The sequence below is a fragment of the Rhineura floridana genome, chromosome 16, assembly GCF_030035675.1.
Source record: "Rhineura floridana isolate rRhiFlo1 chromosome 16, rRhiFlo1.hap2, whole genome shotgun sequence".
NCBI classification, from domain to species: domain Eukaryota; kingdom Metazoa; phylum Chordata; class Lepidosauria; order Squamata; family Rhineuridae; genus Rhineura; species Rhineura floridana.
In genome coordinates, this window is record NC_084495.1 from 16,263,875 (window position 1) to 16,328,905 (window position 65,031).

The window sequence follows — 65,031 nt, forward strand, 5'->3', positions numbered from 1 at the left end:
ATACCATCACATCCCAAATCTATGTTAATGTTGTGTTTTTAACCTGTCCTTTCACTGCATATCTAGTATAATGTTGTTCCTTGCTCTGCTCTGTTTAACCAGGAATATTTAATCTCATTTAGCTAGCTATTTGTATTGACTATTTATTTAAAAAGATTTTTTTATATCCCAGCGTTTAGGATGTCTACCCTCCCAAGGCAGTATACAAATATATCAGTGAAACAACAATATAATAAGACTACAAGCTATTGAACAATAAAATAACAAATAACATTAAGCAACATTAATATTACAGTAGCAAATGAAACCATTTTCAAAACACAGTATCATAAAATCACCCAGAAGCAAACTGGATGGCATGCAGATGGTACATCACACCTATATGTTTATCAAGATTGTGCATTACAGCTTCCCCTTTGTGCTGGTGAGGCTGTCTAAATCAAGGCACATATCATATGTAGTGGTCCTGCCTGCAGGTCACATTTTTTGGAATGCAGTTTTTGATGAAATACAAAATATAGCCAAACAACCCGCAGACAGGACACCACAATTGACTCTACTGAACCTCTATTCTGGCAAAACAAAGGCATTAGTAGCAAGAACCTAATTGGACACTTGATGGCAGCCTAGTTAACCATCACAAAACATTGAAAGGATTTAAAAGGTACAGTACTAGAATATTGGTACTATAATGTTTGGTGTTCATCTTATATTGAGAAAATGGCTAACAAACTCAGAGCTTGGGACGGAACTTCAAAAACAGACAAATTTGTTAGTGATTGGGTTGATTTCATTGCATTTGTTTATTTATTTATAAAAATATTTGTGTACCGCTATTTTGTTAAAACATCACAGAGGTTTACAACATGTTTAAAACAACAACCATAGAATTAAAAAAAACCATTAAAATACAATAAAAACAAAGATCAATTGTTGCAGGAAAAAAGCATGTTAATTGCATATATAAGCCTGGCGAAACAAAGGTTTTCAGCAGACGCTTAAAAGTTAAAACAGAAGGTGCTTATTGAATTTCTGTTGGCAGAGCATTCCAGAGAACTGGGCTGATGACCCTAAAGGCTCGATTTCGTGTTGTAAAGGAGAATAACAAAAGCCCACCATCTTACTATGTAAGAATTTGGAATGCACAACTTCGTTAGCTTGTGTTAATGCTTTTATAATTTGTTGTCTTAGTCAACTACTGAGCTTCTTAATATCTCATCCTCCTTGTTTTCATGTTATCTTCCTCATCGGGGTTGGGAAAGGGTTTTGGAGTTGGGGATAGGAAAGTATGTATATTTTTCATGTGTAACTGTATTCTTTGTATTCCTTAAATTGAATACACACACACACACAAACACCATTTTAGCTTCTAGTGATAGTTTTGGTTTAATTTGTTGTAACACCCAATTATTTGTCTTTTAAGCAGTCCATGGTATGAGCAAAGCTCTCCTCCAACGCCACATTTCAAATGAGTTGGTTTTTCTCTTATCTGCCTTTTTCACTGTCCAACTTTCACATCCATACATAGAGATCAGAAATACCATGGTCTGAATGATCCTGACTTTAGTGTTCAGCGATACATCTTTGCATCTGAGGACCTTTTCTAGTTCTCTCAAAGCTGCCCTCCCCAGTCCTAGCCTTCTTGTGATTTCTTGACTATTGTCTCCATTTTGGTTAATGACTGTGCCAAGGTATTGATAATACTTTGGGCAATTAAGACATCCCCAAAACAATGTTGAGCAGTGTCTTGTTAAAAGTGAAACGAATGTCTCTAAACTTAACTTGATAATCCTTGACAAGTTCAATGTCCTCATTGTCAACTTTAAAGTTACGGAAATCTTCTGTTGTCATTACTTTAGTCTTCTTAACATTCAGCTGTAGTCCTGCTTTTGTGCTTTCCTCTTTAAGCAGCATTCATTTCAAATCATTAGTGATTTCTGCTAGTAGTATGGTATTGTTTGCATATCTTAAATTATTGATATTTCTCCCTCCAATTTTTACACCTCCATCTTGGTCCAGTACTGCTTTCCATGTGGTATATTCTGCATATAGATTAAACAAATAGGGTGATAAAATACACCCCTGTCTCACACCCTTTCCGATGGGGAACCAATCATTTTTTCCATATTATGTACAGTAGCCTCTTGTCTAGAGTATAGGATGTGCATCAGGACAATCAGATGCTGTGGCATCCCCATTTCTTTTAAAGCATTCCATAGTTTTTCATGATCCACACCAGCCTTTCCCAACCAGGGTGCCTCCAGATGTTGTTGGACCACAACTCCCATCAGCCTCAGCCAGCATTGCCAATGGTCAGGAAAGATGGGAGTTGTGGTCCAACAACATCTGGAGGCACTATGGTTGGGAAAGGCTGATCTACACAGTCAAAGGCTTTGCTGTAATCTATAAAGCACAGGGTGATTTCCTTCTGAAATTCCTTGGTCCATTCCATTATCCAATGTATGTTTGCAATATGATCTCTTCCCTTTCTAAATCCAGCTTGGACGTCTGGCATTTCTCGTTCCATATATGGTAAGAGCCTTTGTTGTAGAATCTTGAGCATTACTTTACTTGCATGGGATATTAAGGCACTAGTTTGATAATTACTGCATTCCTTGGGATGCCCTTTCTTTGGAATTGGTATGTATATTGAACGCTTCCAGTCTGTGGGCCACTGTTTAGTTTTCCATATATTGCTTGACAGATTTTTGTCAAAATTTGGACAGATTCAGTCTCAGTAGCTTGTAGCATCTCTATTGGTATGCCTTCTATTCCTGGTGATTTGTTTCTTCCAAGTATTTTAAGAGCAGCTTTCACCTCGCATTCTGAAATTTCTGGTTCTCCATCAGAGGGTTCCTCCGTGAATGAATCTGTCATCCTGGCATCTCTTTTATAGAGTTCTTCAGTGTATTGCTTCCATCTTCCTTTTATTTCATCTCGGTCAGTCAGTGTGTTCCCCTGTTGATTATTCAACATCCCTACTCTTGGGTTAAATTTCCTTTTCATTTCTCTAATCTTTTGGAATAGGGCTCTTGTTCTACCCTTTTTGTTGTCCTCTTCTATTTCTATACAGTAACTATTGTAATAGTTCTCTTTGTCCCTACGTACCAATCGCTGTATTGTTGCATTTAGGGTTCTGACTGTGTTTCTATCTCCTTTTGCTTTTGTTTCCTTCTCTCTTTAACCATTTGAAGAGTTTCTTCAGTCATCCATTGAGGTCTTTCTCTCTTTTTAACTAGAGGTATTGTATTTTGCATTCTTCCCAGATAACGTCTCTGACTTCATTCCATAGTTCTTCTGGTTCTCTGTCAACTAAGTTTAAAGCCTCAAACCTGGTCCTTATTTGATCTTTATATGCTTCTGGGATGTTATTTAAATTGTATTTTGGCATTATGATTGCTTTGTTGTTGTTCTTTAGCTTTACTCTGATTTTTGATACGACCAGTTCATGATCTGTACCGCAGTCTTCTCCTTGTCTTGTTTTCACAGAAAGTATGGAACTTCTCCATCTTCTGCTACCAATTATACAGTCAATTTGATTCCTATATTGACCATTTGGTGATGTCCATGTGTACTGTCATCTTTTTGGTTGCTCAAAAAATGTGTTCGCAAGAAACAAATTATTGGCTTCCCAGAATTCAATAAGTCTTTCTCCTGCTTCATTTCTATCTCCTAGGCCCCATTTCCCCACAATTCTTAATTCTTCTTTGTTCCCTACTTTTGCATTCCAATCCCCCATGTTTATCAGCACATCTTGTTTTGGTGTGTGATTAATTTCGTCCTGTACTTCTGCGTAAAATCTCTCCAATTCCTCTTCTCCGTTTGCTGTTGGAGCATAGACTTGGATGATGGTTATGTTAATAGGTTTCCCATTTAATCTTATTGATATAACTCGCTCAGACCTTGTGTTGTAGCTTCTAATTGCTTTTGCTACATCACTTCTCACTATTAAAGCAACCCCATTTCTTCTTAATTTCTCATTTCCTGCATAAAATATTTTATAGTTGCCTGATTGGAAATGTCCCGTTCTCGTCCATTTTAGTTCGCTCACACCAAGTATTGTAATGTTGATGCGTTCAATTTCTTGCTTGACAATTTCTAACTTTCCCTGGTTCATGCTTCTCAGATTCCATGTTCCTATTGTGTGCGTTGTACAACTCCGGACTCTCCTTTCGCATCTGTGCACATCACCCTCTGGGCTTCCTTTCGGCTTTGACCCAGCTGCGTCATTAGTCACAGTGCTACTCGTACTTGTCCTTTGTTCTTCCCTAGTAGCTCGTTAAGTGCCTTCTGACCCCGGGGGTCTCATCTTCCAGCACTATCTCGTGTTGCATTTTGGATAGTCTGTCCTTAGGGTTTTCATGGTAAGAGGTATTCAGAGGTGGTTTACCATTGCCTTCTTCTGAGTTTGGATGCATCTTAGTTTGGTGTCTCAGCTTTGAGCATTCTGCCTTGGGTGCCCCTGCCTATCCTCTTGGTCTAAACTCCTGATGGCATTGCTCTCAGCTTCTTCAATACTCTCAAACCCCCTCACCATGTTAAGGTGTGCATCCTAGAGAGTGGATGTGTAGGTGGGTGGGTGTGGGGGTGTGTACAAACGTGCATCCTAGAGGGGGCGTATATATATATAAAAAGCAGACTGGAATAAAATAGTTTTTAGGGTTCTTCTAAAAGCCAACAAAATGGGAGGTTATTCTATAGACTGGGGAAGGCCCCCTCTCCCTGGTACTCCTTATCCTAATAGTTCTCACCTATGAATGAGAGAGCAGGGCCTCCAATGCTCTTAAGGCTCTTACTTTGCCTGTTCTATTTTTGCTTTATTTGGGGAGTCTTGGCTTCCACAATCACTTGTTATCTGTCTTGAGCCAGTGTGATCCCTCCTTTGTACACAGAAAAGTAGTATGTTGGGGGGAAAGCTTTCCTGATATGCTAGTTTCCTGGCCTTCTCCTTGATATCCTAGTTCATGTTTTTTATATGTAAGAACACATGCCTCTTCAGCTCTTGGGGATCTTTGGTGCATAAGGATAGATTCCGATGTAACATTTTTCCTCTAGGAATATGAAGAAATAGAGGAATTGTCATAAAAACAACAAATGTAAAATTTAGTTTGATTCTACTGATGGTGTAAACTGATGCTAAGAAAGGGCACCAGATTGATATAATGTATAACTCTTGTTTACTCTTTGGGGAGATTACTATTATTCCTTTTTTCCAGGTGGATAACTAAATTTAATGTTGCTTTTAACCATATTTCAAATCCAGTTAACTATGTACAGGTATAAATGTGGCTGACTAGAATGGGGTGGGTGAGGGGAAGGGAGGGAGGGATTGTCTTTTGTGTGGTGAGCAGCTCTAATAGCACCAAGAGAGGGGTTTGTATACAGATTATGTGGCATTTAATTTAAAGAATTTCTATCTTTCCTTATCACAGAAGGACAGGAGTAGTACGAGCATACTTTTAAACTAGATCTTGCTGGTCTGCAGGTTTCATATACTGCATATTCCCTCACCTTTTAGTATTTTAGTGGTGATACCAGGGTAATATCTGCCTCTTTCAAAATATATTTTCAGAACCTCAAAACTTGTTTTCCAAGCTTTCTGTGCACTCTGACAGCTGGCAAGTAGAGGAACCTGGATGGGTTGATAGGTGGTGTTAGGATGTTTTATTAATTTATGTTTTCAAATGCAATTCTAATGTCATAACTCTTGTTTAAGACCTGTGCCTTCTTTTCTTTTCTTTTAACAAAAAGCCAAATGTTTTCTGGCTCTAAGTGAGCAACGGTTAATAAATGTAAGAAACTAAATAAATATGTTGCCATGGTTGCATAATTAGCAATGCTTGCAATCCTCCCAATGCCATAACGCATTGACTAAGGAGAATAGAAGGCAGGTGGTGGTGAATGACATGACAAAAAGCTGAAGAGTCATTATCTACAAAGGGTTTGGTTTTTCTGTCTTGCTTTCCATAGTAAAGGCAATTGCCCGAGAAACAAGAAGTTAAAGGGCAATCAAAGAAATTAACTCATTGTGGGTGTATAAATGTGGTGGTTTTCCACCCAAGTCATTTGGGCAGGGAAGCAGCTAGAGTTGAAGTTCTGCAGGAAATCCAATTCTCCCCCCCCCCAAATCGCAAAAGCACATTGCTGAGGAGCAGATTTCCACATGCAGATTCAAAATTCCAACATTTGCTTTCTTTCCTGTGGGCAATATTGATCTGCCTAGCAAAACAAAACAAACAACAACACCCCCCCCACACTCACTTATTAGCTTATTTCCTCTCCTCATATCTACTTCTCCTCCCCCCCTTTTCTCTCATAATTAGGGTCTAGTATTGAAATGAAATTGACAGGACAGACTTCATCCAATACATAACCATCTTCTGGAGTTCACAATAGCAAAAGTGGGCTTCTCAATTCATTGCTTGCTTCTGATATGCAAAATAGGCTGGGAAAGGGCCTGTTTGCACAGGAGAAAAGGAGGGCAGAAGGTGAGTTACTTTTACCCTTCCCACTTGATCTCCACGCTTACCTTCCACAGCCACTTTGCCCCACTTGGCCAGGAAACTCAGTCTTGGACCTGGGCTGAAGAAGGAGGTCAGGTGAAAGAGGGATTGCCAAAAAGAAGTAGTTAAGCACCCACTTCCTATGCTACCCCACACCTCTAACCTACATCTCCCTGACTTTGCACATCAGAGGCAAACAGTGAAAGAAGCAGGTGGGATAAGCATGCCTTACCTCCCTGCTGTCAGTTGCTCTAGTTAGTAGCTTTCCTCTATTTCAAATGGAGAAATGTGGCAGGAGCAACAGAATGCTTGAAAAGTGGCTTGCCTGAGAGTGGACATGCCTTTTAACATGAAACTAACCTCAGATGATATAGAGACGGTTCAAATAATTAAAAGGCATGGGCTGAAGCTTAAATCTTTCATCTGCATGTTCAATCTGCAGTCCAGCGCACACAAAGATCAACTCTTTCCATCCTAATGGTCACAGTAGGCAAAACACAAGTATACGCTGCAGGATATTCTTCAAGCCTGTGGCTGTGAACAAGGTGCTGGCAATGCCGTTGTTCGCCATCTCCTTTACCTTGAAGCTCACATCCCGCTAGTGCTAGAAGACAGACAGACATTTCATGAAGTGTTCAATAATCACTCTCCCCCACCCCTGAAAATAAATCTGGGTAATTAACTTGTGTTAAATTGGCAAAACAGAGCCTGTATCACAGTACTCATAGACATGAACACCACCTACAGGCAATGTAGAAAATGAAACCATAACGATTTACAAATCGGATGAAGCAAGTAATGCTCAACACATTTAAAAAGTGCAGCAGTGTGGTTGCCTGCAGGCCCTGCCCCTGGTTTGGGTCATTTTATTCCAAACTTGGATGACTGCTACCTTACATTTCAGCCCCTCAAAAGAGAGAGATTATGTAGGGCAGCTACCAAATCAAGAGTTTTTTAACAGGCGAAACTTCTCCTACACCTGCCAATGGGAGAAGAAGCGTTCCTTTCTTGGCCTCAGCTTGGGGTACTTCTGCTGCTTTAAAACAGCCTGGAGGCAAAGAGGGGACAGAGGGCCTTGATGCAGTAGTCTGGAAACAGGAAGGCAAGTGTGCAAATGACTTACAGGAGATTATAGCAGGTGCAGCATGCAGTTCAGGTGTGGGAATTGGGACTGAAACTGAAGGGAGAGGGCATGGATGGCAAGACGTCTACAGATATGCTGTGACTGTAGGAATATAGAGTTGGCAGTACACAGGGAAGATTGGCTCATAAGCATAGCAAAGGGTAGAGTGTTGGACTAGGACCTGGGAGACCTGAGTACAAATCCCCCCTCAGACATGTAGCTTACTGGGTAAACTTGGGCCATTCACCGTCTCTCAGTCTAACCTCCCTCCCAGGGTTGTTGTGAGGATAAAATGTTGAGGGGCAGAAACACGTTGTGCCACCTTGAGCTCCTTGGAGAGAAAGGTGGGATAAAAATGCAATAAATAAATGAACCTGCACCTAGCCTAACTTCATGCAGATGGGAAGAACCTAGAGGAACGGAGGAATGTGGGATTGGTTGGGGGGGAAATGGAAAAGTCTCAAAACCAATGGAATTATGGAAGGAAGAGTAGGGAAAGCAAATGATCAGTGGAGACCTCCAGTAAGCACAGTCTGTTGCTGTGCCAGCATCTCACGGGGGGGGGGGGAGAGGCAGCCCCACCCATCACCAAATTACCAGCAAGGGAATTTTCTGGTGCACTTCGTGTACAAAATTAAAAATTTATTAATATATTTTAAACTATGAATAAAAATAAATTATAGAAAACTATTACTTACCCTATACAAATGGGTTTCTTCTCATTTTTAAAATATAGTTTCATAATATTTGAGGCACACCTAGCCATGTCTTAGGGCGCACCAGTGTGCCTGGGTGCACCGTTTGAGAATCACTGCTCTAAGCCTACGGCACCCGGTATTCGCAGGTGGTCTCCCATGCAAGTACTAACCAGGCCTGACCTTGCTTAGCTTCTGAGATCAGACGAGATTGGCCGTGTTCAAGGTAGTATGGCCGTAGGCTTACTATTATTATTAGATGCACCAAAAAGATATAAATGTCTGGTATAATACAGGTTTGACTTCCACATACCGTAATGCTCTGAATTTCAGAACTCAGCAGATATAAACAATAAACTTTCCTGGTAAAATTCCGTATCTATTCAGCTTGTAACGTATTCAGTGGCTTATAAAACATTATAGGTAGTCGTATGGCTATCAGATGGGGTTACCAGGTCTCCGGTTTTTGCCTGGAGACTCTGGATTTTGGGGATCCTCTCTGGGTGAGTCACCTTAATCTCTGGACTCTCCGCTTTAATTTTTTTTTTAACGTTTTTAGGTGGTCTGGTTCACGAGATATACACCAAAACATCAGTTACAGAGGTTCAGAGGGCGACATGTGGCCCTCACGTCTGACATTTCTCCACCTTGGCTTTTGATCTACCTTGTTTGGCCTTAAGACCTGTCTAGGGATATGCTTACCACAGTGTAAGATAAAGAAGAAAAGTGCACTACTAGCTACCATTCAGGATCTGTCTGCACAAAGGTTTTGAAAAAAAGATGGGCATAATCCAATACTGATGTCTAATAGAGCTTAAATATGCAGTCGATCCAATGCAGATCCAGAGCAGGAAACCCTGCACCACTGTATACAGGGGCAACCATCCAGACCAACAGCATCTTCAAGAAATCTCAGCAATGCTCCGGAAATGCTCCTAGATGCAATGGCTGACTAGCAACAGTGTGCATGTTTCAACATTTTCTAAAGAAGGTGTCAAGGAGATACACAAATGTGAAGGGGAGAAGGGAATAATAGTAACAGCTGGCCAGAAAAGGACTCGAAAACACAGTAGTGATGAGTAGGTGAAGAGGAGGATCCAGCTCACCCTTTCAAATTCCCAGGAGTTTTATCCCTAGTCAAGCTTTACCAACAGCACAATCCATATCTACTGAGAAGTAAGTCCTATTGAGTTCTATGGGGCTTAGTAAGTGTGCTTAGAATTGCAGCCTGCAAGGGCACCCATATTTACTCCTGAGTGCTCCTATCTAACATCTCCACAACACTAAGCTCCTTCCTTCCTTCCTGGCCTTCTGGTGACTGGCCTGGCCTGAGGGCACTTAAATCCTTCTTGCCAGAATCAAATAGGCTCGATTAAATGTTCCCTACCTAGGCTCTATCTTTTAGCTAAGATTTCTATCTTAATTTTTGTCTTAGTTTGAATTGTATACTCCAAGCATCTGTGGTTGATGCTTAATGTATCGTGCTTAATGACATCACTACAGCCTGCCCCCGTGACGTCAGTAGGGCCTGCCCCGAAATCTCAGGCTTTGGGATGCTTCTGACCTGGCAACCCTAGGTGTTTTATACATGCTGTTGATAGCAAAGGTTACTAATCCTACACTAAGCTTGCAGGCCTGTTTATGTGAATGTGCATATATTTGAAACTGTAAATGCAAATATTGGCTATTACAGCATCATAATACATTTCAGAAACAAAACATGAAAGAGATCAATGCAGCCCTGCACATCTAAGTTATGCAATTTGACAAAATGTATTATTCCAACCAAGATTGGCTCATAAAGTGACAATTAAAATCCACACAAAGGTACAATATAGTATGATATTCTTTGTGTGAGTTGGGCGGGCAAGGATCAATCTCTCTGTTAACTGGGGATACTTACCAGGCTCTTCCGTCGAAAGAGGAGGCAGAAGATGGTGCAGATTTTTTATTTTACAAAATTTATATAATGCTTGATTGTAGAAAACCTCTAAGCAGTCTACAAAAACATTAAAAAAATTAATCAAAACAGTTAAAAACAAGTAATTTAAAAAACCCAATAAAAACAGCAAGAAACTAAACAGATTAAAACACATCAACATCTATGTGTTTGGATAGGCTTGCCTAAAGAAAAGTTTTAAATAGGCACTGAAAAAAATACGGGGAAGGTGCCAGTCTGATGTCAATAGTCAGACCAAATTGCTGTTTGTTAATAATTCTTTGCCTTTTTAAGAGCATAAGAACAGCCTGCTGGATCATTCCAAAGACCCATCTAGTCACCATCCTGTTCTCACAGTGGCCAACCAGATGCCTATGGAAGTCCAAAAGTAGGCTCTGAGTGCAATGGCACTTTGTACCCACTTTTGATTCCCGGCAACTGGCATTCAGAGGCATAGTGCCTGACACAGCCATCATGACTAGTAGCCATTGGATGTTCAAAGTTCTTCACACAAATTAACTGTAATCCACAATACTCCTGTAAGGTAGATCAGTATTTTTGTCCTCATATTATCTCTCACCTGTGACTACGTAGAGGTGAGATTCAAATCAGACACTTCCTTATTCCTAGCTCAGTCGCTGCATTACAACAGTTTTTAAAATTTAGAAAAAGCACATATATTTGCTAAGAACTGTTGTTTTTTAAAATAAAGAAATTCAGTGTTCTCAGAATGCTAAAATGTTTGACCTGATGTAATAGTTAAGAGGTGCAGTCATGGATGCACGAAACACACACAGCTTGGGTATAAGGTACACAGTGACACCTTTATAGTTTGTGCTGTCAGTGTGGGCCCATGCTCTGCAGAGACTCCTGAGCTGTGGAGGTTCTGGGGAGGGGAAAGCTGTATTGGCAGTAAGGAACTTAAGTTTGAAAGCCAGACAGGTCACATGGAGAGTGGAGATCTGTCAGTGTTTGCCCTGTACATACTAAAAGTCTTTGGCTTGCAGAAGGAGTAGCTGCCAATGGGGATCTAGAATGCATCTATGCTTGTTGAATGCAAGTTGTTTTTACTAGTGTACTAATATGTCTGCCCATAGTTGCCTTTTCCTTTCTCTCTCTCTCTCTTTTTAGTCTTTTCTGGAACATCAGTGGCCAGAAAGACAAAAGAACCCATTATCTTCCATTTTACAAGACTTCCTCACCTAATCAGCAAGGGCAGTTATTACTCTCCACATGCACCTACACTAATGCTAAAACGTTTTTGAGTTTTCTATTTTGTAACAGGAGGTGGGCTGTTCATCTAGCGTGCCCTGAGGTCTGGTTTAAAGGCAACAATTTTCTTAAGAACAAGATTCTAAATGATGATTGATGCTGCAAGTGTTGCATTAGGCTACCCTGGTTTTTCTCGCTGGACTTCATTTTCAAATCAAGGTCTGTACTTAATGTTATATGTATTCTGGTCCAATAATTCAAGTGCTAGAAAATGTTTTATCATGCCAATTGCTTCCAGTCTGGCTGTAAATCTGTCCTGGTGACTAAAGCATTATCACATTTGAAAACTGTGGCTATCGTTAAGCTCTTCCACCCATTTATCACTTCTTTTTAAAAAGCTCACTGTCTTCTATTTCCATTTATTGCTTGCTGGCAACTATAATTCTGTCTGATTCCAAAAGATGAGAATATAAAATTCCTTAAATCACAATTAGATTACTGATATTTCACTGGGTATATGATGCTGGAGCCTTGGCATTAATATTAGGTCCTGAGCAAGACAATGCTCATGACCTACCTCTTCATACAACTGTGTCACATATCTAGACTTCTAAGGATTCTCATCCCATAATGAAAGATATGTGCACCAAATCCTTCCTGTCCTTGGATATCCTTGTCAGAACCCAGAAATGCTTATAGAATTTGGGTACTCTTAGTACAGGGGCAGCCAACATGGCGTCCTCCAGATGTTGAACTCCCAGCTCTCATCAGCCCCAACCATAGGTTTTGAGAATACAGCAGCATCCGAAAGGCACCATGTTGGCTACCCCGGCTTAGGATAATTCCAGAATTCTTGGGCTTGAAGGCTGCTCGAAAATCTGTTGTGATGCAGGCTGTAGGGGTTGCCAGAACCTTATACTAGTGATCCATATGTATACATGAGGCTTCCTTATATCAGACCACTCGTCCATGTAGCCGTTTTGTTATATAGCCAGTGATTACAGATGGGAATTTCTGTATGGAAAGCATGTTCTCCATCACTGAATGACTCTTTTGTCTTCCGGCCAGCCGCAGTTAATGGCGCTGATCCTGAGACTGAAACAGTCTTTAGGACCAACATACATTACAAGCTGCCCTCTCCCCATTTTTATCTTTGGGGATCAAAGTTTAGAAGCTGAAGATAGTTCTCAATGATTCCATCTTCATGCCAGGTTTAGACAACAGAAGCTCCCAGAGACTGCCTGTTATTTTATTTTCCTGGAGGTGTAGCAATGTCCTTCTCTCCGTTATTTTTTAAAAGCATTGTAACCATTTGTTTTATTTGGTCTAGCTTTTGAGGATTTGAGGTGAAACTAGCAGAGAGCTGTGGACTTTTTAAAGTTACTATAATTTATTTAATAATATTGGTACCTGCCCCAGGCTTCCAGGATCGAGCAAGCTACACCCACATGCAGCACCATATATTTTCCCAATACTGGGGACTATTGCTGCCTCGTCATCTCCATGCCCCCTCCAATTTCACTATAGGAGCATTTATACTTTTAAGTGCTTAACATGAAATGTATTCATGCAAAGCAAGAGCAGGAAGGATTGGCCCAAGCTAGGCAATTTTAAATTACCTGATTTCAGCAGGATACAGAGCCTGATCCTATGATGCATATTTATTCAGAAGGTCCCACTGAATTCAGTGGCACCTACTTTGCAATCGTAAGTACTGTTCTTTGACATCAGTGGCACCTTAACAAGCTTGATTGTGCCTTTTCTTTTCTTTTGGAAAGACAGCATGTCCAGAAATATTCATTTTCTAGCAATGCTGCAAAGCTGGTTTACTATGCAACTCTTCTTCCCTGTTTAGAGTTCCGTAATAGTAATCTGACATATCTAGAAGACATCACCAAAATGAAGCTTGTCTTTGAATACAACCAATTTTCTTTGCAATTGCCAGGATCCTTGTGCTTTCCATTTTATTCTCTCAGTTCACTTTCCAAGTTCTCAAACACGATAGGAATTATGCATCTTTGATAGATATCCTTATAATTTCTTTGGTCTGCCAGATACACAGTCTTTAGAGTCAGCCCTCGAAAAAAAGGTTTCACTGCAATTCTTAAAAAGAAAACCTACCACCTAGACATATTTATCAGTTTAGCTTTATTATTCATTTTTTCTAGACCACCCTTCATCCCAAGGGATTTCAGGGTGATGTACAAAATATAAAAACAGCACATAAAACTATCAGTTAAAGATGCAACTCTTAAAACAGTCTAGTAGTTTAAAAGCATACCTGGCCTACAGTTCTTACCCAAATGCCAGCACGCAGATGTATTTAAGATGCATTCTAAAAATTGTCAGTGAGGTGGATTGTTTTCTAAAGGCCTTAGGCGTAGCAAGCAAATAAGCCTTGGTTAATAAGAAAAATAAGCCCCAGCTAAACTGCAGTTAAGTAAGGTCCATCTGCCAAGAAAATCTTTTCTTGTTCTTCCCTTCCTCTCTATATTTACTGCAAGGAATGAATGCTGTAAGACTGATTTTCAAATGTTACAGCTTTGGGGATTTCTTTCTGTACCTGCCATAGAATTAGTGTGTGTTAACAAAGAATTCTCAGAAGTGTTTTAGTGCACTTTACTCACATAGACATTGGCCTGGTCTACTAGGCCTCAGCATCACTTCATATGAACAGATCCTATTATCCACTGAAGTTGTGCAAGAAGGAAGATCAATAATGGAAGACCAACTATCTTTCTAATAGATTGTGCTTATCTATTATTACCAATCTTCTCACTGAGAAGCCCCAATTAAACTTTCACAGGACTTTAGGGTGCCCCAGAGTAGTTCAGAAACAATTGCTGTAGGTTTTCAGCTACTATACTATATATGGTTTATATTGGCTCCAAAAGCTCAGTGGCAGGGCTGGGTGTGTTCTACAATCACCCCACCCAACACAATAACTGCCTAGAGTTATTTTAGATTAGGTGAGTTATACAAGCTATTAATGGTACTAATAATTTGGGATTTGAACAGAAAATCCAGTGTTGTGAGGTAAAGGTTCCTAGCCCTTAAAGAACTTCAAAGACAAGCTTGAAAGCATTGCCAGATAAATTGAGCCAAGTACTGATCTGTAGCGGTGAAGTTCTTTGCTCCTTCTCAAGACTAGCAGAATTATGCAAAAAGAAATTCTGTGCAACTGTCAGTTCTGCACACTGCAGAATATAGCTTAGGACATACTTTTTGTTTAGCAGAAAGGATTACACAGCCCTATTTATAATAAAATTCAGAGTACACCTACTGAGATAGATCTTGATTTACTCTACACTTTTTAAAATGTGAGAAATACTTTGAAGTTCTGTACAGACAATTCCATTATTTATGTTTCTTTAGCAGTTTCCCGTTACTGGCAAGTATTGATTGATCTTCTCAATGCTATGACTAGATTGTTATTTATTCCCACTTTACCAACACAGATCTGATATTGAGAGAAATGATCTGTACCACATTCAGCTGATCACAGTACAATACCAGCTTCTAAAGGTCCACTTATAGCAGACTTAAAAAAGGGTGAAACCAGTTTAACGAACATGCTTCTCCACAAGGAATTACGGGATTGCAGTTTTATAGGTGAAGAATACACTCTTGGGAAACATAGCCATCTCACAAAACTATTGTTCCCAAGGTTCAAAGGGGGGGGAGGGAGGGAGAGAAAATATTGGAGCTATACAAATGATGTCAGAAGCTCCAAACAGATCTTCCTTGCATAATGGAGAGAAAACATGGCTTGGGCCAGATAGATAGTTGTAAGTCACCATAAAAACTAATGCTAAACCTATTTGACAGCACTTAAAAATCTGGCTTGGGAATTCTCATTTTAAACCCTGAAACAGCTTCTACTACCATATCACTTAACACTATCTTCATATGGGCACAGAATGAGATTATGCCAACCGCCTTTTCCATTCCCCCCAAAGCTGACCTGTGTTCTCCCCTGAGCATTTTAGAAAAAAAGTGTTGTTTTGTCATGCCACTTTTAGGAGAGTTTGTACTACTTCTGGAATTCAGGGCCAGGACAAGAATGGTGCAAGTTGATACCCAGATGACTTGTGGACAGTGGGGCATTCTCAAACAGGGCTTAGTGGGAAGTAACAGAAGCGTAATAGTATGGCATGATCCCAGACTTCTCTCCTAAAGAAGGTGACAGAAAAGGGAACAGGGTGTAAAGGCCAACCTCGCCGGGTCTCCAAAAAGGACAGGGGCTCACCTTTCCTAGGAATACACTGAAGGGGAGGTAAGCACACTAGCTGCGTAAATATATTGTTACGACATAAACAAACCACAGTGCATCTTTCGAGGAGTCTTTTTTTTATTAAGATAAATCCAGCAAAATTCCTAACAGTGGGTATATTCCGTCAACCTGCCTTTTTTAAAAAGAATTTTTTGTATTTCATTTAAAAACATGATTACGCTTTTTTATTATTATTATTCTCCAAAATGTGACAAAATAAAACTACATTTGGGATACAACAAGATCTCCAGCTTCTTAGGATTTTTCATGAAAATATCTCACCTTCTTTATAAAAGCAACCCACAGAACCACCGGAATGTCTCACGCAATTATTTTGTGGTTATTTTTTTTAGACCTCCCCACGTTAAGAAACCATACAACATGTAACAAGGGTGAAATTAAAATCTGAAGTCTTGTATGACTTACACACAAAGGGATTATATACTGACAGAAGTCAATAGCTACCACCACTGATTCTTTCCAGGTACCATACAAACTATGACAATCACAAAATTTTAAAAACAATGATTTTTTTGTTGGTTTTTCTGTTGGTTTAAGTCCCAAGTAACTGAGATGAAGATGTTCCATAATTAAATCCATGCTAAAAAAACCTGCATTTATAAAATAGTTGATAAAAATATTCCTCTCTTAACAATACAGTATGGAGGTACGTATACCAAATGATGGAAATGAAGAAGGCTAAATCTGTTACTCGGACTTGGCTTCCTTGTCGTCGGATACTTCAGCATCTGGTGCCTGTCAGTATTTGAAAAAACAAAACAGAAATTACTTCTTTATAGTAGAATAATCCTTTTATGGGAGGGATTCTTGCTCCTATTTTTCCTTTTAAAAAAAAGGCACCAAAAGCTAGTTCACAGAATGTTCTGAATGTACCAGAGCTCAGTTCTTTTCTGTCTCATAGAATGTTGTTTCCCTTCCAATGATAATGAATTATGTACACCAGTGGTGGACCTGTGGACCAGACCCAGCCCACCAAGCCATTTTGACACGCTTTACTTTACTGCCCCGACAAGTTTAACAGCAGCCATGTCAGTGGGCAAGCTTCCACCACTGAGAGCTGAGCAGAGCACTTCAGAAACAGGAAGTTTCCAGAGTGCTGGCGAAACATCATAGCACAGCGGACTACTCCTTCTTGTATTGGAACACTCCAAGCACCTATCAATAACAGCATCCTGCTCAGTGCTGCCACTGAAAATGTGGCCCCTGTAAGAATCAGGAGGTAGAGTCTATAGAACATGTCCTTCTGTTTTGCAATTTCTATGCTGGAGTTCAGCAGCATACAATTGGCCTTTTACTGACCAGATTACCAGGGAGGGCAGTTCAATCTTATGTTAACTATCAGTTGAAACATAAAACCCCCAAAAGTGTCATTGATAGTGGCTAAGTATCTATCAGTAGCAGTCAGGACAACTCACCATCTGATAGTGGAAGGACCATCTCCAGGGACCAACCCAAGATTACTGTACTCCTATATAATTGTTATTATGTCACACTTTTGAACCTATTGTTTTGAGATTCTGTGTACTTTTATTTTTGGTCTGTTGATTGTAATAGATGGACTGACGTAAAGCCCCTACAGCTACAACAGAGGCAGTTTGCAAGGCACCCTGGCAGAAACCACTGCAAGTCACCCAGCTCTGCCATTACTGACAACAGGGGTATGACTTGGAAGCAGAGATGGTGTGTGTGAACTGTACATGTAGTGAATATGTGGTCTATGTGTGTGGTATGTGCAAGTATGTCAAGTGTGTGTGCATGTATGAGACCATGTGGTGGTTTCACACACTGCTGGCATGCAGCCCTTGGAGGATTGACGAACTGCCAATATGTTCCTCAGGCAAAAAAAAAAAAAAAAATTAGCCACCCCACCTGTACAAATTCCCATCCAAAAAGAATAGCAAAAGCACAATGCACCCACAATGTGTGTCCTATGTTCTTTCATCCTTCTTGAAGTTTGCTTCTCCCTCTCACACCTGGAGATGCCTGACCAGTGCTGACAGGCTTTCAATTCCAAGCTGTCTAGAGCCCTGAACAGGAGCACTTCCCTAAGGGGTGTGAATAAGCTGCAACATTTTGCAGCAGATCCCACTTGTATTTCCATATATGCCTATTCCACCAAACTTATGCAGGCAATTAAGATGTCTTTTTGCAATAGTTAACCTTTGTTTTAATGTATTTTAAATATTTTTATTATAGTTTTAAAGTTGTAAACCGCTTTGATGTTTTTAAACAAAATAGCGCTGTACAAATATATTTATAAATAAATAAAATAAAACAGAGAAAGGCTGTTCCAACTATGAATAGCTTAGGCCTTATTCCTATTTCTTCCCAAAGAAAATCCCCCTTCCAATTACATAAAACAAAGGCCAGCGGCCACCCTTCCCTTCCGATGGTTGCTTTCTTCTTCTAAGCCTGCAACTATAAAACAGACTAAGAAGTTAAAGTCACTACACACAGAGATAATTCAGATCCCACTCGGGGGGGGGCATGACCCCATGTGCTACAGCCTTTCAAAATGCAGGTGGAAGACTGCATGTTTTAATGCCCACCCACATCAATCACTTTACAGGTGGAAAGCTAGTAATTTAGAGAGAAGGCAAGGCTAAAACCCTTCTACTTGACATGCTACCTACCTTTCCATATGCATAGGCTTTTAAAAAATGTGGGCACTGGCAACCACAAATCTCTTCCTGACGACCACTTGCCCAATTCCAACATGATGTGAGATCCACCCCATTCCCCAACTTCTCTGCACACTGCAAAGAATTCAGAGGGGAGCAGGAAATGCTTGCCAGCAGAAAAAGCAGTGCTCATAGTCCACCCCACGCTCCCTAGTCTTCTTGCATGTGCAGGGGACCGGAAAGAGCGGCCATCCTCTCTTTTTGTGCTTTAAGGTGGCACAGAAGCAGCAAGAACAACGTGCCAGAGACCTTGGGTGAATGAGGACTAATAAACAGTTGTATACCAATCAAAATTTTGTAGGCCAGAGTGCCAAACTAGCTGTACTACATCCTTTTGGAATGGGTTCTCAGAACTTCAGGATTTTTACTACCTCGTTAGTTTTGGTATCTCCATTCTCAGAGTGGTTTTCTTCTTTAGCATCTTCTTGTTTAGTTTCATCTTTTCCTTTGGCTCCCTTCTTCCCTTTTGCTGCTACCTTTTTGTCCTCTTTTTTATCATTTGCTCCTTTTTCTTTCTGTTAGAGGAATCGTATTTAGAAAAATGGAATAGTAAGTTTGTATTTTACTATCAATTTTCAATGACCTGGATTCTAAGCCTCCAATAAAAATATCTAAAAGCATCAACTCCATACTGGAAGAGAGTTCTGTCTTTATTACTACTATGTAAAGTGTAAAATTAAAAGAAAAAAACCTCACTGTTGATGGGATAACAATTAATTTCCCCTTAGAACATGTGTTAAGTACCATCCATGTTCACACACAGCATTAAAAAGAAAAGGTCAATATATTTTTCATACTCTAAAAAAATCCTGCCCCCCATATGCTTTACGTAAGTCACTTGGTCCTGGTCTATCTGGACAGCAAAACGAAGTGGTAGGATTCTGAGGTGGTAAAATAGACTGTACCACTTCAGACTTCAGATAGCGTTTGTTTTTGTTTGTTTTTAAAAAGCTCCCTTCTGCAAAAATCTGGCATATTTGAAAAACAGCCTGTAGCCCAACTTCACTGCTGCTATGTTCTAAAACGAACATGTACAGCTAAAGTACTTTCAAGAATTTACACAACGCCCATCAAGGAAAGCTTTTACTCATGCTTTCGTACAATGTCATCGGCATATTTAGATGGCAAATGCAATGAAAACCTGCTAGATTAACAACTGTGTGTGTGTGTGTATAATCAAGACATTTTAGAACTAAATGTACCACAATCCTAATCTGCCCTCTATGCAGAAATCCTGGAAAATTGCCTTCAGGCCTTCTTCAGCAGTGTCACTGGGTTAATACATTTATAAGAGTTGCTGTTTACCATCCCATTTGGATAAAGATATGATCTACAAGACAGCAGCCAGGGAAAATCAGAACAAAGTATGTAAGTCTATTGCTGTTCCTTGATAAGGTGGTATTTAATTGAAAGTAATTATAATGAACCTGATTCAATCAGATAGTACTTTTGGTTTGTCTTTAACTGGCTCTCTTGCTCTTGTAATGCTTAGACATTTGGTTATTTTGAGGCACATTTAGGTTGAGCTTCTTGGATATATTCTCTCTTGTGGTGAACATTGTTTGAAACAATCCATGGCTTTAAATTAGAGGTTCCCAAGCTTCACTCAGGTGGTCTGTGGCATATCCACATTAAATATTCACACTGATTTGTAACTGTATTTTTATTGCTTTTATTTTTTATAATGCATTTTATTGTGTTACTTACTCTTTGAATTCTATGGAATGCAAATTGTAATACAATAAATATAATGTAAGAAATAAAATAAGCAATAAAAATACAATTAAAGATCATACAGCATCTAGCACAGAATATTACAACTGTTACAGCAGGCAGAAAAATCACTGTGGTCCAATCAAGACCATCAGCAATTTTCAAGTGATCCATGGGGGAAAAAGTTGGGGAACCGCTGTTTTCAATAAATTTATATTTAACCTGGAAGTGCCTTAAATGTAGTGAAAGGGGTCTTGTCATCTTTTATTTGCCAATTAACTACTGGCAAGATCTAATGGGGAGAACCAAGCAGAGGCATTCATAACAGTCAATGTCTTCCCCAACCTTGGTAAGATATGCATCCTTTGCTGCAGGGCTGGAGTCGGAAGCAATTTTGGGTGGAGTCGGTAGAAATGTACCGACTCCGACTTCAAAATAAAAACTTTTAACATTATAACAATATATGGTAACAGGGCTGTGGAGTCGGAGTCGTAAGCAATTTTGGGTGGAGTTGGAGTCTGAGAGTAGAAAAATAGAGGAATCCGAGCCAAAGGTTTGGTATACTGACTCCACAGCCCTGCTTTGCTGTTACCCCACTGAGTTTTCTATAGGGCACACAAAATTGTAACTGTCCATCTTTCTTCCTTACTAGCACAATAGATGCTACCCAGGGATTCATACTCTGTATAATATTGGCATCCAACATCTATAATTTAGATGTCTAATAAGTATAACCATACACCACTTTCCCTTCTCTGTGTTATTATTAATCGCATTTGTACACACACAAACACCATTCTTCTTCTAACAAGCTCACAGTAGCATACATAAATGTGGACTACCCCATTTTATCCTCACAACAACTTTGTGATGTAACCAGTGGGGCCACCCAGTCAGTGTTATGGCCAAATGGAGACTTGAACTCTGATCTTTCCCAACTAACCCACAACAATCTAACCCCAACACCATTAACATTTGCTGCCCCTGCCCTGTAACCACCCCCAGCTCACAATCTTGCTAGGACATTTACTGGCAGATTGCCTGCAAAGTGACTGTCCTGCCCACTGAGTTTTCCAGTATGTCAAGTGTTAAAAATTAAGCACCAAGCTTCTTGCTTCAACAGCCTTGGCACAATCCTCCAAGGTTGGTAAGGATCTGGTAACTCTTCTAGACCAGTATCCCAAGACATGCTGATTGGAGAATAAAGGAAAATGTTATTTGGGGTTAGGGGAATTATGGAAAATTCCATGGTGTATTAGGTTTCAAGCTAGGATAATGTTGTGGCTATTTATCAGAGACTCTTTCTGCCTCATCTCTGCTACTGGTTAGTTCTTGAACATGTGAACAAATCAAAGCACAACTCAAGAATTATGTAAGGATAAATAGCACAAATCAGATCTGAATTTCATGTCCTGATAATACAGGGTTACCCAAGTGTGCATTCTCTATAAATCTTCAAATCCCAGAAGCCAGAATGATGTAGGGGTTAGAGGAAGGCTATTGTTCCCATGAAACTTACTGGATGACCTTGAGCCTGTTATTCTTGGCCTAACCTACTCAAGAGGTTTGTTGTGAGGATAAAACACAGAACCACCATGTATACCTTGCAGGATGGGTGGGACTCAAATACAATAATATATTTTAGCATTTCCCTGTTTTACTCAAGGCTGATACCTGGGAATCCGTTTTTCCTCCTAGCCTTGCACTATAGTGTGGTTTTGGAACCTTGTTCCAAAAAACTTAAGGAGGTCAACAACAAACTTGCCCATTGTAATGTCAAAGGGAGTTTTGGATGCATTCTAGGGGCAACTTAGCACACAGACTGAGGTGGGTTCTAAAATAATGTACAGAAGGTCCTCTGTAAAGTACAGGAAGTTTCATGCCAAATGTACTAGCATTCCTCTGTAGGCAAACTGATATAGAGAGGGTTCCCTGAAGAAGTGTAAAGCCACTGCTTTATAGCACGGGTTTTCAACAGGTGACTTTCAGAATGTTGAGAAGAAGGGCAGGATATAAATTTAATAAATAATAAGAACTTAAGGTCCCCAATTAGATCCAAAGTCCATCTTGTTCAGAATCCTGCATCCCACACTGACCGGTCAGATGTCCACGGTAGTGGTGGACCAAGGGGGTCACCAACAGACTAGACAAGAATATGATGGCCATCCCTTGTTTGACCTCCAGCAAGTGGTACTGAGACTGCCTCTTAATATGGAATTCCCATTTTTTAAATTATTATAATTAATTGGATTTCCTACACGCCTTTCACCAAAAGATTCCAGGGCAGACTACAACAATATAAAAATCAAATATTAAAACCACTTAAATTTAGAGTCCGAAGAGGATCCATGCACCTGGGTGAAGAGGTGTGTCTTCAGCATACGGCAGAAGCGATACAGTGAAGGTGACAGACATACTTCTGTGGGGAGGGAATTCCACAGCTTAGGGGCTGCCACAGAGAAAGTCCTCTCCCAAGCCTCCATTCCCCACACTTCTGAGGATGGTGGAATTACCAAGAGGACTCCCTCTGCTGATCTTAACACCCAACGGGGTCTGCAGGGAGGGAGGTGGCCTTTCACATATTTAGGGCCTAAGTAGTTTAGGGCTTTAAATGCTAACATGAGCACTTTGAATCAGGCCTGGGGAAAAACTGGCAACGAGCACAGCTGGTTTTACAACAGAAGTTATGTGAGTTGGAACCCTAGCCAGTAATCTGAAGTTGAAGTTTGAGTTATGTTCAAGGGCTGCCCCATACAGAGTGCACTGCAATAACCCAATCTGCAAATTTCCAGAGTATGGCACACAGGGAGTTTCAGTGCCATGACCTGGCCTGAAACCAGACTGAAGTGGGTCCAGACAGTAATTTTCCTGCAAAAATGTCTGAAGCTGGATCACATCACCGTCTTGAGCATCTTGTTTAAAAAGAGGATATTTGCCAGCGGGTGCTAATTGTTAAGCACTTATGGGTCCAAGGAAGTTCCCTTAAGGAGGGGAGACACCACCACTTTCTTCAAGGTAGACAGTACCTCCCCCTCCCCTAATGAAGCATTAATCACTCCCTGGACCCACCTAATCAGCTTTGGCTATCTCTAAGGAGCCAAGATGGTCAAGAGTCAACACGGCAGGTGGTCAACCAAATCCCTGTAAGCATCCTGTTAACATCCTGAGACCCCAATAGTCTAAAGTGATCCAGCATACATGGAATAGTGATCTGGACACCTCCATTGGACTTGCTACAACTGTGGTATCCAGTTCTGAGCAAATATATTCCTAAAGTACCACACAAAATTGTCACAGCAGATTTCCAAGGGTGTCAGAGAAACTCTGTCCCGGCACGATGACAAAAGCCCATTCACCGACTCAAAAACACTCTGCCCGATGGCTGTCTGTGGACACATTGGTGACGGTGAAGTAATGCACTCTCACCCATGTTTGGTTAGGTTCAGACTGGGATTTATGCCACTTGTGCTGTAGTCATTGGCCCTCTTGTTTCATCGCATGCAGGTTACCAAACAAAGGCAACCTGCACTCCACAAACGATGACAAAGGCAATCAGAAGCGATTGTGACAATGGCATTCTCAGCTATCAGAGTTAATTGCTACTGATAGCCTGTCAACCACACATTTATCAACACCTTTATAGCAGGGGTGGGAAATCTGTCCCCCTCCAGATATCACTGGACTACAACTCCTATCATCCCTGTTCATTGGCAATGTTATCTGTGGCTGATGGGAGTTGAAGTCTGACATCACCTGAAGAGCCACAGGTTCTCCAGCCTTGCTTTATAAAGAGTCCAAGAAGAACCCTGCTGAATCAGACCAAGGGGGTCTATCAAGTCTAGCATCTTGTTTCCCAATACTGGCCAGCCAAGATGCTTCTGGGACACTCTCAAGCAGGGCATGAAGGCAATAGATCTCTTCCACTGTTGCCTCCCCATGGAGCTGCACATTAACTTTGCAGTTCAGTTAACTGGACAACATAAATTTAGATGTTTGGCAGTTTGGACTGAACATTAAAATGAATTCAGGCGTATTATTTACAGGAAATCCAGGGTGTGAATTCAGCAGCTTTGCTAGCTGAAATCTGCAGTCCCCCAAAATGCCCCTCAGCAAGCAAAACAGGAAACCTAGTACTAGACTGAAGCTAAATCCCCAAAATCATGGTGCGTTCATAACCATTAAGAAAAAAGGTGGCTGTGCCACTGCACCCAACAGCACCTTCTGGAGTAGTGGAACTATCCAAAGAACAGTTTGAGCCAGACCTGTATTTAAGCACTTGCTCGGCTGCCATAGGCAACAAGGAATTGCATGTAGGCAAGTTAGTGGGCTGGTGGAGAAAGGGCAACAGGTTACAGTCCTATACTCAAGGAGAACACAACATGGTATCCTTCAGATGCTCTTGGCTTACAACTCTCATCATCCCTTACCTGTAGCCAGGCTAGCAGGGACTGATGAACTTTTGAGTCCAACAACATCTGGAGGGCACCATGTTGACTACCTTTGCATATGTACTGAATAGGGAGTTACATTCCATTGAAATCTGTGGATCTGTCTTCCAAATGGGCAAACACAGGATCACACAGTCAGGCTTTATTTCAACTGGAGTTGAGAACAAAAGACCTATGGATGTTTTAAGTAAATGCTGACGTTTTGAACCTTCACCAGAACTATTTTTCTGGAAAAGCACAAGCAGTTGTATGGACAAGAAAGCACACTGATAGGTTACAGTTATTCTAGCTTTTTTAAAAAAGCCCCCCCCCCGCTTTTTTTTTTTTACTATTTACCTTAGATGCTGCCTTTTTGGGCTTTGGCTCTGGTTTAGGTGGAGCAGGTTTCTGCAAGAGAAAAATGCAGATGCACATTATATCATAAAAGGAATCCAGCAGTCCTAACCCTTCAGGTTGCTCTAATCAGCTCAAAAAGCCTGTTGCTTTCACTTTTTTTAAAAAAACCCAAAGTTTCTTGCTCTTGTGGTTGTGATGATAGGCTTCAAATATGTGGCTTTTATACAGTGAAATCTCAGAAGCCAGTGACGGGTCTGTGAAGATTTTTTCCCAGTGGTCAGCAACCTTTTTTGCCCCTCCTTTAAGTAGCAGAAAGATCCTCCGTGGCACAGAGTGGTAAGCGGCGGTAACGCAGTTGAAGCTCTGCTCACGGCCGGAGTTCGATTCCAAAGGAAGGAGGAAGTCAAATCTCCGGTAAAAGGGGTTGAGGTCCACTCAGCCTTCCATCCATCCGTGGTCGGTAAAATGAGTACCTGGCATATGCTGGGGGGTAAAGAAAGGCTGCGGAAGGAACTGGCAATCCCACCCCATATATACGGTCTGCCTAGTAAACGTCGCAAGACGTCACCCTAAGAGTCGGAAACGACTCGCACTATAAGTGCGGGGACACCTTTACCTTTTTAAGTAGCAGAAGCAGAATAAATTATGCAAAATAAGTTGCATGCAAATTTGCATCATTAATGGAAGCCTTGGAATCCAGTTGCTTTGTTATTCTTATGGTGCAAATTCTGGCTTATTTTGGTGAAGAGCATGGTGTTGTTTTATGTGCAGATTATGTATAGATCTGGACCTCATCCACAAGGGGCTCCTCCCACTCAAGCCCTACTGTAGGGATCACCAACATAGCATTTGTGGGCATCTATGCTCCCCACTTCTGAAATTCGGCATGAAAGAAGTATTCTACTGTGGCCAACAGAAAAAGCTGCAGTGTGTGCTTGACTGCAGGATGGTGGTTTGCAAATGTGCCCATGTACCAAAAAGGTTGGCAACCCTACTGTAAGGAACGGCAGTTACCTAAGAGCACTTGTGCATTCTGTTCTGTAAGTCCTGTTGTGTTTAATGGGTCTTGTGCAGAAGAAGTATGTTATTTTGTTGGCAATAATCAAAACTTGGACTTAGCTCTGAAGTCTCAGTGCATCAAGGTTTACCAGTGGAAGCATTTGGGTTTCAGAAATGTACACTACAGCTCTGTCTAGCATATCAGTTGGACTATAATTCCCATCAGTCCCAATCACATAGCCAATGGCCAGGGATGCTGCAAGTTCTACTTCAGCAACATCTGGAAAGCGCCAGGTTTGGGGAAGGCTAGTCTATAGGTTGTTTTTGAGCAACACTGCTCCACATTTTACTTTACTGTCCATGAAGAAATAACAACAGTGACCTGTCTAAGCACCTCTGTTCCAATTCTGAGATGCAATGGCACAAAAGAAAGTGTTTTGGCTGTGAACCCCAGAATATAGAACCAAATCCCTACACAGGTTCCTTCACTAGTCACTTTTAGACAGGTAGTGAAAATAGCTTTATTTTGCAAAGTATTTTTAAGACAGATTGCCTTTTGCTCACTGCTGTCTTGCCGACCCGGCATTTATATTATTTGTTTGTTTTAAATTGTTCTTTTTATTGCTTGTTGTTGCAGTGCTTAGCCGCTGTGACTATAACTGATACGGAAAAACAGGATAGGTTTTTTGGGCATGAATACATTGTTAATAAGCAGCTCAACTTACACAATCTCCTGGCAAGTTTGTTTTACATTTTCTTGCTCCCGTTCTATGGCACTGATTGCCACTTGAGGGTGTGAGGAAGTGCACAGCGTAAGTTGAAGTAGTCTCTATGGAGGGAGAGTGAAGTCCTATAGGGGCCATAGCTCAGTGGTAGAACATCTGCTTTGCATGCAGAAGGTCTCAGGTTCAATCTCTGGCATCTCCAGGTAGGGCTGGGAAAGATTCTCTGCCTGAAACCCTGGACAGCCGCTGCCAGTCAGTGTAGACAATACTGAGCTAGATGGACCAACTGTCTGACTCACATAAGGCAGCTTCCTATGTCTATGTAGGGCTACCATTTTCAATAGCAGCACTTTGTCCTTTATGAAACGTGGTGCTGCCTGAGGACCATGAATTGAGTTTATGGCTAGGATGAGATCTGAACCAGAGATTTCCAGATTCATGGCTCGTATTCTTAGCCACTACATTACCTCTGTTCTCATGAGACATCGTACAGAGAAAGGCTCTTTGGCAGATGCCATTACCAAGCAGTTTGAAGTCTCTCTAGACTTATCAGCAGTAACACTGTGGAAATATGCCATAGAATAAAAGTAATAGGAGGGCTACTCACAGCAGATAATCTAGCTGATCGTCTCTTTGGCTGCACAAAAGAAAAAAAAATAAGTCAGTAAAATGGAAAGTCAGCTCCCTTCTCCCTTAAACACAAAATTCGTAGAAATATGAAATAAAAAATTAAAGCTGTCATACTCCATATCCATAGGTTAGGGTTGTACCACAGTGCAAAATCTGTAATATAGCATTGAATTATTGCTAAAACCGGATTGGTTCACATGTAATTATTTCAGTCTAATGTACCAGTAGTGTCAGATTTTTTCAGATCGAGGAGCCAACTTTAACCCAAACATGCATTTAGGAAACCATTTCTTAATGTTTGTTCATATATTTGCATGGTGGGTGAGCTGCTGTTGTGACCCACCTTGGATCAGGCCAGGACCCAGTAGTGGATCCCAACCCACCAGCTGAAGACCAGTGCAATAAGCTATGGTTTACTGGAGCAAGAATGAACATTGTATATTCCTTCTTCCCCACTCTTGCATGCCAGAAAGCTAAACTGTTGTCGTTTGTTAAACCACAGTTTCCCATTATGTCTGAATCAGGAAACTGTGGTTTAGTCTGACTACAAATCAGGATATGACACCAGGATCTTAACAAAACTCAGAATTTTTGTGTTACAGTGCATAAGAGAAGGGAAGAGAGTGCACATGGATACAATGCTAGACCTCAGTCCAGTTAAACATGGTTTACTGAACTGGGATACGGACATGTGAAATAAATCATTTGCCCAGTTCACTAATGTAACTAATGGGAAACCATTTTTTCCCAGTAAGAGAACAAGCCACAGCGAACCTTGGGTCTACACATACTCTTCTCTACACCTGTGAGGAGTAACTGCTTTATGCTTTTGATTTTAAACCACAGTTCCCTGTGACATCTGAACTCAGTGTTCAAACTATGGTTTGAAACATACTAGGGTCAGCAACCCCCATTTGATCCTGATTTGATCTCACTAATCACAATTTAAACAAGCAACACAGTTTAGACATGACAGGAAATTGTGATTAATTTAAAGTTGAACGTGAAAGTTTTCAATCTCCTCCTTGCAGACACAGAAGAGGAGAGGGACATATACATGCCTTAGGATCCCTGCACCTTATAGCAGGAAACCATGGTTTCTCATGTATCAACTAAGCCGATCTGTAACACTATGGAGAAAAAAATGGGGAAAAGGGAGATTGCCATTTTTAAAGTTGTTGCCGTTTCCCCAATGTTATGATGCAAGATTACCATGGTACAACAGGTTCCTCTGTAAAAGTATATTGCTGGCATAACTCAGTTTTCAGGTATACAACAAAGTGCAGACTTCAGTATGCAGTGTTAACGCACTTGGGACGGGAATGGATGTGGTATTAGCCTGCATCCTTTATATTCTGCAACATATCCCAGTGGCCACAGACCTGCTAGATGTTGCCCTAGCCCCAAGCCAGATTCTCTAATTTATTTATTGCTGAAGAGCCGTGCAAGGGGCCTGAGAAAGGGCGGCATCCTGTTACAGCAGTGGGCTGTCATAGGTCGCTCCTGTTCCTCTTAAGACTCCATGGCTGCTAAATGTTGCTGAGGACATTGGTGTGAGGATTCCGTCCAATGCCAACCCATCCCTGTGCAAGACCAGCAAAGGAAAATTATGCATCTGCCTCAAGGTTTTGGCACAGGCCCCCTGAGAACTAGCACAGATATAAACTAGAGGGTGGAGAGAATAAGAATTACATTGTTAGAACAATATGGGATTTAAGAACATACCTCCTCCTTTACCTCACCTTCAGCTGCAGCCTATTGAGAAAAGAAAATACAAGATATTTGCTTCTCTTTTATTTTCATAAAAGGACACCAGAAGGCTTTGAGACTCATCACATTTGCCAAACTAGAAGGGCCTGTTAAACGTGGAACTGACAGCCACTATTTTGAGCATGGAGTTCAAAAGCAGCATGCAGTGTGAGCGTTACCGGGGGTAAAAAGGAACACAATAAAACTCAAAATTGATCAAACTGATCACAGATACCGTTCCCCCTCTTATTCTGACATTTAGTTATGCAGGCAGGACTTTCCTACCATCCCTCACTGCGTGCTTGGGCAAAAAAAGAAAAGCCAGAGGAATTTCTGCCCGTATCAGATGTTGCGAGATGCATGCAGAAAATTAATGAATGGAGCTGCTCCTTCCCCTCACAACTGCAATTTTGCTGCAGGTCAGGCCTTCACTGTTCTAAGCTCACCTTAAATTCCCAGACTACAATTCCCACAATGCTTCAGGAAGCCAATTTGCTTTGTACGTCATCGCGTCAAGTGCGTCCCAGACTTGTTTTGTTTTAAAAAAGGAGATTCCCGCCAAATTACCTGCAACAAGGTCATTATGAGCTTTTTGCAAGGACACGGACGCATTCCCGTTTCCCACAGCAGACGCGGGCTCCGGAGAGGAGGCAACCGCGATAAACTAAACGCCGTTGCAGAACTGAGGCTTCGGCTTTACATACGCAGGAAGAGTGAACTCCTTGCAAACTGGGTTAGCCGCCCCCCCCCGCGCGCGAAATAAAATGAAATCTCTGCCTTAATTGCACGGACGAATCAAAATACAGGTGGCTTCATAACGAAGCGGCAGATGGTTTAAGCCCCTTTTTGCATCCAACCGTTTATTTATTTGCAGAAAAGTAATGGGGGGTGGGGGAGGAAGACAACCCCTCCTCCCTAAGTTCCATTCAGCAGCCACGGTCGGAAATCCCGGGCAGCCTCTCTTGCCTGCAAGGGCAGTTTTCAAAACTCTGCGCCGCCTAATGGCTCCCAATCACCATTGCACAACCATCTGGTATGACAAGAAGTAGGAGGAAGGACGGGGGGGGAGGAAGAACAAAAGGCAAAACGCAGAAGAGACCCCCCAATCTTTCAAAGCAGCGGCCCAAACTGCGCCGAGATCTCCCCTCAAATGATTATGCAGGCTTACACTGGAGGCAACTCGACAGAGGTTGCGTTTGGATTTATTTTCATTTTTCGACAAGGACAGAGAAACAGAGGGCTTCCCGTGCCTTTGCCTGCGATCTCCATAGGGGCAGCAGCAGCACTATGGCTGTTAGTAATCCAGCATGGAGACACCACCGACCTGCCTTCGTTTTCCAAACAAACCGCCCGAAACTCAACTCAGTTTGGTCCCCGGCTTATCCACATCTCCTTTTTCTACGCGATTCGCCTCAAGCTTCAGCGCCGCTTTACGGCATGCATAGACATATTAAAACGATCCATTAGAAAACAATCCTTAACACACACCGGCGCGCGCGCGTGCAAACCAATACATTTCCCTTTTTCTTCCCTCCCGCAAACGGGTTTTCTTACGCTTCCCTCCGTTCCTCCACCCCCCGTATAATTTTATTTGTTTCCTTACCTTTCTTTTGGGCATAGTTGAACCTTAATAGTTGATTGCGAAAACAAGAGGGAAATAGAGAGATGTGTATTTTTTTAAAAAAAAATAATTGAAAATGCAGCCACCCTCCCCTCCCAACAAATTAAAAAAAGCACCGCGCGCAAAACAAACAACCCCTTTTTTGAAAAGGCTTGGTTTTTCTAAAAAAAAAATTGTTTGTTTGTTTGTAAAACTGTATGAGAGACCAAGACTTAATTGCAGCGGTAAAAACGGAACCCCCCAAAAAAGAAATTTAAATACATATATATATATATATATATATATATATATTCCCCCCTCTTTATTGCAAACAGTAAAATACACCAACACTCAACCAAACTGCATGAATGGGGAGCGCGAGATGGGTCCAGGCTGTGAGTGATCCACTCCTTGGCCAATGGGAGACCCGGGCAAGAACAGGGGAAGGTGGTGGTTGTGGGGCTCGGACGAGAGGCGGAGCTGGACTCTTAGCGCGAGAAAGACACTCGCGCGCACATACGGGGGAAGAGCCCTGCACGCACGTCTATGCTGCTGTCTTTACGCTGCCTGCGCGGGCGAGCGGCCCTTAAACGCGCTTCCTGAATAGCGTTACCTTCACGGCGTAGTGTAGAAGTCTCTGTAGTTGTGGTTCCTTCCTCTGCAAGCCTTTGCTGCCCCTTCTTCTTAATATTGTTCTAAAAATAAGACAGCCGTGGGACAGCTTGGGCACTCGCACAGCCCCCAAATAACGCCGTTAGGTGCTATGGAGCCCCTTTGAGAGGGAGGGGGAGTTTTGCCAGGTGTCCCTGTGCGGGACCCTGCCCCTGCAATGCAAATGCTTTCTAGCAGCCCTAAAAAGTTTCCCTGAAAGTTGGCCAAGGCTGGCGGTGCGCCTGAATGTGCCGAGACTGTTTAGCAGAGCACCGGCAACATGGCTGCTCAGGCACCTTCCTTGCCTCTGCAAAGCGGGAGGGGGGGAGGGAGAAAGGGTGCAAGTCGGCAGGGGGGGGGGAGAAGAGAAGCAGCCGCTTGTGGGGTGGCTCTGTGCGGCAAAGGCCTGCTCCAGAACAGCGCGACGATTGCCCGGGGTCATAGCCCCCAGCAGTTGGTTTGCCTTTGTCAGGGCTTTAAAAAAAATAGAGGAGGGGGAAAGGAATTTGTGTAGACCTTGGAATCGGGCGAAAGGTGGTTCTCAAGCCACAACACCTCTCCATATTTTTTAAAAAAACAAAAAGTTACCGTTGGTACAAACAGATATGCATATACCTCGGTCCTAATAAGAAACACCTTTATTGTTGAAAAAATGGACTGCCTTCAAGTCGATTCTGACTTACGGGCAACCCTATGAATAGGGTTTTCATGGTTAGCGGTATTCAGAGGGAGTTTACCATCGCCTTCCTCTGAGGCTGAGAGGCAGTGACTGGCCCAAGGTCACCCAGTGAGCTTCATGGCTGTGTGGGGATTCGAACCCTGGTCTCCTAGGTCCTAGTCCAGCACTAACCACTACACCACGCTGCCTCTACCTTTATTGTTAGCCTCATCCTAATTGCACCTCTACAGAATTAATGATGCACATTCCCACGTTAATAGGCTTAAGATTGCAGGTGCCTTTCAAGGAAAATTCTGTCAGGTTACAGAACTTGGTTTTTTTTAAAAAAAAAATAGGTCCAGCTTTTTTTTTGTTAACTCCCATGTTTTCTTGGAGCTGAATCTGACTTGCTAACCATACTAACTTGGAAGAGGCAACCCCATTATTTCTGTGTAAGCATGATTTCAGACTGAAATGTGAATATGCTGAGGACTGTGATGTATGTGCCTAACAGGGCTGTCAACTTTGATTTTCAGAAATGAGCATTTTGGGAGCAGTATTTCTGAGTCTGTTGAGAATGCCTTTTCTTATCCTGAGGAATAATGCTGTTTTCCCCAAAAGGCTGAAAGCTAAGGGCAGAGGGCTTTTTGTTTGAGAAAGGGGCCTGTTTCTGGTTTCTTTTTTTCTTTTTCTTTTTTAAAGCCTGAGGTCATAGGAGGACAAATTGGATGAACAGTGTTTTCCCTTTGATGGGAAGCCACTTTAAAATAACAGAGTGCTGCTCAGCATGGTTAGAGCGCTCTTCCATATGGTACCATATTTTGTTCAAAACTTGGGTACCCAGTTTGTGGAATGAGTTTTTTTAAGTAGCTCAGGCAGTGGAGGGCCCTTGTGCTTGATTATAAGAAGCTGTTAGTCCTTCACTCCATGCTTCTTCAGTGGTGCTGATCCCCAGTTCAATGGTAGAATTGTGGTGTTGTTCCCCAGTTCAATGGTAGTGTGAGAGCCTTGAATACAGAAGATCCTAGATTCAGTCCCTGCTATTGTCAGTTACTGTTTTTATTAATAATAATAATTTAATTTATATCCCACCCTTCCTCCTGCAGAGTTCCAGGGTGGCAAACAAAAAGCAATAAACAATAAAAACTTCTTAAAAACATAACTTAAAACAATTCCAATACAAATGCAGACTGGAATAATGGTCTCTACTTAAAAAGCTTGTTGAAAGGGGAAGATCTTCAGTAGGCACTAAAAGGACAACAGAGGCAATGCCTGTCTAACGTTTTAGCGGGAGGGAATTCCAAAGGGTAGTATAGGTGCCAATTCCTGTATTGTGTGGAACAGACCTCCTGATAAGATGGTATCTGCAGGAAGCCCTCGCCTGCAGAGCACAGTGATCGATTGGGTGTATAAGGGGCAAGATGATCTTTCAGGTATCCTGGTCTCAAGCTGTATAGGGCTTTATACACCAAAACCAGCCCCTTGGATGTAGCCTGGTAGCTCATTGGCAGGCAATATAGGGATGCTGGGTAACAGAACTAGGAAAGACTTCTGCCTGAGACCTTGGAGAGCCACTGCAGTAAAAACAGACAACTCTAGACTGGATGGGCCAAAAATCTGACTCGGGATAAGACAGCAGCATGTGTTCAGTGGATGATTACTATGATTAATTTATGAGTCACCTTTCATGTAAATTTTAAGGGGATTTACGGTCATACAATAAAAACAAAATATATTTAAAAGCAAACAAAACACCCAAGGCAATAGACGTAAAATGTTTTTCATCCAGCTGAAACAGCTTGTGAAAAGTAAAAAGGACTTCAGTTGTTTCTAGGAACAGTGGACACCTGTTGTATTGTTTTGTAGTAGAGTGCTATGTTTTATGCTTTGGTGCTGCCAGGTTCATCCCAGGGAGCTGAACAGGGCTTGGGTTGAAAGCCGTTGCAGGGGCTTGATTTGGGTTCAGGGACTCTCAATAACTTTGGGAAAGGGCCCTTAGTTCAGTGGTAGAGCACGTCCTTTGTGTGCATAAAAGGCCAGGTTCAATCTCAGCGTCTCTAGTTTAAAGGTTGGGTTAACAACAACAACAATACTTTGTATAATAGTGCTTTAAAATGTTCAAAGCGCTTCACATGAATTACCAGTTGTAATCCTTGCAACAACCCTGTAAGACAAATCAGTATTATTTTCTCCCACGTGACTGGTGTGAGGACAAGCTGAGAATGGCTTACTAATGGCTACCTAGGGAATTCGTGGCAGGCCAGGGACTTTCTGATTTGTAGCTAGGTCTGTTAGCTGCTATGCTAACAAGTGATTTGAAAATCCTTCCTCTGCCAGAGACCCTGAAGAGCTGCAGCCAGTCAGAGTGCACAGTACTGGACTAGGTAGACAAACAGTTTGACATGGTAGAAAGTAGCTTCCTATCCCCATAACTTTGAAGATAAAAACAGGCTGAGCTGAATCAGGTCCACCTCTGCCCCTGAAGCCATCACGGGAGCTCTGGACAAAGGGTTGCTGTATCTTCAGGGCCCATCCTGAAATTCCATAAGACTGACTCCCAGATAAGTATGTACAGAATTGTAGTGCCCTTAGTCTTCAGAAGAAGGAATTAAATCTCACAGTGTGGGAACAGAAATGCAGACGCAACGTATTTTCTACTGGGCATCTGTATCTTCTCCCTCTGTAAAAATTAAATTAACCAACTTGTCCCAGTTTTAAGTCTTAGCATCCTTGCCTTGCTTTCTGAAAAAAAAGTCACAAAGAGTCAGACCTCAATGGAGAAATATTAAATATACAATGAAAACACATGGGAAAGAGAGCATTGATCCAGGGCTTCATCTTGATCACATTCACACCATATGCTGAAAACACATCCCACATTAACAGTCATGGCTTCCTCCCCAAAATCCTGAGAACGGTAGTTTCTCGCTCCCACCGCTACAGTTCCTAGCACCCGTTACAAATAAGCTCAAACAAATAAAGCTCCTGGGATTCTTTGGGGGACACTGTGTGCTTTCAATGTATGATGTGGATGTGACCAGTTCTTTGACCGTCACTATATGTGAAGCATGCAAGACCCAAGTTATATAGATGACCCACCAACCCTTTCTGAACAACTCTTCTCTCCAACCCCTGATCTTACTTGATCCCTAGTGGGTCAAATTGGAAAGCACCCTTCGACCTAAGGGCAGATACTTCTCACCCCCACATTCGCCCCCCCAAGGTGGGTCTCCAGCCTGACAAAGGAGAGCATGGGTACACCCCCTCCCATTAGCTGCAACCTCTCCCTTGCTGTACGCTTTTGTGGTAGAAATTGGTTAGTGATAGGAAGCTGAAGCAGCCATGTGGCTTCTTCTCAGGGAGCCATTACTAACTAACTTTACAAGCATAGAAGGAAAGAGAGAACCAACTCACAGCTTTGTTGGGGGCAGCCTAAGGTGTTTCTGCAGCTCCAGGCGTCTAAACCACCCTGTTTTTTTTCTCTGGAAGTTGTAATTGCTGTTTGTTAATGTTATTCGTTATTTAATTTTTGTAAATTGTATTGCTTTATTGATGTATTTCTATATTTGTGTTTTTCTTGTAAGCCACCTTGAGGGCCTTTTGGCCATAAGGTGGGGTATAAATAATAATAATAACAATAATAATACAACTGAGAACAAAGACTTGAAGAGAAGGGTGGAAGTAGAGGAAAGCCTTGAAAGACAAGCATTTTAGAGGAGGAATCTGCAGAGGAGAGACTAGGTTGCCTTTTTGTCTATCACCCCCCTCTCCCAACTGGTTCAGGTTACTTGTAACATGCATTGGTGTTTTACTCCCAACAATTGGTAGCAGCTCTACAAGGTCTTTGGAAGACATTTCTCCCATCTCTGGTCCATTAGGTACTTTTTAACTGGGGGTGCCAGGGGTTGAACCTCACGCCTTCTGGAATGCTCTACCATTAAATTACGGTCCTCCCCAAAGCTCAGCTGATTCTTGTCCCCAAGGCAAACAGTGGAAGATTGGTTTGAGGTGGCCTGGCACAAGGGAGCCTAGCAGGCCCTGTTCACCTCCCATCAGCCTAAACAAGAATCCTGCTCCTTGTCTCGGGCCAGAGGATCAGCTGAGTGCTGTGTTCTTCCAGCAGATGCTCTGAGGTGAGCAGCGAGGGCTGAGGCCTGAGACCTGGTCTGTGCATGCAGTAGGACATGATGGTAAAATCCAGAAGTGACAGAGTAGAGGTGCAAGGGTGTCCCTGCCCAGTGTCCTAGCAAGTAGGAAACTAATGCATCAGGAAGAAAATTCGACCACCATATTCTGTTAATATGCGTAAAGCAGAGGCCACAGGATGGGCTGATGGAAGCTCAAGGGAGCGAGAAAGAAGGTGGGGTATCCTTGGCATGCAGGAAAGTTAATGACTGTGCAGAGGTGTGAGGGTAGAGAGAAAGCTCCCACTGCAGTTTCATCATGGTTACCCCCCTTTGGGTAAAGTAAACTGTGCTTATGATGGATGCTTTCCTCTTGTGCTGGACAATCAGTCACATCCACCTTCCACATTTGGAATTAGTGGGGTAAAGGCTTTTTTTTTTTTTACACAAAAAACTCCCCTTTCTTTCTCCATAAAACTTAGCAGCAGATTTGGGGGATGCTGTCATTTGTGCCCATGTCTCTCTTTCTCTGCTTGAGCTGGTGTATGCATGCAGCAAAGTGAGGTGGCAGAATACTGAGGTGATGGGATGAACTACAGGTTTGAATGCTCCCCTTCCTCAAAAACGCCTTGCAAACAAAACCAGCAGAGCAGGCCAATGTCTGGACAAGGACATTCCGCCCTCCCCCCAATGTGCTAGCTTTCTATTTACAGGGGGGGATCGAAACAATGGTATCCCCTAACTATCATTTGAAGTGAGAATGTTCCTTCTGCTACCTCAATCTGCCAGACTCAGAATGAAAGAGAAGCCTAGAACTTCTTGCGGCACTAGGATACATTCTCAATTCTGGGCTACATTCACAATTGTGTGTAGAGTTGCCAGTATCAGGGAGAGACATCAGACCGACATGTTGCTTCTGGCATGAGAAGTTGTAATTCATTTACGGTGACTCAGGAACACTTAAGACTCAAGAGCGTTTCGCATTCTATACAGGACAAGGTGACATTTGAGGACCGGGACAGTGTGGACTTGATCAGAATTTGTATGTCATAGTTGTTGTTTATCTAGTTACGTTTAAAAAAAAATAGTTTTCAAGTAAATGGTTCTTTCAAACAATGGTCAACTCCTTACCTGCCAAATTACAATTTTGTTGCAGCAAGCAATCAGGGTTACAGAAGAAGGATTTTGAAAGAGAAAATCCAGAGATGGAGAAAGGTGCAGCTAATGAGAGGTCCACTGGCAAGATGAGTTTGCCAACTATGATTAGGCCCTATTATCCTGGGACACAGTGCATGCCCACTGTAAAAGGAAGGGGAGAAGAGGACTGAGGTTAGGTGATTTCACTGAGGGCATGTAAGATGCTTTTAATTTGTACCAATTGACTGATATTCAGCATTGGGACATGGGTTTAGGTCAGCTGACAGGGCCTGTCAAAATGGAAGTCGGCTTGAAGCCCTGAGCAATAACAGACATCAAGGACTATTTTTCAAGATTGAAAGAGGCTCTTGACTTTACAATCTCTAGTGACTGTTAGGGACAGGCAAATCTGTCAGTTCCTCATTTTTTAGTTGTCTGCATTTCCACATCAGGTTGCAATTTATTTATTTTAAACGTTCTCATGAAAATTCATCATGATTTTAGTGCACATTTCTTCTCATACACACATTTTTGTATGCAGTTCTGCCCAGTATACACATTTTTGCAAGCAATTTTCCCTATATAGTGTTTTTTTGTAGGTTATTTTCACAAATACAAGCATCTCTATACACACTATTAGTGTATGAATTTTTGCACAGATTGCTTGGTTGGAGAACTACACTGCAAAATTCAAAGACATTAAAATCTTGAAGGATTACTGCGATTTAGTTTGTGTAGTGTTTCAGGAAGTGCAAATTAAGTAGATTCACCTTTAAATACAAACAAAGTCAAATTTCTCCCTCATGCCTGGTGACTATAGGTGTGGTTTGTTTGTTTGTTTTGCTTGCTTCCAAAAAGGGAATGGGACTCTTCAAAATAATATATTCAGACTGGAAGACTTACTGAGGAACATTAGTCCCAAAGTACCTGACACCCTTAGAAATAAGGATCAACTACTGAAGGGTCAGTTAATACATGGAATACTAGTGCAGCAAATTACTGAGCCTAATTTGAAGAAATTCTGAGAACAAATTGTTGTTCCTGCAGACAAAGTAAAAGACACAATAAGAGATTATCATGACAGAAATGGTCTTTGGGAATGGCACCAAAAGGAGGCTTCAAGGAGACAAAATTATTGGCCTGTTTATCTACTTCTGTACAGAACTGGGTTGAGAAGTGTGCAGTGTATGTCATATGGGGAGATGGAACAGATGAGGCAAAGACCTCTTTGCAACCTATAGTTAGCTGTCACCCTTTGGATTTGGTGTTGTGGGATCATCTCAGATTTCCCATGAACAGTACCAGAGTACAATGTATGTAGACTATAGGGACCATTTTACAAAACTCATGGTGACTATTCTTGTGAGGAATTGTACTGTTAAATTAGCAGCTGAAAACTTCATATGTTTGTATGGCCTTTCCAAGTGAAAGTGAAAGTGATCACTTTCTTACTGATCGCTCTTCTTTTATGTCATACTTTTTTGTAGAGTTATGTGAGCTATACGGTGGGAAGAAAACTATGATATGGGGAAAAAATGGAAATGAACTGGTGGTGACCCTGGCACAGAGGTTTCAGCCTCTTCCCTCTGAGGAAGTGGACAAGGTGCTCTCTACTGTGAGGCCGACCACTTGTTTGCTTGATCCTTGCCCCACATGGCTCATTTTGGGCTGTAAAGAGAGACTGAGCAAAGGGATCAAGGCAGTGGTGAATGCTTCCTTAGAAGAAGGTGCAGTGCCATTAGCCCTCAAGGAGGCGGTAATAAAGCCCATTCTGAAAAAGACCTCCTTGGATCCCCAAGAATTGAACAACTTTCGCCCAGTTTCTAATTTACCATTCTTGGGCAAGGTGATTGAGCGAGTGGTGGCCAAACAGTTACAGACACACTTGGATGAAGCAGATTATTTGGATCCATTCCAGTCGGGCTTCAGGACTGGTCATGGAACTGAAACAGCCTTGGTCGCTCTGGTGGATGATTTAAGGAGGGCGTTGGACAAGGGAGAACATGCGTTCCTCGTCCTCCTGGATCTCTCAGCGGCTTTTGATACCATCGACCACGGTATCCTTTTAGATCGCCTGAAGGTAATGGGAATAGGGGGCACCGTCTTACGGTGGTTCCGTTCCTATCTCTCAGACAGGCATCAGCGGGTGGCATTGGGGGATGAGGTTTCAGACCCTTGGCCTCTCAATTGTGGTGTGCCACAGGGTTCTATCCTTTCCCCCATGCTATTCAACATCTATGTAAAGCCGCTGGGAGCCATCATCAGGAGATTTGGGCTGCGGTGCCACCAATATGCGGATGACACTCAGCTCTATCTCTCGTTCAAGTCCTCACCAGAGTTGGCTGTGGAGACCATTTCCAATTGCCTGAGGTCAGTAAGTGAATGGATGGGAGGAAATAGGCTGAAACTAAACCCTGACAAGACCGAGGTGCTGCTCGTGGGAGACAGGAGAAGGTTGGGAGATATAGACCTGGTGCTCAATGGGGTAAAATTGCCCCTGAAGGACCAGGTCCGCAGCCTTGGGGTCATTTTGGACTCCCAGCTGTCCATGGAGGCTCAGGTTTCAGCAGTGAGCCGGGCAGCTTGGTATCAATTACATCTGATACAGAGGCTGCGACCCTACCTTCCTGTCCATCTTCTCCCACGGGTGGTGCATGCCCTGGTCTCCTCTTGCTTAGACTACTGTAATGCGCTCTACGTTGGGTTACCCTTGAAAATGGTCTGGAAATTACAGCTGGTACAGAATGCGGCGGCGCGTCTGATTAAGAACAGCCGTCGCCGTGATCACATCACTCCAGTGTTAGAAGATCTACACTGGTTACCAGTTGTTTACCGGGCCCAATTCAAGGTGTTGGTATTAACCTTTAAAGCCCTATACGGTCTCGGCCCAGTTTACCTGAAGGAGCACCTCCAGCATCAACAAATATGCCGCCTGACGAGATCAGCCACTCAAGACCTTCTCTCGGTCCCACCAGTTAAAACAGCTAGGCTGGTGCGGACCAGAGAGAGGGCATTCTCAGTTGTGGCCCCCACCCTCTGGAACTCTCTCCCTTACGATCTACGCCATGCCCCCTCCTTGCCAAGTTTTCGCCAAGCCTTGAAAACCTGGCTATTCAGGCAGGCCTACAAGACCCCTGGGGTTGCCTAATTTTATTGGCTATAGTTGTGGATGGTTTTAGCTTAATTTTATATCAAAGTTTTGGTTATATGTGTATTTGATATGTTGTGTTTATCTGATTTTGTACGCCGCCTAGAGTGGCCGCTGATGCGGCCAGATAGGCGGCCTAGAAATAAAATTTTATTATTATTATTATTATTATTATTATTATTATTATTACTGTAGGTGCATTTTTCGCATTGATTAGGGCAGATGCAGGGAAAGCTTACCTGCACCATTATGTGACCCCCTTTTTCTGCTTTTAGATGTGGTAGCCATTTTGTGACTGTCATCCATGGCACTTTCTCAAAATTCCAAATGTGCCCATTGATCCAAAAAGTTTGGCAACCCCTGCCTTATATTTTACACTGATCTGCTGGTATCTTACTTTTTGTGTTGGTGAAATTATAATGAAGTGTGGAAATTAATAAGATAAAACCCTGAACAATCACCCTGTGACCTACATCTGTATGTGGAGTTGTGGGGTTTTTTTACAGATGGGAGAATGTGGAGTTGTGGGGGTTTTTTACAGATGGGGGAACTGAGGCTAAAAAAGGTCATTCAAGCAAGCCAATGGCTAATGAAGGATTTGAACCCACCTTTTCCAGATTCAAGTAAAATATTAACTCTTAACTCACAGGAATTTACCCCATCTTCCTGACCTGGTTCTCATAAACAGCAAGCAAGGCGATAGTGAACCTGTATCACACTTCAGACTGCTGGTGGGGGCTTATATGACTAAATGCTCCTCCATACCAAATAGATATGGAAGAACATTGGGGAAAAACTGATTTCTGGTTCTACGGACTTGGCACCTTAACATCATCTGAAATCACTCAGTTACAGGAAATGCAACACTTCTGAATATTCTGTTCTCATGGTTCCACCATCTTCCCTACAGCACCCTTTGACCTCAGAGCAGCTGAAGAAGGCAGAAACTGAAATGTTTTGCTATGTGAAATTTAGGCACTGTAATAAACACACAATTTGCATCCTACTTGGTCCCAGAGAGAAAGAGAGAGAGAGATAAGTGGCATGTCAGGAAGAAAGCATGACTAGCATTCTTCTCTCTGACGTGCTTTTTTATGTGGAAGGTTGCTTTTTTTATTTTTGTATGGAGGAGTATTCAGTTGTGTGAGCCCCCATCTGCAATCAGTAGTATTATAGTCCAGACACAGGTTTATCATCACACCAGCTGTTTCTGCAAACTAGGCCTCTGAGAGTCATGCTTAGTAGTCATGGAAGAATAATCTATTGTTAGTTACCTCAACCCCTTCTAGGATGCACACCTTAACGTGATGAGGGGATTTGAGCAGAGCTTGGAAATGTTACTTTTTTGAACTACAACTCCCATCAGCCCCAGCCAGCATGGCCACTGGATTGGGCTGATGGGCGTTGTAGTTCAAAAAAGTAACTTTTCCAAGCTCTGGATTTGAGAGTGTTGAAGAAGCTGAGAGAAATGCCATCAGAAGTCTAGACCAAGAGGCTAGACTCCTAGCAGGGGCACCCAAGGTGAAATGGTCAAAGCTGAGACACCAGACTAAGATGCATCCAAACTCAGAGGAAGGCAATGGTAAACCACCTCTGAAAATCTCTTACCACGAAAACGCTATGAACAGAGTATCGAAAATGCAACACGAGATAGTGCTGGAAGATGAGACCCCCAGGTCAGAAGGCACTCACCGAGCTACTGGGGAAGAACAAAGGACAAGTATGAGTAGCACTGTGACTAATGACGCAGCTGGGTCAAAGCCGAAAGGAAGCCCAGAGGCTGATGCGCACAGATGCGAAAGGAGAGTCCGGAGTTGTATGACGCACACAATAGGAACATGGAACGTGAGAAGCATGAACCAGGGAAATTGTCAAGTAAGAAATGGAACGTATCAACATTACAATACTTGGTGTGAGTGAATTAAAAGGGATGGGAATTGGACGTTTTCAATCAGGCAACTACAATATTTTATGTAGGAAATGAGAAATTAAGAAGAAATGGGGTTGCTTTAATAGTGAGAAGTGATGTAGCCAAAGCAATCAGGAGCTACAATGCAAGGTCTGAGAGAGTGATATCAATGAGATTAAATGGGAAACCTATTAACATAACCATCATCCAAGTCTACGCTCCAACAGCAAATGCAGAAGAAGAGGAATTGGAGAGATTTTACACAGAAGTACAGGAAGAAATTGATCACACACAAAAACAAGATGTGCTGATAATCATGGAGGACTGGAATGCAAAAGTAGGGAACAGAGAAGAACCAGGAATTGTGGGGAAATGGGGCTTAGGTGACAGAAATGAAGCAGGAGAAAGACTTATTGAATTCTGGGAAGCCAATAATTTGTTTCTTGTGAACACTTTTTTTGAGCAACTGAAAAGACAACTGTACATGTAGACATCACCAAATGGTCAATATAGGAATCAAATTGATTATATAATAGGCAGCAGAAGATGGAGAAGTTCCATACTTTCTGCGAAAACAAGACCAGGAGCAGACTGCAGTACAGATCATGAACTGGTCGTATCAAAAATCAGAGTAAAGCTAAAGAACAACAACAAAGCAATCATAATGCCAAAATACAATTTAAATAACACCCCAGAAGCATATAAAGATCAAATAAGGAACAGGTTTGAGCATTTAAACTTAGTTGACAGAGAACCAGAAGAACTATGGAATGAAGTCAGAGACGTTATCAGGTAAGAATGAAAAAAGACAATAGCTCTAGTTAAAAAGATGACTGACAAAACTCTTAAAAGGGTTAAAGAGAGAAGGAAAGCAAAAGGAAAATGAGATAGAAACACAGTCAGAACCCTAAATGCAACAATACAGCCACTAGTACATAGGGACAAACAGAACTATTACGATAGTTATTGTATAGAACTAGAAGAGGACAACAAAAAGGGAAGAACAAGAGCCCTATTCCAAAAGATTAGAGAAATAAAAGGGAAATTTAAACCAAGAGTAGGATGTTGAATAATAAACAAGTAAACACACTGACTGACCGAGATGAAATAAAAGGAAGATGGAAGTAATACACTGAAGAACTCTATAAAAGAGATGCCAGGATGACAGATTCATTCACGGAGGAACTGTATGATGAAGAACCAGAAATTCTAGAATGTGAGGTGAAAGCTGCTCTTAAAATACTTGGAAGAAACAAATCACCAGGAACAGATGGCATACCAATAGAGTTGCTACAAGGTACTGAGACTGATCTATCCAAATTTTGACTAAAAGTTGTCAAGAAATATTGAAAACTAAACATTGGCCCACAGACTGGAAGCGTTCAATATACATCCCAATTCCAAAGAAAGGGGATCCCAGGGAATTCAGTAATTATCAAACTATTGCCTTAATATCCCATGCAAGTAAAGTAATGCTCAAGATTCTACAACAAAGGCTCTTACCATATATGGAACAAGAAATGCCAGATGTCCAAGCTGGATTTAGAAAGGGAAGAGGCACCAGAGATCATATCACAAACATACGTTGGATAATGGAACGGACCAAGGAATTTCAGGAGAAAATTACCCTGTTCTTTATAGATTTCAGCAAAGCCTTTGACTGTGTAGATCATGGAAAACTATGGAATGCTTTAAAAGAAATGGGGGTGCCACAGCATCTGATTGTCCTGATGCGCAACCTATACTCTGGACAAGAGGCTACTGCAAGGACAGAATATGGAGAAAGGGTGTGAGTCAGGGATGTATTTTATCACCCTGTTTGTTTAATCTATACACAGAACATATCACATCAAAAGTGGGATTGGACCAAGATGAAGGAGGTGTGAAAAATGGAGGGAGAAATATCAATAATTTAAGATATGCAGATGATACCATACTACTAGCAGAAATTAGTAATGATTTGTATCGAATGCTGATGAAAGTTAAAGAGGAAAGCACAAAAGCAGGACTACAGCTGAATGTTAAAAAGACTAAAGTAATGACAACAGAAGATTTATGTAGCTTTAAAGTTGACAACTAGGACATTGAACTTGTCAAGGATTATCAATACCTCGGCACAGTCATTAACCAGAATGGAGACAATAGTCAAGAAATCAGAAGAAGGCTAGGACTAGGGAGGGCAGCTATGAGAGAACTAGAAAAGGTCCTCAAATGCAAAGATGTATCACTGAACAGTAAAGTCAGGATCATTCAGACCATGGTATTTCCAATCTCTATGTATGGATGTGAAAGTTGGACAGTGAAAAAAGCGGATAAGAGAAAAATCCACTCATTTGAAATGTTGTGTTGGAGAAGAGCTTTGCGGATACCATGGACTGCAAAAAAGACAAATAATTGGGTGTCAGAACAAATTAAACCAAAACTATCACTAGAAGCTAAAATGATGAAACTGATCATACTTTGGACACATAAGAAGAAGACATGATTCACTAGAAAAGACAATAATGTTTGGAAAAACAGAAGGGAGTCAAAAAAGAGGAAGACCAAACAAGAGATGGATTGATTCCATAAAGGAAGCCACAGACCTGAACTTACAAGATCTGAACAGGATGGTTCATGACAGATGCTCTTGGAGGTCACTGATTCATAGGGTCGTCATAAGTCGTTACCGACTTGAAGGCACATAAGTTACTTCAGCTAAGCATTCTGCAAAATTGGTGCCAGAGTTTGCTTGTTTTCATCTGTCCCCTATCTCTCCCCCCCCCATTTTGTGTTATGTAAGGCTGTGGATAGGGGCTGCCTTATTTCTAATTATCTTCTGTAAGTTGGGAGACTTTGGGGCTGAAAAGTGAGGTAAAAAATGCTTCATAAAATAAGTAGGCACCACTCGCTTGAGGTGCCCAGTGGTGGTGGTGACGTGTGAGTCTTGTGGTGGCACTGACAGTGCGAGTTGCCTGGCGCCTGGCAGCAATGCCCAGTGGCAGCGGGAGCACCCACAGCTAGCAGGTGAGCATGTGAGTGGGGCAGGGGGTAGAGGCAAGTGAGGTACCCGGCCGTAGCTAGGCCTGGACCTTGGTGGGTGAGTGGGTGGGTTAGTTGATTGGTGTGTGGGGGGGAAACCTGGGGAGAGAAGGGGACCCTTGGAGGGGGAGAGACCTGTGGGGGGAGGGAGTGCTGGCTCATGACCAATGGGTGGGAGGGGGACCCATGGGAGAGACCCAAGGGATGGAGGGAGGGCAACCCATGGGGGGAGGGCTGGCTGGTGACTAGTGTACAGGGAGGAAGGTGGGAGTGCTGGTGACCTGTGGGGGGGGAGTGAGGGGGCGATGGAGAACTGGGGGAGGGAAGAGCACTGGTAACTCGTGCAGAGAGAGGGAGGGGGAGCACTGGTGACAGTAGGTGGGGTTGGCAAGCAATGCAAACAGGTAGAAGCCCTGGTTCTGCATCTTTTCCTTTGCATTCTATGATCATAAAACTCCTGGGTGCAACCCTGTCATTTAAAAATTAAAGCAGATATAGGCCTCGACTGCTTAATTTGGACATTTTTGAATCAAATCAGAGCAGAAAGAAATCCTTCAACCTACCAAACGATCAGCATGGCAGCATCCTCATCCCTTATTAATAATCACTTAAAGAGGATGACATTTTTAAATGGCACTGTTCAAACATTCAGTTCTCCAATTAACGCCCAAGATGAATTGGGATGTTTACTAATGAGATAAAAAGCACTTGCTTTCCCTGAACAGTCGGGGGCAAGGAACAGCCCTTCTCTGCAGATGTGGAAATGAAACTATTAAGTTTCAATGCCAAAAGATTTTGGAAAAAAATCAAATATAGGGCACACCCCCATTAGTCTTGATCATTTATATAGCATTTATAATTTGCCAGGTCCTTTCCAGTCTTCATTATCCTGGTCCTCACAGCTCTCTTGTGAGAAGATTATGATCTAAAACTGTTGACTGATTATTTTAACTGATGTAGTCACATGCATTTGTTACCAATTTTATTAATGTAATTCATTACATGTTTATCCCAACCTTCTTCTGAGGAGCTGAGGGCAACATATATAATTCTTATCCCTCTTGTACCTTCACAACAACCTTGGTAGGGTAATTTGAGAAATAGTGATTGGCCTGAAGTCTCCCAAATTTAGTGGTTGGGCAGGGATTTGAAGCAGGCTTTTCCAGTCTTAAATCCAGCACCCTAATCACTGTACCATATTACACTTTGCTGATCAGATTAAAATACACCTGCATATTACCAAGGTCTCAACAAGGGATGGAAAGATCTGCCCATTTTAGTCCTCTTACTTTCTCATTTTTCCAGTCTTAAATTCAGTTGTCCACACTTCTGCAGCAAATTTGCAAATTGTTATATAAAAAAAAATGTCATGAAAATTCTCCAGTATATTGGTATGAATTTTTCCTAATGAACATGTTTTTGTAGGCCGTTTTGACCTATGCACACATTTTTACAAGGAGTTTATCATCACATAATTCATTTTATGCTATTTTCACGCGTATATTAATTTTTATGCACACTTTCCCATAACATATGCATTTTTGTAAACATTGTTTGGCTGGCGAACTGTCTTGCGAAATTTGAGTAAGTGGAAATTTTGAAGGGTGGCTGTGTTTTGGTTTTCATATTGTTTCAGAAAGTGTGAATTTGATAGATTTAGCTTGAAATGCAAACTGAATCTAATTTCTCGCCCATCACTAGTCTCATCCTAGCTGCCTCCTTGGGATACTGGAAGAAATCTAAGATAGGTTGTAATAAGCTAACTGCTTATTAGAGAGAAGTTGTTACTGAAGTGTGGCGTAGTGGTTAAGGTGTTGGACTACGAGGGTTCGAGTCCCCACACAGCCATGAAGCTCACTGGGTGACCTTGGACCAGTCACTGCCTCTCAGCCTCAGAGGAAGGCTTGGTAAACTCCCTCTGAATACCGCTTACCATGAAAACCCTATTCATAGGGTTTCCATAAGTCAGGATCGACTTGAAGGCAGTCTATTTCCTATTTTGTTACTGAAGTGCTCTGCCTCACTTTGCTTCTGAGTATATTTCTTAGCACAATGATAGGAAACCTGACACCTGGCATATGCTGTTGGACTCCAGTTCCCATCATCCCTGTCTGTTGGTCATGCTGGGTGGGGCTGATGGGATCCAATGATGCCTGGAGGGCCACAGATTCCCCATCTCAGTTCACACTTTCACTCCTAAAGTTTTACTTTGTATGTGACTGTTACGCAAATGCAGATACCTTATTCTACATCTGAGCCCTCTTGTACACATCCAAGATAAGCATGTACCTATGTTTCGCTGCTCATTAACCTTGGTGGGAGAAAAAAAGCTTGTTTTACAATACATTGCCTCTACCAGTAGGTCCTGAGCTGTCTTTAACATTATTTAAGAACCCCACTACCAGGTTTGCACAGGGAACTCCAGAAGTTCAATTTGCCATTTGGAACCTGCTTTTATCGTTTCACTCAACCCCAAATACCCTTCTGGTAGGGAGCTTAAAAGTATCCAAGACACTCCTATTCTTTTTTTATCCATTACAGTAACATACCAGTACTAAAGTAGCCTCAAAAGCATTTGCCATATAAAGTGTGGGCTGGGCACTGGCATCCATGAGAAAAATGCATTTGTGCAGAATTAATAATGTTTTTTTCTGTTTCTCCATGTTGTATTCATGCCTGAAAATATCTACCTTGTTACTCTGTACCACCCTAAAACCACCAGAGTTTGTCTGGTTTTTGTTTGTTTTTGTGAGCATAATCCCCATCTTTGATCTTCTAAGCAGTTAGGGAGAAGCCGCTGGACAGGTCAAAATGTGTCCCTTCTCTCTCTTCTTTGTGGTTCTGGAAAGAGAAGAAGGGTGTGGTGGAACTTCACTCAGAAGTTCACCAGTGAGAATAGGATCATTCAGGGGGGCAAACAACCATAGGATTTCAAAATGATGTCCAAATACTTAACCTCCTTCTAGAAAAAGGCTGACTGTGTTGTATTGATTTTGTGGCTCAGGTGACAGTGTGCTGAAAGCCGGGTGGACGAAGGGAAGAATGCGCCTTGTTCAAACAGCTATCCGATTGTTAAGTTGCTCCAAAGTTTTCTCTTCCATGTTTCTCTCTTCAACTAATTAGCCCTTCTAATGCCCTTCCTTGTAGAGACACCCCTGAAGGTTTGTGGCTGCTCCAGTAGGTGTCTCTGTTTAGTTGTAAAGTAATGAATGCTTCATGTGCAGACAAAGTCACAAATATGTGACTTTTAACCCCTTGAGATATTTGATAACATTTTGGAAATACTTGCATAACATAATTTTTTGCCCTTTTCCTATTAAGGTGTTGGACTACGACCTGGGAGACCACGGTTCGGATTCCCACATAGCCATGAAGCTCACTGGGTGACCTTGGGCCAGTCTCTGCCTCTCAGCCTCATGAAAACCCTATTCATAGAGTCGCCATAAGTAGGAATCGACTTGAAGGCAGTACATTTATTTATTTATTTATATCCTGCAGGCTCTTTATGGGATTATCAGTCAAGAGGTCATCCAACAATATTCTGTGAATATGTGAAGTACAGCAACACTTTGCATAGTTTATACACACAAAAAGTCCAAAAATAATTGTGGAATAATGGCATTGACTATTCTGCAGAATAGTCTCCAATGGACATGAGGATTTGTCTCAGTTTTTACAAGATAAAACAGGGGGAGGTGAAATATATTCTGGCAAAATTCTAGGTGTGCTCTATGTTTTTAATTGACTAAGCCCACCTTGAGAGAGCCAGTGTGGTGTAGTGGTTAAGGTGTTGGACTACGACCTGGGAGACCAGGGTTCGAATCCCCACACAGCCATGAAGCTCACTGGGTGACCTTGGGCCAGTCACTGCCTCTCAGCCTCACGCAAACGCTATTCATAGTGTCGCTGTAAGTCGGAATCGACTTGAAGGCAGTACATTTACATTTTATTTTTCCAGTTGATCAAGAGAATCAGAAGGTGATAATTCTTCCTCTTTGGTACCACTGCACATGCATGGGCCAACTCCCTCCCCCAACAAAAAACACCTATGCATTTTGCTAATGTGCATGTAAGGAAAGTCAACGGACAAATATTAATGAATAATTTATTTCAATCAATGATCAGTACATAAAAAAGCATGAGTAAACAAGATCATATAAAGTACATAAAACCGTGAGTAAAAAGTACAAAATTAAAATCAGTATAAAATTTCCTGTATAAGGTCATTTATCATTGTTTTCTGACATGCGATAGCAGCAGCACAGAAATTAGCCACTCTTACTGTAACCTATGGCCTCCTGTCTGCCAATAAGTGTGTTAAGTAAAGCTCACTAGGTAAGTCCCGGGTGCTTTGTAAAATTGAGGTAATAAAAGTGGCGGAGATCCCTATAAAAGGTACAATACAATAAAAGATGACCTACAGTTTTTCCACTTCCTCCATTCCACATGGACAGACCCGTTCGTGATAAGGTACCCTTCAATATCTTCCCTCCAGGCAGGCGGATGAGAGTACATTAAACCTGGCAGCTGTAAAAGCTCTCCTATATTTATGGATATTCAAATTCGTTAAGTAATATATGGGCACCAGTGCCTTACTATTATCCCTGAACTCAGGGTGCCTACCAGCAAGATTTTGATTTTGTAGTTCTGTATCCCAAATTCGCTGTTGAATAGTGGTTTTTGCTTTAGCATATCCAAGAACGAGAACACAAGGGGTAAATCCCAGATTTTGCAATATCTCAAAGAGCGAGCTTTTCCATCTTGATTGATGTGCATCAATCAGTGTCAAAGGGGCCAAACCCACAGGAGAAAAAATCAGATTCAACCAATAATGAAGCCTAAGAATCCAAGCATGGGCTTCAATAGAGATTAGCCCCGCTTCTAAACGAAGCAACACATTAGGCACACAAACTCCCAACACGGCTCTCAGAAACAAAGGGCTCATCCAGACGACTGCAAAATGTGTGACACGCCCGCTATGTGTGTTCATTATTTTTCGGTCATCCAAATGACGTCTCGTGCTGTTACACATTTTCGCGGGTTAAATCCGCTCCTTGCAATACCAGCAAAAATGCAATTTGCTCTTTAAAATCGGGAATCATCCGCTGTGCCTTCAGGAGTTAGGATGCAATACCGCGGACTTTACAGCTGATGGGCGGTTCTTGGGCGTTTCCCCTTGCCCCTTCTCCTCATTCCAGCCAATCATGTATCTGTACTTTTGCGCATGTGTGAGAATAAGCCCAGGAAAATTGAACCAATCATCGCAATGGTGGGGTATTGGGGGGGGGTCTGCAACTACTGTGCAGATGCATTTTATTTTTTGCCAGCCTCCAAACTGGGCGGCTGCTCTGGGTGAGATCTGCAATGCACAGCAAGCGAGAAAGGGGTGGTGGTCGGTTTCAGCCTGCCTCTGGAAAGCTTTGTAAATTTCATTGTACTTGCTGGGGTTTGTTTAAGTGTAATATCGCAAATGCAAACTTAGAAAAGGGCTTCTGATCGGTTTCAAGCCTGCTCTGGAAAGCTTTGTCAATTTCATTCTCAGTGGGAAGGAAAGGGAGAAGGGGGGGAACACGTTTCTTGCTTTTTTGGAGAAATAAGTGCAATTGCCAGCGTGTGTATCTCCTTAAATATCAATAAAGGCAGAAAAGTATAAATCCGTTTAAGTGTAATATTGCAAATACAAACAAGGCAGGCGTGAAACCGAACAGCAGCCTTTTTCTGTCCGAGGCGAGAACTTCTTTACAGCCATATTGTGCTTCGTTGCAAAGGGGGAGAGGAGCATACATAATTTTTTTGCTGATTAATTGGTTGATAGGGGGAGGGTTTAGAGGCGGAGCTTGGAAAAAGCGAAAAGAATGTAGGGGTCTTACCGCTGCGGGTGCGGGTGCAAAAAAGCATTTTTTTTTAATTGGGAAAGAGTGAACTAAAAGGCAAAGTGAGGACTATCAGTTGACAAACCGAATATGGAAACCGTGGATTATCCCGCTCCGTTTGGATAAACCCTTAGTCTGTGCAACTTCGAAAGGGGCAAAGTTATCATATGCACATAACTGGGTGCCATATAACATCTTTGAAATAGTCTTTGCTATAAACATCTGGAAGGCTGAAGGCACATATTAGCCCCCCTTTGTGTAAAAGAACCGGAGCAAGGCCTCTATACTCCTCTGAGCATTCCCAGTAGCATTTTTTGATTGTGCTCTCCAGGAGCCCAATGCATGAAAAGTTACACCCAGATAGATGTAAGATGCAACCTGTTCAATGGGATGATTATTGATCTGCCATTTATGCTTTGTCCTCTTCCTGGAGAAGACTAATACTTTGGACTTATCATAATTAATCGTCAAGCCTTCCTTATTGCAATGGGAGTCCAGGGCTTTTAAAAGGCATCTCAGACCTATACTTATCCGGGAGAGAAGCACTACATCATCAGCATACAAAAGGATTGACAGAGCTCTATTAGCCAATCTTGGTGGATGTGAGTTAACTTCCGCTAAACTCTTAACTAGGGAATTAATATAAAAAATAAATAAAGTTGGGGCAAGTATGCACCCTTGTTTAGCACCATTAAAAGTTGAAATGGGGTCAGATAATTGGCCAGCACGATTGCAACTAATCCTCATGCAGGTGTTTTTGTATAGTTTACGAATAAGAGTTAACAAGCGTCTGTCAATGTAGGTAGCCTCATTTTCCCCACAGTCTACTCCTCTGAATCAAATCAAAGGCTGATTTGAAACCAATAACGGCTACATAGAGAGCTCCCTCTCTGGGTGATGCGTATTTTTCAACAGGATGTTGGAGGACTAGGCCCTGGTCTATAGTAGATCGCCCTGACCTGAAACCAGCCTGTTCATCTTCTAATATGTTTTCTTGTTCTAGCCGATATAGTAGCTTCTCATATAAATGGCTGGCATATCATTTAGTAATAATACTTAACAGGCTGATAGGTCCATAATTTGCAGGGTCTGATCTTTCCCCTTTTATAGGGGAAATATAGGGACAATAATAGCAAGTCCCCAATCCTCTGACTGTTTACTGACACCCACACCAGACCTTTATTTCAGTTTAGACAATCATGGCTTCCCCCAGAGAATTCTGGGAATCTGTAGAATAAAAAGTTGTGGGAAACCCTGAAAAACAATTATACTGTTCACGTTTTCCTTTTGGAAAGGAAAGGGGCTTTCCCTCTGCCCAGTGCCCACCCACCCACCAAATGTCCTCCCCCCTTCCCCCTACCCCTCCCCTTCCCCCTTCCTGCCCCTCCCCAAGTCAGTTTCACATATCCTAATCATGATTGTACAGAAGTAAACCCCACTGAACTCAATAAGCATGCAAATGATCAGACCTGCCATTCCCTTACCTCTCTCGCCTCTCCTTCCCCCTTTCCTCTCCTCTCCCATCCTCATCCCCTCTCCTTTCCCTTCTTCCTCCTCCCCTGCCCACTATTCCCCTCACAGAGCTACAATCATCAGAAGAGGGGCTGAGTGTTAAACCACTCTGGCTATTGAAGCTCTATCGGGGAACAGGAGTCTTCTAAATAACTCTCAGCACCCTTCACAAATTACATTTCCCAGGATTTTTTGGGGGAAACCATGACTGTTCAAAGTAGAATAAATGTCTAGCATGGGTGTGGCCCCCTAATTAGCCAAGCCAAACAGCTGTGAGTCTGGCTGTTAGAACACTGACAGTTGGTTCTTACTGAGCATGCCTCCACTATCATAGACTCCAATGTTAACTTTCTTAAACTAATTAAAAATCAGCCATGCATTTTTTAACTTTTAAACTGCAGAAGATGAAGGTCAGAGTATGGGGCAATGTCAGTAATAGGATTACAGGTACTCTTTGGACATGGCTGGTTTTTAAATAATTTCAACAACGTATGAGACCACTGACAGAAAAAAGTCCAACAGGGGTTTGGATTTTTTTCCCTCTTGTTCTACACATTAGATTTTCTCTGAGTATTTTGTGTATCACCATGAAAACGTAAAGGATTGTTAAGCAAGCATTTCTGTGTTCAGGACTATCAGTTTTGTAAGATTTTGTTTTTAAATGAGTTTATGGGAAGCAGAAGAATGACATGGGGGAGTATTTTCAATTTAACAGGGCAGAATATTACAAATCCATGCTGGCTATAGTATATAGCCACTCTTGTATAATGAGTCCATTTGTAACAACTGAACCATCTTTCAAAATGTTGAGTGCTTTGAAGTAAAATTGCGTCCATCTTGACAAGGTGCTTCTCCAAAGAAAGATGCCTCACAAGCTGTTGAGATAGTTGAGAATTTTAGATGTCGAGGTGAAATGGATCTTGCATAAATTCTAGGTTTTTCAAAATCACAAAAGCATATATGACCCAAGGACTGCATTTAAAGCTTACACAGTGGAGTGTGGGAGAGATGGTGTGAAACGACCACAAGTCAGTTAACATTTTCATGCTGGACATTGCTGTAGCATTGCATGCATGCAAAAAAAGAAAAAAGAGGTCTGCATCTCTAGTTAGGAGTGGGAAAGTCTCTTTTCTGAAATCCTGGAGAGCAACTGCCAGTCAGTAAACAATAGTTTGTTGTTGTTATGTGCCTTCAAGTCGATTACGACTTATGGCGACCCTATGAATCGGCAACCTCCAAGAGCATCTGTCGTAAACCACCCTGTTCAGATCTTGTAAGTTCAGGTCTGTGGCTTCCTTTATGGAATCAATCCATCTCTTGTTTGGTCTTCCTCTTTTTCTACTCCCTTCTGTTTTTCCCAGCATTATTGTCTTTTCTAGGGAATCATGTCTTCTCATGATGTGTCCAAAGTATGATAACCTCAGTTTCATCATTTTAGCTTCTACTGATAGTTCTGGTTTAATTTGTTCTAACACCCAATTATTTCTCTTTTTTGCAGTCCATGGTATCAGCAAAGCTCTTCTCCAACACCACATTTCAAATGAGTTGAATCAATGGTCTAACTCTTCTTAACTCAGATAAGTGTTATATTAGTGTCAGTGGGAAAGGGAAAGTGTTGAGCTGGCCTGCCCTTTTCTCTAGCACCCATATCGCTAGGACTCTGATATAAAATTACACCCTGGTGTCTAATATCCTGTCTCATGGACAGTCATTCCTCCAGGACTTCAAAGGAAGAGAACCACAAAGGCAGTGGAGCCTGGTCCATTAGGGGGACTGGGATGCTGCCCTACCAATCTTAGTCAGTCCTCAGCCAGCCCACCACCTGCCTATCTTCTTGCTTAAAACCAGTCCAATCCCAGTATTGCCTTGTAGAACTCAGCATGTTGGAATGCAGGGACAAAACTACGAATAGTTGGCTCTCCTTACCTCCTGTGAGTTCTGGCTCTGGGCTCTCTGCCTTCTGCCCTACCAGTCCCAATGGGCACCAGCTACCACTGCACAAAAAGGAAACACCACCCCCCCTTCAAAAAAAGGTATGGCTGACAGTGAAATCTTACACATATCTACTCAGCCCATTGACTTCAGTGGGGCTTACTGTAAAGTAGGCATGCATAGGATTGTACTCTCTGTGTTCTTGTTTAGAAGAATCATCTTATTGATCAGTTCAGAGACTGAACATCTGGAAAGGCTGCTGGTGGTGCCATGTTTTTCTTAGTGCAGCTGTTGGTCTCCTGCCTAGGATGGGCCCAGATGCAGTCAGCCAAGAGGTGGCACTTTCCTGCTCGGTGGACACATCTTGCATCTGTAACACCAATGAAAAACTCGCTGAAGTGTATGTCCTTAAAAATAGATATGTTTTACATTAAGACAATGGATGACAATATCAGAGAATTATAAAAGGAATAATAGAAAAAAAATCTTTGCACTGATTTCACATTCTGATAAAGAACACAAGGAGGAGCATGTACACATAAATAAAATAAAATATATTTGGATAGCTTTGCTCTTTCTCTTTTACTCCAGAAAGTTAAAAACTGACTCCTTTCCCACTACAAATATTTCTTGTTAGATGTGTAAGGTTCATCAATAAAAGTATTCTAGGGTGCTCCCAGATGACCTGCTTATAGAGCATTCATCCTGATTTTTTTGCAGGGGAGGTTAGAAGATGTGTCAGGGCAAGTGTTATCTCACATTTTCCAAAGCATTTTCCATCACTTTCCTTATTGCAAAAAGTCTGATCTTTGGGGAAATAAGTTTGTTGCACAAGACTGCCAAATCAACTTAATTGTGCAATCTGAATTTGCTGGTATGCGACTGAATCCCACTCAACAGCAGCAGCAGTCTGGAAACGCCCCTAGATTCTCCCTTAATAATTTCTCAAATAAAACATCTGTTTCCCACTTGGAAGCCATCTCAGTCTTTGCTATAATTAACATATTCATTACTGGCTTCTAGCTTTCCTTCCTCTTAATCCATCGAGTTAGTAATTTTATTTTCCATTTAAGGATATTTTATAATTAATAGAGCACAAGAAGCTTGCAAATACAAAGAACACAACAACACACCGCATTGCCATAATAATTACAGAGCTCTCTCTGTAGTTCATCCATGAAAAAGGCAAATTCCATGGTAGGGATATTTAGGAACAGGATTAAAAACAAAACTGCCAGTATCATTCTGTTTGTTTACAAATATATGGCGGAACTACACTTGGCATACTGTGCACGTTCCTTGGTGACCACATCTCAAAAGGGATATGGTAGAGCTTGAAAAGGGGTTTAAAGGGTGGGAAGAAGCAAGATGGTCAGGGGGCTGGAGCAACTCTCCTATGAAGAAAACTGATACAGTATTTGAGGATAGTTTAGAAGAAAAAAAGCGGTTAATGGGGAGACATGACAGAGATGTATACAATTATGTATGGTGTGGAGAAAGTGGACAGAGAGACATTTTTCTCCCTCTCCCATGATATGAACCCAGGGTCATCCAATGAAGATGAACGGAGGGAGATTCAGGTCATGCAAAAGTAGTTCACACAGCACATAAACAATGACGTTCATTAGCACAAGATGCATGATGATGGCCACCAACTTAAAATGGATTTGAAACGGGATTAGACAAATTCATGGAGGATAAGGCTATCAGTGGCTACTAGTCATGAAGGCGATACAGCCATCTGCATATGATGGCTATTTATTTACCGCCTCGAGGACCAAAAGCAGCTTGCCTCTGTTTAACCACAGAGTGTGAGGTCTATGGGCCTCATGCCCTGCTTGTGAGCTTCCTGTACTCACCTGGTTTGTCCATTGTGGGAAACAGTAAGTAAGTAAAATCTTTAATACGGTCCAAGACCAGCAATTATAATTACAAGACCTCTGGGTATCAGAGAACACAGAAAATAATTAAGTAATACAGACTCATAAATAAATCAGGGATTTTCACACACATATACAAAGAGAGAGAGAGAGAACGTTCAGGCATTTCTACACAGGATTAACTTTTGGAATTACTTCTAAAACCTCAGCATCTTTGAAAAGTACTCCGACCTCCTGTTCTGAAGGTCATAACATGCCAGCAGGAGTGGAAGTTGTGGAAAAATAAAGTGCTGCTGTGCTGACACCAGGTGGATGCATAACAGCCAACCATTTCTCAGGGGGCAAACAAACTCTGGAGGATTGTGCACCGTGTTACCGCTACAGGCCATCTCTGCAAGTACAAGCAAGTGAGGGACCAGCACAGGCTATAAAGGCTTGACCTGCAGGGAGTTAGATGTGCACAAGAGCCCTTGAAAACAAACCACGCAGGTTGGCACCTTCCTTCACTGTGACTCTGCGGGGTACCCACAGTGACATCCATCCTTCCAGAAGGATTTCTCTTCTTTGAAGCAAGAATCGTGGGACAGTAGTTTGCTGCATAGGTAGGAAGAGAGGGCAAACTCTCCTGCCGAGGGAGACTCCAGCGCATTATCCTGCAATGTTCCACGATAAAAGATTTATGAAATTTGTCCGGCTGGGCTGAGTTTCCGGGGAGGCCTCCCGTGGAGAGGGCAAAGGCGATACTGAGGGCGTATCACATGGTACCTTGGAGGGCAACCAGCCCAGGGCGAGGGGACAATTGAAGTTGGTCAGGTGGCTCTGCTGCCCTGTGGAAGTGTCCGCTGGGGTGGGAATACAAAAGTAGGTGACGCCAGAGGGAGAAGGAACATTCTTCTGGCAATGTCTTGGGTCAGCCCCAAGAAGGGAATGGATACTCGGTTTCCACTGATGGGGTTTAGTGGAATTCTTTGGGGGGGGAGTTTTCCTGGTCACTTCAAGGAGTCCTCTAGGGGGGAAATAATCTCCAAAGATGGGCTAAGCCTACTGACATTGGAAATAATAGTCCTTAAATGGGTAGTCCTTTGATGAGTGTGAGATGTACCTAGTGGGTCCTGTTCCTTCCCCGGGGAGCCCAGTTCCTCACTCTCTAGATAGCACATACTGGTCCACGAGGGGCAGGCCGATGGTTTGAGTTTCACGATAGATTCAGGAGCGTCTGGGAGGGAGTTGTCAACTCTCGGCCAGCTTTGTTGACTATCTGGGTTAGGTTCCGCAACAGAGGGATAAACGGAAGAAAGCACTCCCTGGTGACTCGAGCTCATCTCATCAGCTCGGTAGGCGTCAGCCACTGGCGATAAGCCCACATGCAATTGTCTTGGCGGCGTGTGGCTGAATTGCCCAAGCTGCAGATTTTCCAGGTGCCTTTTTAAGAAATCCAGTCTCTTGACAATTTCAGTTTGATCTTTAGCGGGTAACGCTAAAAAGGATTCCACCAGTTGCTTTTCATCGTTGTCAAAGGGCTTGATCGTCAAAGGCATTGAGTGCCTTGCCTTTGGAGATGTTAGAGATGTTGAGGAGCCCACTTGAAGTTGTGGGGAGGACCGTGGCCCAGGAGTGGAAAGTCTTGGGGGCGCAGGACCCTGGTCCCTTTCCTGGGGATGTAAAAGCCACAGGGGCCGAGGGTGCGCCCTGTTCTCAAATAGTCTGTTGACCCTAATCCCACTCATTGTGAAAAGATCTCTGTGATGGTAAACCAGGCTAGCAAGTCTCGGATCCCCGAAAGTGACTACTGCCCACGCGTTCCTGTAATCATAAAACAGGTATTTGACACGGTCGAGGTCCAGCACACCTAACTGGTTCGGAAGGACTGAATTCACAATGTCTAAAAGGTGGAGTTTGCGCTTTAATTGTGACAGAGGTCCTGCAGGTTTGGGATAATTCATCATAACCAGCTTGTGCCGGTTCAAGACTAGATTCCAATGGGCAGAGCTGCTGCTTTCCTGTCCCTTTATGGCTATACTGTAGCCGTGAAAACAATTTCTTGCCAGGAGTTAGTGATCCCGTGGATTGCGCTGTCACCACATGAGGCAGCTCTTGGGCTGGGTGCAGTGAAGAAAAAGGTAAGGAAGGGGTGCGAGTACGCTGTTGGAATGACAGGGGAGCTTATTCAGCTTCCATTTGCCTGGTTCTTTTACTGGCTTTTGGTACTAAACTCTGTGTCTGTGGCCCATCTAGTAGCTGAAATAGCCGATTGAACCTCATCTTCTTGTAACGAGGCAGCTTGGAATTTTTAATGCTTTTACTTTTCTTGATGGTGTTCCCACGTCGATTACACGCCCTCTTGTTGGTTGGCATACAGCTGGATGGTGATTTGATGGGCGACATTATGAGGCGTGAATTGTGCACTATTTGGGAGCCTGCATTACTCTATTTGTGGCTAGCGGCCTCGTCCCTGATGAGAGTTTTGAAAAGTTCTACCAGAGTGGTTAGGAGACTGTTGGACTGAGTGAGAAATGATTTAACACAGTCAATTTCCTTTGATATCGAAAGAAGCCATCCCTCAAGAAGTACTTTAGTACTTAGGGGTTCTGATGAAGGATCGGAGGGGTCTGTAATTAGTTGCTGAGACCCATTGCGAATTGGTGATTCGTTAGATCGATTGCCCAGATGGTCCTTTAAATTGAGTTCATGTCCTTGTTGCAGAGGGGCGGCGGAGCCTACCGCTGCCAACTCCGTGGCTAAGTCCGTCAGGGCAGGGTCTTCCTTTAAGTCAACAAGGTTATATTTAAGATCCAAAGTCCAATCCAAAATGGTGGATGAGGGAGGTGGTAAATATTAGGGAGTGGAAAGAACTGAGTAATTTTAGTTTGATGCTCCTCCGCATTTGGAGGGACTTCAGTACAGAGAGCAATTCCCAGGTCCCTGTATTTTTTCCTGGTAAGCACCATGGATTTAAAGGGACCGGCCTGATATCAGGAGAGTGGACCACTAAAAGGAGTTTGGATTTAAAGTTCGCTACTTTTTGCTTTGATGAGATGAGATCTCCCCTCATAAATCTGTGGGGCTTACAAAGCCAGTCGATTTAACTGTCAGCTGAGAAGGCCCCCCGCTGTTCAGTTAGGGAGAGAATGTCAGGTACACTCTCTTCTTGTCTTTGTAATTTGCTCCTTCTCCATAACAAAGAGGGGGGAAATAGGGCTCTGGCATATTGCCGGTATCTGGGTGTTTTCCATGCACTCACTGGCAGGAAACTTCCTCCGCTAATCTTCCAGAGGTATGTACAACCTCAGAAGAATGTTATGAACTGAATTTGTTAGCTGGGGCGAAAGTGAGTCTTACCAGTTGCAGGCAAATCTCAGCAAAAGCCAGAGAATACTTTAAACACCTCCAGCCACCGGTGCCATGATCAGGCCAAGACCATTGTGGGAAACAGATACTGGACTAATGTCAGCCTCTGCCGACTGAGTGAAATAGTTTATGGCTGCAGTAACGTAATTAGCAGATAATGGCCAACAGCCAGCCCATAAATCTGTCAGGCTTGGGTTGAAGCAAAGAGGGCTGCAACTACAATCAATGCCAGGTGGGAAGAGCCGAGAGAGTGGAGATCAGACAAGTCCTGGGGGGAGCCCAAAGTCAAGATACTGGAGAACTGATGAGACAGGGCAGGATTTAAGACACTTGATCACAACCTGCCCGGCTACAAGGAGTCACAAAAGGTCAACGTTTCCAGCAAGAGCCCCAACCCACTCACAGCCTTTTAAGCTCCCTCCCTGGATCAGGTACTAGCAATCAGACCTCTGACTCTTGGGAGCTTATAGCCTTAAACAGCCAGAACACCTGCATTGCTGTGCTACTCACAGGTGTCTCTGCTCTGCAAGGAGTTGGGTGGTCTCCTGTTCACTCTCTGACAGAGGGGCTCTAGCTGTGTCCTGAACATCTTCCAGTGATGGGAGGTCTGGAGCTGCATCTTGGGTGAGTCTGCTTGTTCCCTCTCCTGGGTCTGCCGGGCCAATCCACTGCTCCTCATTGTCCTCTGAGGACTTATCCAGGGAAGGCATGATAACTAGATAGGCCTGAGATCTGATCCAGCAGGGCTGTCCTTGTGTTATTTTTAATTATGTGTTTGAAATTGTAAACCACCCTGGGACCTTGGGTGGAGGGTGGATAATTAATTAATTAATTAAATGATCAGGTCTAATAAAAAAATCCTAGTCTAATCTCATGTTATGATGGAAATGGTTGCCACTTGACAATGAATGCATTGTGCTTAACAAGGCTGGGGTAGATTTTTTAAAAATCTGATTTATTTAAAAAAATGGCATCAGTTTGATGTTATAATTTTAAATTGGATTGTCACAATTCAGTTACATGGTTTAAATTCATATATGGATGTAGTATAAACTTAAGAAAATCTAATTAGCTCTTAAAACTGAATCCATGACCCTCTATCTACATCAATAGTATGTTTTTCAATGGATAAAGAATGAACCGGGGCAGAAATCTTTGCAAAATCATGGAGGACTGGTGAAATGCCTTATGACTAGAGGAGAGCTAATGTTGTCCCTATCTGCAAAAAGGAGGAACCAGGGAACTACAGACCAGTCAGCCTAACATCATTCCCTCGAAAAACTCTGGAGCAGATTACAGTATAAAGCAGTAAATCTGTAAGCACCTTGAAAACAATACAGTGATTACTAGGAGCCAACATGGATTTATGAAGAACAAATCCTGCCAAACTAATCTTATCTCATTATTTGATTGGGTAACCTCCCTTGTAGACTGTGGGAATGCTGTGGACATAATATATCTCAACTTCAGCAAAGCTTTTGTCAAAGTGCCCCATGATATTCTGATTAGCAAGCTACCTAAATGTGGGCTGGATGGAACAAGTATCAGGTCGATCCACACTTGGCTCCAGAATCATACTCAAAAAGTGCTTATCAATGGTTCCTTCTCAAACTGGGCGGAAGTAACAAGTGGGGTACCACAGGGCTCGGTACTGGGCCCAGTGTTCTTCAACATTTTTATTAACGACTTTGATGAGGAGGTACAGAGCATGCTTATCAAATTTGCTGATGATACAAAATTAGGGGGCACAGCTAATACTGTGGAAGACAGAAACAAAATTCAAAGGGACCTTGATAGGCTGGAGCATTGGGCTGAAAACAAGAGAATGAAATTCAACAGGGATAAATGCAAAGTTCTACACTTAGGAAAAAGAAACCAAATGCACAGTTAAAAGATGGGAGATACTTGGCTCAGCAATGCGACATGTGAGAAGGATCTTGGAATTGTCATTGATCACAAACTGAATATGAGCCAACAGTGTAATGTGGGTGCAAAAAAGGCAAATGCTATATTAGGCTGCATTAAGAGAAGTATAGTTTCCAAATCGTGTGAAGTATTAGTTCCCCTCTGTTCAGCACTGGTTAGGCCTCATCTGGAGTACTGTGTCCAGTTCTGGTCTCCGCACTTCAAGAAGGATGCAGACAAACTGGAACAGGTTCAGAGGAGGGCAACAAGGATGATCAGGGGACTGGCAACAAGGATGATCAGGGGACTGGAAACAAAGTCCTATGAGGAGAGATTGAAAGAACTGGGCATGTTTAGCCGGAGAAGAGAAGACTGAGGGGAGATATGATAGCACTCTTCAAGTACGTGAAAGGTTGTCACACAGAGGAGGGCCGGGATCTCTTCTCGATCATCCCAGAGTGCAGGACACGGAATAATGGGCTCAAGTTGCAGGAAGCCAGATTTCAACTGGACATCAGGAAAACCTTCCTAACTGCTGGAGCCATATGACAATGGAACCAATTACCTAGAAAGGTAGTGGGCTCTCCGACACTGGAGGCATTCAAGAAGCAGCTGGACACCCATCTGTCGGGAATGCTTTGATTTGGATTCCTGCATTGAGCAGGGGGTTGGACTTGATGGCCTTATAGGTCCCTTCCAACTCTACTATTCTGTGATTCTATGAAATCTGTGACTTTTGAGGTCAAGTATGATAGACATGACACATGTGATGATACATTGTATTTATTATTGTGTAAACTATGAGTATGGCTCTGTCAGCCAAACAGCTTCTGAAAGGCTCCAAAAACAATTGCGGAATAATGGTAATGACTGTTCTGCAGAATAGTTTCCAATAGACATGAGGAGTGTCTCAGTTTGCACAAGATAAAACAGTGGGAGGTAAAATATATTCTAACAAAATTCTAGGTGTGCTTTATGTTTTTAATTGACCATGCTCACCTTTCCTTAAGTGGGGTAGTTCAACCACAGCAGGCTGAAAACATGCATCTTGGGCAGGCCAAGTTTGTTTTTTCCAACAGCTAGACCAGGATTCGAATCCCCACACAGCCATGAAGCTCACTGGGTGACCTTGGGTCAGTCACTGCCTCTCAGCCTCAGAGGAAGGCAATGGTAAGCCCCCTCTGAATGTCGCTTACCATGAAAACCCTATTCATAGGGTCGCCCGTAAGTTGGAATCGACTTGAAGACAGTCCATCCATGAGAGTCACAGCTTAAGTAGCAACATATTGTAATCCGTCTGAGTTTACATCAAACTGCAGTTTCAGATTCAGCTGTTAATGCGCCCAAAAGAGAAATAGAGCATAACCTCCAGTTTGAAGCACGAAAGGCTGTCTTCACCATCATATGATATCGACCAATGAAAAGGCCTTGAAATTAATTTTCCATACCTCTGCATCCCGATTCCTGGTTTTTGTTTGCCTTCTCCTGGGAAAATTCTCAACTAAGTTGGTCCAGATTTTATTTATTTATTATTTGATTTATATACCTCCCTTCCTCCCAGCAGGAGCCCAGGGCGGCAGATTGCCCCAAGGATTTAGAGATTCCCCCTTTCTGTTTGCCCAGGCATTTAAAAAGTATTTGGACACTCTTTCCCTTCACAATCCACACTGGTGCAATACATGGATGACTTGTTAATTGCATCACAAATGCGACAGGACTGCCTTAATGACTCTCTCTATCTTCTCCAGCAACTAGCCACAAAAGGACATAAGGTATCTCGGGCAAAGTTACAATTTTGCCAGCCTGAAGTTCACTATTTGGGACATTGCATCCCCCATGGCCAATATCGACTTGCCCAGGACCGCATTTCTTCAGTTCTTGACATCCCAAGACCACAAACTAAATGCCAGCTTCGAGGGTTTCTAGAAGCTGCCAATTATTATAGACATTGGATTCCTAACTTTTCTACCCTAACTAAACTCCTGACTGTTCTTAAAACAGAAGAACTCTATGGCCCCCTTGAATGGACTGCGGACTGTGAACAAGGTTTTACCACTTTGAAGAAGGCCTTGGCTCAGGCTCCTGCCCTGGGCCAGCCAGACTGTGATAAACCCTTTTCCCTTTACTGCCATGAACGTGAGGGCTTTGCTTCCAAGGTGCTCTGCCAGCCCTTCGCATCTAAGCTCCACCCTATTGCTTATTTCAGTTCTGAAGTTGACCCAGTAGCAAAGGGCTTTCCTCCTTGCCTTCATGCCCTCACTGCTTCCACTCTCTTGCTTCAAAAATGTGATGATTTGGTCCAATGTCATCCCCTTACCCTGCTGGTTCCCCACTCTGTGCACTCTCTTTTGCTCCACAGAAAAACACAGTATCTTTCCTCTCAACACCAAACTCGCTATGAAACTATTCTGCTAACCCCTCCTAACCTGGTTTTCAAATGCTGCCCCCCTCTCAATCCTGCATTCCTTCTCCCCCTTCCCCCTGATGGAGAACCCCATTCTATACCTCCCCATGATTGTTTGCAGGTCATAGAACACCTTTCTACTCCTCGCCCTAATCTCCGTGATGCTCCCTTGGATGTTATCACCAATTAATTTGATCCACTATGGCCATTAATATTGTTCCTCAATGTAGACTCCAAGGAAGAAAACTAAGGCATAAAATGAACATCCATGCCCTTCCAGATCCTATTAAGCTAGCTTGTTTTCAAACAATGCTTAAGAAATATTTACCTGTGGAACTCCCTGAAAACGTCGAGGAACATTGGATTAAACTGAAGACTTCCATTATTGCAGCATGTGAGCAAACTATTGGATACCAAACAAAAGAAAATCAGGACTGGTTTGATGAGAATGATATTGAGACTGAACGTATCATCGAGAAAAGGAAAGCCTTCCACACATGGCAGAATCACATTAACTATGCTGCTAAGAAAAAAGATCTATGCCAGTGCAAAGGCTGAGGTCCAGCAAAGAACCAGAGAACTTAAGAATGCCTGTTGGATAAAGAAAGCTCAAGAAATCCAGCATTTTGCAGATGCTCATTATATACAGGGCTTTTTTTAATGCCACAAAGTCCATCTATGGACCAACAAATCATGGTACAAATCCCATGCGTTCAATGGATGGTACCAAACTTCTTAAGGATAAATCGTCTATTACACTGCATTGGAAAGAGCATTACCATGACCTCCTTAATCATAACTCTATTGTAGCTGGTGAGGTCTTCTTGCAAATTCTGCAACAACAAACTAGAGACGAGCTTGCAACATCCCCTAATTTGGATG

General features: G+C 42.4%; 1 protein-coding gene and 1 pseudogene across 7 annotated transcripts; both read right to left on the bottom strand.

Annotated features, from left to right (window-relative positions):
- Window positions 1-8,445: 8,445 nt before the first annotated feature.
- LOC133371559 (5S ribosomal RNA) lies at window positions 8,446-8,564 on the bottom strand (annotated as a pseudogene).
- Window positions 8,565-15,805: 7,241 nt separating this feature from the next.
- HMGN5 (high mobility group nucleosome binding domain 5) lies at window positions 15,806-31,598 on the bottom strand. Of its 7 annotated transcripts, none has more exons than XM_061598621.1 (7): window positions 31,261-31,598; window positions 30,651-30,673; window positions 29,024-29,053; window positions 27,276-27,305; window positions 24,945-24,995; window positions 18,819-18,962; window positions 15,806-16,501 (listed from the first exon to the last, which is right to left on the bottom strand). In XM_061598621.1, exons 2-7 carry the CDS (start codon window positions 30,663-30,665, stop codon window positions 16,454-16,456), a joined length of 318 nt encoding a protein of 105 aa, XP_061454605.1. In that variant the 5' UTR covers window positions 30,666-30,673; window positions 31,261-31,598; the 3' UTR covers window positions 15,806-16,453. The 7 variants fall into 7 exon arrangements, with proteins under 7 accessions (XP_061454605.1, XP_061454602.1, XP_061454606.1 ...); XM_061598618.1 differs by lacking the exon at window positions 31,261-31,598 and adding an exon at window positions 31,004-31,120; XM_061598622.1 differs by lacking the exon at window positions 31,261-31,598 and adding an exon at window positions 31,009-31,118.
- Window positions 31,599-65,031: the final 33,433 nt, after the last annotated feature.

Coding starts and splice junctions, on each gene's coding strand:
- HMGN5 (XM_061598617.1), bottom strand. CDS start 29,659: ATGCGTCCGTGTCCTTGCAAAAAGCTCATAATGACCTTGTTGCAG. Junction 18,963..24,944: donor CCAAAAAGGCAGCATCTAAG/GTAAATAGTAAA, acceptor TTCCTCTAACAG/AAAGAAAAAGGAGCAAATGA. Junction 16,502..18,818: donor GAGATACCAAAACTAACGAG/GTAGTAAAAATC, acceptor AAATACTGACAG/GCACCAGATGCTGAAGTATC.